General features: G+C 34.1%; 4 protein-coding genes across 4 annotated transcripts in view; 2 read left to right on the top strand and 2 right to left on the bottom strand.

The window, feature by feature from the left end:
* Window positions 1–1,514, bottom strand: part of LOC112712875 (uncharacterized) — a 2,458-nt gene extending 944 nt beyond the window's left edge. Inside the window, exons 1-2 of the mRNA XM_025765754.3 lie at window positions 786–1,514; window positions 1–80 (exon numbers count right to left, since the gene is read on the bottom strand). The exon at window positions 1–80 is cut by the window's left edge and continues 164 nt beyond it. The gene's annotated coding sequence lies outside the window, so the exon portion shown is untranslated. The remainder of the gene's footprint in view (window positions 81–785) is intronic.
* Window positions 1,515–6,082: 4,568 nt separating this feature from the next.
* Window positions 6,083–7,160, top strand: LOC112708802 (oxygen-dependent coproporphyrinogen-III oxidase, chloroplastic-like; the record flags this gene model as incomplete). The annotated part of the gene is made up of 4 exons (XM_025760733.1): window positions 6,083–6,427; window positions 6,495–6,560; window positions 6,654–6,832; window positions 7,112–7,160. Coding segments are annotated over 4 exons (639 nt in total), but the record flags the coding sequence as incomplete, so codon positions are not given.
* A 28,181-nt stretch (window positions 7,161–35,341) lies between these two features.
* On the bottom strand, window positions 35,342–37,169 carry LOC112708800 (putative ETHYLENE INSENSITIVE 3-like 4 protein). The gene is made up of 2 exons (XM_025760731.2): window positions 36,845–37,169; window positions 35,342–36,642 (listed from the first exon to the last, which is right to left on the bottom strand). Exons 1-2 carry the CDS (start codon window positions 37,167–37,169, stop codon window positions 35,342–35,344), a joined length of 1,626 nt encoding a protein of 541 aa, XP_025616516.1.
* Window positions 37,170–54,693: 17,524 nt separating this feature from the next.
* Window positions 54,694–56,209, top strand: LOC140174936 (uncharacterized). The gene is made up of 3 exons (XM_072201858.1): window positions 54,694–55,282; window positions 55,363–55,798; window positions 56,057–56,209. The coding sequence occupies exons 1-2, from the start codon at window positions 54,718–54,720 to the stop codon at window positions 55,503–55,505; spliced, it is 708 nt and encodes a 235-aa protein (XP_072057959.1). The 5' UTR covers window positions 54,694–54,717; the 3' UTR covers window positions 55,506–55,798; window positions 56,057–56,209.
* The last annotated feature ends 15,880 nt before the right edge of the window (window positions 56,210–72,089 follow it).

Genomic DNA, 72,089 nt, shown 5'->3' with positions numbered 1-72,089 from the left:
GAAACTTTTCATTGCATTCTCATAATCCAGTAATATCCAACACATAGCTTAATTTGTTCAGAACGATCCATCATCACTTCCTAAGAAACAATAACAAGTAAATACATAAAAGAAAAATCCTAATAATTTCTACAACCACATAACACAAATCATGATAGGAAACAACTTGGTAAGCAGTTTGATAAGCAATTTTATAAACACAACACAAGTAAATTATCCTCTAGCATTCTTCAATAGATAATAATTAAAAAGCTCACCTATTAATAATTTCATAAGCAATTTAATTAACATATTAATCAGCAATTAGAGCAACATTTTTATCACTAGTTTTATCAACAATCAGCACTAATAAGCTCAACAGATCAGTAACAAAATTTTATTTATCACAGCAGCAACAACTCCTTCTACAACTCTTTTCTTTTTGAGGATTTTGCTGCATAGTTGAGCAGAAAATGTTTGATGGTGACAACAATTTATAAAGTCTAACTTATGATAAGTTTCTTTCAATTAGGCAGATGGCTTTTTTCACTCTTTTTCCTCTTCAATTAGAAAAAATAACTTATCAAGCTTCAATATGCATTTAAAACAACCACCACCGAGATTATCCATTGCCTATTGAAGATTTCAGAAGAAAACAAAATAAATAATGAATAATACCCAAAAACCCAGGTTTACATACAATTCAATTGTCCACATACCCAAATTCTGGATTAGCAATTAATCAACATAACCCATCTGATCAATAATCAAAATTAAAAGAAGAAACTTCACATAAGAAAACATACCAGAGACAACGAGGCAAAGCACACCGAGAGGGCAGATGTTGCAGCAGCGGAGGATGAAAGACTCAACGCGCAGCAGGGGTTTGAGGTTAACGTGGCTACCAGATAGAGACGCAAAGATGGCAGAGTAGCAACACAAGATCACCGCAACCAGAGCATAGCATGCAGTATTCGGAGAAGAGAGTCAGCGGGAAACGTAGACATTGTGCGGCAGTCATACACCTTCGATGATGCAGAACAACTACACAAGGAATTTTCACTGCTTAGGGTTTGATATAAACAGGGGACCCTTTTGGAATTTCAAAAAATTAACAAGGACAAAATCGTCTGAAATTTTTTATACTGATCCGTGTCCATCGCCCTTCATCCGTGTCTCAGCATTTTACCCAGACATGAAATACATGTAACTTGTGTGTTCTTGTGTGTAACCGTGTCCTTCTTATTTCTGTGTCTCAGAATCCAAATAATAGACACGTCTCACTGTATCTATGTCTTGGCAAGACACGGACATCAAACAAACGCAACGTAAGTTACGGTGGGATGCTTGTGTACCGGGCTGCCTTTTTTTCTAAATAAAGTGGGAACCGACTACCAGCACAAGAAGATAAAAGTACAATTTAAGTAGCAAAACTTGATAACAATCACTTTAAGAGACTTCTTTAGGCTCTTTGACTAATTCTGGATAGATTGTAAGATCCCAATACCATACTGGATGCTGGTAAAATAACATAATAATTAATAAGTGCAAGTTAACAACTATGACAATTAGAATCATAAAATTGAGTATACATCATATAACATGTAGCAAGCACTAATAATGATTGTTACTTTTCAAGTTAATATTCTCATTTTTCTTCTAGAATCCACTTTTCAGTTTGCTATGTATGGTGTCTATGCGTTTTAATTTTGAGAGGTAAAAGGAAAGAAAATGGATTGATGTGTTTGTTTTCTTTAATGGCAGAACATAATAAGAAGACACAGGCAATGCTCAAATTAATTGAACAAGATGCAGACTCATTCGCGCAACGCGCAGAGATGTATTACAAGAAGAGGCGAAAGCTTTTAAGCCTATATGGAGGCAAGAGGAATATATTTTTATAAAACGTGTTCAAGAAAAGACTTCCCAAATAATCAAAATCTGCATTTTAATTAGCTACGGATTACGTATACTATGACAAATGCTACTGGCATGCTTGTTATGAGCTGTATGTGAGTGAAAAGATCAGTTGATACAATGAAAGTGTGAATCGAAGCAAATTTCTACTTTGTAACAAAATTAGGTACTATCCAACCTAAAAGTCAAATCACTGACAATTGTTGCACTAATCACAAACTAGGAAGACCTAAATATAACAGGACAATTCAAAAAAGGAATGAACAACTTATCTATTATAAAAAAAATTATCAATTAAGTTACCTAGCTTGTTCAGGGGAATGAACTGTCGTCTCTATCCCCACTTTACCCAAATCTAGAAGTATTCAATTTATTTTACATAAACAAAGTGTTGGATTAACAATAAACAATGATATTGATGGAATCATCAAAGAAACAACACCTTTAAGAAAATAGATAATGAGATATATGGAAAGATACATATATGAATGGTTCATGCAACAAATGATTTTGAGCAACATAAAACAAAACATACTAAGATATCTAGGACCTAAGAGGTAAACTATAAATTTAACCATGACAATCAATCCTTTAATTTCATTGTTATAAATTATCTTTGCAATTAAAGCGGCAAATTCAGCCTGTGCATCTGCTTTCCACCATCTTTAAAAAGGGACATATCCATACAAGTTCTCAGTGAGAATAAAACAATAATCACATGTATCCTAGGAATTACATCAATTTGTAACGGGAAGGAATCCAGTATGCGATAAAAGCAATATATGCCTTCAAGTGAAAAAAAAAACATGATCTTCACAAATCGGACGCTTTTACAGGTACAGTTTTAGAGACCTATGAATTAGAAATAATCAATTGGGAGACATGTTAATAATTAGATATCAAATAAATAAGTTTTGACTTCAATGGAGTTACTTTGTTACCTTGATTTCTAACTGAATAAATTAAATTTTTGGCAAAAAAAAAAGAAGAAAGAATGCACTATAAAAGAAATCTTAATTTAAAACAAAGTATATTTCATCTCCAAAGAATAAAACCTCCCTCTCAGAAAGAATAAAAAGATGACTGCATATATGAAAGTTTAGTAGGATAAAAAAGGAGCAAACTGTTGTGTTGATGATAGCATGAAGTTATTTCAAATCACCAAAATTTACACCGTCTATTTGCATTTCATATGTGAGAACAGAATCTCAATCATATCACTATTATACTGGTTTAATTTCAAGATATCATAGATTCTTCAGTTCCTTTATTTCTTGTCAAGTAACAGAGCTTATTGAAGTGATTCAAGGCATCAGAGTTATGTGACAAACAAAATCCTGAATTTAAGCAACTTAATCACAAAGCACATACAGTGAAATCACGCCTCTAAGAACTTGAAAAGTAGGGGTTTGAACTGATCATTGATCCTTCAATAATAATAACTTGAACACTCATCATTGTCCCAATTTCAGCAACTAGTTTCTTGCACTACCAAAAAATTCACGTGACTGGAAAGTTAGATTCAAAATTTAAGATGAGAAGCATTCAAGAATCAAGAAGCAAATACCTCCACTAAGGCAGGCTCAAATCGATCATTTTCAGCCACAGACCAACTTGCTTGTTCAGGAGCATCAACAGAAATTGATTTGTAGTTATGCAATGCAGTTTCCAAATCTTTTACACCTGTTTTTTCCAAAGAAAATTGGACATTTATGTAAATAGAGTTTTCAATCCTTAGTTAAGTAAGGTTTCGAAGACGAGAAGAGGGACGACGACCTTGGTTACGTGACCGGAGACGAGAGAGAGAGTTTGAGTGTGACGCCAGAGAAAGATGAGAGAGATCGAGTGGGTTTTTAAATTCAGTTGAACGAAAAATTTTGATTTTTTTTGTTTTTTAGATATATTTTTGTTTTGTTGTTTAAATTATTTGAAAATATAAAATTAGGATTAGTTGAATTCTAAAATTTGATTGATTTAGAAGGATATTTTTGTCTAATTGAATAAAATAAGGATGTTTAATACTTTTTATAAATTAAATAAAAATTATTTTTTATTTTTATTTAATTAAAAAAATATTATAGTAAAAATGGTGATATAATATATATTTTTTAAAAAAAATTAAATACTAATATAAAAAATAAATTTTACATAGTTAATTATTACTTGTTTATATTTTAAACATATTGGCATATATGAATTTATCAACTTACCGAAACAAACACCTTAATTATATATCAACACAGATAGATTACGTATACGTACTCAAGCAAAGTAAATAATAATAATAATAATAATAATAATAATAATAATAATAATAATAATAATAATAATAATAATAATAATAATAATGTCATGTTGACTCTTAACGGTTCATATCAATACTGCAATAACAGAATTTTGGATTAGAGAAAAAAATAAAAAATTTATGATATTTAATTTGAGTGATTTATTTGATTATTTATAAAGATTAAAAACTATTTTAATTCGCGCTTAGAAATTCGAAACTTATTTTAGGCAATATCATAATTTAATTTACAGTGATACTATATGTACAAACGTATACGGATGTTTTACCAACTTAATTAATTGAATTTAGTTAAAAAACGTTTGTACATGTAATAATAATAATAATAATAATAATAATAATAATAATAATAATAATAATAATAATAATAATAATAATAATATTTTAATTATTTTTTATAATAAAAATAATATTGTAGTTATTTATTTATAAAAAAATATTAATTTAAATTAATTTAAAATATAATTTATTAAATTTTTGGTTAAATTAATTTATTTGATTTAATTTTGATAAAATTGATACAATTTAATTAATTATATGTATTAAATTTTAATTATTAAAAAATATATTTAAAAAATATTTTAAACATTTTTTTAAATAACCCCATAACAAGAATATTAAAAAAAATGTTATTACTATAGATAGACTACATCAAATAATTAATTAATTTAATTAAAATCATATTCATATGTAAGCAAATTGTTTGTGATAACGTGATCCCGACAGACTAATAATTTATTAATAAAGCATGGAAACTACTACAACATTTTTAAAAACATGTAAAATTAACTATTAAATTTGGTTGCTCTGAAATGAAGTAGTAGTTAGTCCCAATGTAGTTACATACTTACATCTTATATGCATGCCGTGATGTAAAGATCATAGTTGAATATGGGGCAACTATCGTCTTGCATGTAATTTTAATGCTCGAAAACTATTAAAATTTATTACTTAATTATTAATATAAAAAATATAGATAAAATATATTATTAAATTATTAAATTAAAAAAATTAAATTAATATAATTAAATAATTACTAAAAATAATAAATTCTCATTGCTTCTAACATTTTTCAATTTTACATGAAGGTATTATTATCTAAGTAGCCACCATTAACAAAAAGAAAAACCTACTACTCGACACGTACGTGCTTGAATCAACACACGCAGCCGAAGTTTTAGGTCAATGGCAGCATCACTTGTCTCGTTGGGACCTGCAGTTAAATAGTTAGTTTCTAATTTTAATTATAAATTAATTTTATATATTTTATTTAATTATAAAAATTATTTTTTATTTTATAAATTATTGTTTTATTATTTATTTATTATGTTTATTAATAATAAAAAACAAAAATAATAACGAATTAGATCTTTTAATCGTAATAATTTTTTGGTAATTTCAATCGATTAAAAATTTATCTTTGATCCATTATATCTGTCGAAGATTTTGAAATCGTATTTCTTAAAATATCAATCGATTGAATTTCAAGTTTCCTATAACTCACTCGATTTATAAACCATTAGTCACGGCGCGATTCAAAATTTATAAAAACGAAATGAAAATTGAGAATGGGGCGATTCAAAATTCAATCGATTGGATTATCTTGCTATCAGAAAAAACTTAGAGAAAATGACAAATAAGTCCCTGACCTTTTAACCCGCAGACATTTTCATCCCTGACCATTTGAAATATTTTTAAGTCCCTGACCTTCATAAAAATTAGACGGATGAGTCCATCCGTGCAAATGCCTCCGTCAGACTCAACGAAAAAGTCTGACGTGGCTCCCGTTCTGATGACTTGGCGTCATAGATACACACGTGGACTGATGAGTCAACAGGATAGTTTCAAAAATTGGACAAATAAGTCCATCAACCCTAAAACTACGTCGTTTCTCGTTTGGCCCTAAATGGCCCTTCTTCTTTCTCCTCCTCTTCTGTAAGGGCCCACTTCGAGAAAATGATTAGAGAAGCTCAGGACCCCGTCTCCACCGCCCTTGAGGCCGCCGACGACGGGACCAACTTGAAGGAGGACGTTTGGTCCAGGCCCGGCTGCGGTGGCGGCATCAGCAGGATTCTCCAAGACGGGGCCATTTGGGAGAAGGCTGGAGTTAATGTCTCCGTTGTTTATAGCATCATGCCGCCAGAAGCTTACGGCGCTACAAAAGCTGCCGCTTCTTCTGACCAGAAGCCTGGTCCTTTTCCGTTCTTCACTGCTGGAATCAGCTCCGTAAGTGTTTCCCCCATTCAATTCTTTTCGATTTCAGATGGAATGAAATGACATCAACCTTTTTCAGGTTTTGCATTCGAAGAACCCATTTGCCCCAACCTTGCAGATTATGATTTTCCATCCTTATTTCGGAGTTGTTTCTCATACCATTATTACTACTGTTGTTTGTCATATAGCTCAAAATCTTACTTATGCCAATTTCTAAGGTTATTATCTTGCAAATAAGTATCTGCATAAATTTGCTGCTACTGACTGTGTAACCTTGTTGCATTCTATAGATGCTCCCGGAGCACCTAGGCAGTGGTGGTTTGGCGGGGGGACTGACTTGACTCCTGCTTACATTTTCGAGGAGGATGTTAAACACTTCCATAGTTCTGCTATTTTAAAATGGCACTTCACATTCATGTATTGCTTCTTATGTTTTTTTTTATAGATAGATTTGAAGTGTGGGATGGGATTACTTGAATCTGATTCCTATAGCTAGTTTCTTTTCGTAAATAAGGCATCCAAAACAACCTTCTTTAGTAGGTTAAAAGAAAAAAGAGTGAGCTTATTGTTGTTGAAACAAGAGCAACTTGGAGGGCTGCCAATGACTTATACTCAGGTAAATGGGAATCTCTTCAAGTGAATCAATTACTAGATTTAGGCTTTGTAGGATATGCTTACACTTGGTCTAACAATCAGGTTGGGGAAGCAAATATTCAAGAAAGGCTACATAGAGCAGTGGCAATAATAAATTGGAAGGAAGCATTCCTAGAAGGAGTGGTAAAACATTTTCAAAGATATAGATCAGAACATTGTCCAATCCTAAACGATGTTCATGGGGAGAGCTTAAAAAGGAAGAGGCCATATATTTTCAGATTCGAAGAATGTAGCTTAGAGACTTTGAATGCAAAGAGATTATCAAAAGAAGCTGGGCTGTGAACTATGATCAGATTGAAGAGAAACTAGGAAAGTGCAGCAAAGCATTGCAAGAATGGAGAAAAGAGAAATTTGGGGAGCTTCCGAAACAAATAAAGGTAAATAAGAACTCATATGACAACTTACATCTCACTCACAAATTGAAGAAACAATTTTGAATTTGAAAAGGGCACAGGCAGACTTAGACAAACTCTTATATCAAGAAGAGATTAAATGGGCCCAAAGATCTCGTGCGAACTTGTTGAAAGCGGGGAACAAGAACACTCGATTTTTTCATCAGCATGCATCTCAACAAAGAAGGAATAAAACTGAAAGCATCACTCATGACGAAGGGAATCTCTATAAAGAAGACGAGAAACAGAGTATATGGTTCTCCCTCTTCGACAACGAATGCACACCGAAACCTTCTCAGTCTGGATGGTGTTTTTTTTGGAGGGAGAAACAGAGTATTCCTGCGTTTGATCTTTAGTCTTCCTTATGGTTTAATGTAATTCTGTAAAAGCTCTGTGGGTGTAATAGACATTGTACACAAGAAAAGGAATGAGAGTGTATATAAGGGATAGTACACAAAACGACGTCGTTTTGAGTGACAGGGACTTATGTGTCCCTTTTTCAAAAGCTCCATCCCACTAACGTGCCACGTGGGAATGCCGTTAAGCCAGGTAAGCAGAAGGGGAGCCAGGTCAGCCTTTTCCATCGGGTCTGATGGTGGCTTATGGACGGAGGGACTGATCCGTCTAATTTTTAGGGACATCAGGGACTTAAAAGTATTTTCCAATGGTCAGAGATGAAAATGTCTGCAGATTAAAAGGCCCAAGGACTAATTTGTCCTTTTCTCAGAAACTTATTTACGTCACATTTCAATCGATTGAATGATCATACCAATCGATTGAATTGGAATATATGGTGCACGAAATTGCAATCACACTTTTGCAATCCCGCACAACTAACCAGCAAGTGCACTGGGTCGTCCAAGTAATACCTTACGTGAGTAAGGGTCGATCCCACGGAGATTGTCGGCTTGAAGCAAGCTATGGTTATCTTGTAAATCTTAGTCAGGATATCAGAAATTATCAGGATTGATTGTGAAAAGTAAAAGAACATGAAATAAGTACTTGTTTTGCAGTAATGGAGAATAGGTTGAGGTTTTGGAGATGCTCCATCCTCTGAATCTCTGCTTTCCTACTGTCTTCTTCTTCAAGCACGCAAGGCTCCTTCCATGGCAAGCTGTATGCAAGGGTTTCACCGTTGTCAGTGGCTACCTCCCATCCTCTCAGTGGAAATGTTCAACGCACCCTGTCACGGCACGGCTATCCATCTGTCGGTTCTCAATCAGGCCGGAATAGAATCCAGTGATTCTTTTGCGTCTGTCACTAACGCCCCGCCATCAGGAGTTTGAAGCTCGTCACAGTCATTCAATCATTGAATCCTACTCAGAATACCACAGACAAGGTTTAGACCTTCCGGATTCTCTTGAATGCCGCCATCAGTTCTAGCTTATACCACGAAGATTCTGATTAAAGAATCCAAGAGATATCTACTTAATCTAAGGGAGAACGGAGGTGGTTGTCAGGCACACGTTCATAGTTGAGAATGATGATGATTGTCACGGATCATCACATTCATCCAGTTTAAGAACAAGTAATATCTTGGAATGGAATCAAGCATGATTGAATGAAAAATAGTAGTAATTGCATTAATCCATCAAGACACAGCAGAGCTCCTCACCCCCAACCATGGGGTTTAGAGACTCATACTGTAAAAGGTACACAAAGAAACGTGTAAAGTGTCATGAGGTACAGATACAATGTCAAAAGATCCTATTAATAGTAAACTAGTAACCTAGGGTATACAGAAATGAGTAAATGACGTAAAAATCCACTTCTGGGTCCACTTAGTGTGTGCTTGGGCTGAGCAATGAAGCATTTTCGTGTAGAGACCTTTTCTGGAGTTAAACGCCAGCTTTTATGCCAGTTTGGGCGTTTAACTCCAAGTTTTATGCCAGTTCCAGCGTTAAACGCTAGAAATTCTGAGGCTGATTTTCCACGCCGGTTTGGGCCATCAAATCTTGGACAAAGTATGGACTATCATATATTGCTGGAAAGCCCAGGATGTCTACTTTCCAACGCCGTTGAGAGCGCGCCAATTGGGCTTCTGTAGCTCCAGAAAATCCACTTCGAGTGCAGGGAGGTCAGAATCCAACAGCATCTGCAGTCCTTTTCAGTCTCTGAATCAAATTTTTGCTCAGGACCCTCAATTTCAGCCAGAAAATACCTGAAATCACAGAAAAACACACAAACTCATAGTAAAGTCCAGAAAAGTGAATTTTAGCTAAAAAATAATAAAAATATACTAAAAACTAACTAAATCATACTAAAAACATACTAAAAACAATGCCAAAAAGCGTATAAATTATCCGCTCATCAATATACCATTAGTCACGTACAAAATTTAATCGATTGGGTAATATAAACAATTGATTGAATTATAAAAAACCCACATTGTACAAAAGAATCAAATTATATAGTTAGCTTAGTTCGAATAGTAACTTTCACGGTTTCAAATCACTCAAGTATTAAGGATTATGTGTTACGCTAGAACAGATTTAGGATCGAATAAAAGGATACAGAATTTATGAAGAAATGCATAAATAATAACAATGATGGATAATCCAATCTGGTTCCAAAAAGAATTGAAACAAGGAGTGAAAAAGATGATAAATCGAAGACTAAGCAACACGCGCATCATGTGGCATAATTAAAGTACCTACCTTCGGTGTAAACTAATCAAGGAATAACATATGACGTTTTTCAAAGAATTAAGGACTATTGTCATGTGAAACAAGTTCAAAACCAACGCAAAAGAAAAACTCATGATTCGTGAAGAGAAATATGAGCAACATCAAGGGTAAAGGTTCCAAATGATTTTTCAAATGATTTAGGAATCAAGGGTTATACATTGCACCAAAACTAATTCAAGATCAAATAAGCAAATACTAAATTTATGAACAGTGTCAAGGTTGAATGTTCCTTAAAATTCAAGCAACAATTAGGAACATAATCAAGCAAGGATATATATATATATATATATATATATATATATATATATATATATATATATATATATATATATATATATATAAATTAGATGATATGGTAGAAAAATATCCAAAACACATTCCAAGAAAGAAAGTAAGAACTAGAGATTCCAATACGATTGATAAAGAAAGAGATAACGTCAACCACGAATAAAGATTATACGTCGAAACGGAAATAATTTCTAGAACTGAGTTTCTAACGTTCCCAAAACCCGCGACTCGCGTTATATATGACTCGCATATCATCTATGATAACCCGTTAGTTCTTACATATACATAATTCACTAGTGTTAAGCCGGCCAAACTTAATACCAGGAATTATGCAATGCAAGACTAATGGCATTAATCAATAGACCGTCATGTACTTAAAGCTCTATTCTCGTTATCCAAACAAGACCTACTACATGATAGACTCTCAGAATATGCAATTGAAGCATAACCGGTCCATTCCTCAGGCTCTACAAGAAAGACCGCTTTGATACCATAATGTAACACCCTCACTATCAGAAGTCACGCCTCCAACTGCGCTACTCTGATAGAAAGGAGTATTACGACTACTTTACGTACTAAATACTAAAATAGGAGCTTGTGACTCGAAAATGTATCACTGATTTCCTTGAAAACCGGAAATAAAGACTTTATCTTAAGAAAAATACAAACAGGCATAGATTCATATACAAGACTCCTTACATAATAACTCATAATATAATATACATATAAAACATACAATTCCTATCCCCACTTACAAACTTGTAATAACAAAGGCGAGGGAAGAAAATAATCTAATTGATACAACAACATATCAACCAAACGCAGTATAACTCTGATTAATGCTTCTTCATCTGGTTCCTAAAAAGGTAAAGCTATAGGGGGGTGAGAACCTAACCACACGGTCTCACCACGGAGTTTCAAAGTTGTCATAAGAAGATATTTCAATAAGAAAACTGCTTTCAAATTCAGTGATTATCATTGCCTTATGAATCCTTTTAAAATCCAATAGCTAATCGTTCAAAACCTTCTCAAAGAAATAATGTTCAATATTTTCAGAAATCCAAGGTCTTTCTTTTCTCATAAGCAAATCTCAGTCAGAAACTGTTCATACCCGGGGTCGAGCTGTCCGACTCGGGATGTTCTACAGACAAAGCGACCGACCTGTTCAGGTCAGGACAAACCGACCTCTTCTCAAAGAGCTCGGCCAAATCACGGGAAAGCCCAAAAAAGGGCCCAAATAGAGGAACACGCCCCAAATCCTAAGGCAGCCCAAGCCTACAGAGAGAAAGGCGGTTCCCCAGAAGATAAGATAACCTCACTCAAAGATAAGATAAAGATAAGATAACTAACTTATCTTATCTAAGAAGGTCACCCCACGCTGTTATAAATACACTGGAGCACCCAGGTATAACTCATACTCTGATTCTACTCAATACCTGCTTAATACCCTTGCTAACTTAAGCATCGGAGTCCCTTGCAGGTACCCCCCACCCTCCGGGGACAAATGAATCAGCACCTCCATTAAGTCCTACAAATCAGATACCTCCGTTCTGACCAGTACAGAAGATCTCGTCCGAGATCGATGTACAGTTTCAGGTAACTCTCGAAACATTGGCGCCATTGCCGGGGACCCTAGAAGTCATCCCATTACCATGGCAAACGATCGTGACAACGATCACACCTCAGATCTAGAAGAAAGAACGCCGCATAAAAACGCGGACTCTACACCAAAAGATACTCCCCAAATCAACAATAAGAACTCCCCAAACAAGGGAGCCTTGGATGCATTTCAAGATCGGTTAAAAAAACTTGAGGAAGATGCTCTACGTCAACGAGAGGCCGAGAAGGATCTACAAAGAGAAATAAGGCGACGCCGGAAACTGGAAACCAAACTCCTAAAACTTGAAGCCGATGTCAAGACCAAAGCCAGCCGATCCACTCCTGAAGATAGCGCACGAAAGGAGCAAGACCCATTCACCAAAGAGATCATGAAGACGAAAATTCCAAAGGACTTTAAACTCCCAGCCATCATCTTAGCAACTTCAGAAGCAGAATGTATCTCACAGACGCCTCAGATCCAGTTCGTTGCAAAGCCTTTCCAACTACTTTAACAAAAACAGCAATCAGATGGTTCGACAATCTCCCTCTTAGGTCCATCTCAAGTTTCGACGACATGGCTAAAAAATTCCTAGCCAAATTCTCTATCCAAAAGGACAAAGCTAAACATGCTCTGAGCTTATTGGAAATCCGGCAAGGAGAACGAAAAACCCTGCGTAACTACATGGAAAGATTCAACAAGACATGTATGGATATACAAAACTTGCCAACAGAAGCCGCTATTTTGGGCCTTATTAACGGCTTGCGAGAAGGGCCCTTTAGTCAATCTATATCAAAAAAGTACCCCACATATCTGAACGAGGTGCAGGAACGAGCAGAAAAATACATCAACATGGAGGAAAACTCCCGATTAGGAGAAACCTTGAAGGCTGGGTTCACCCCCGGGGATAAAGACAAATATTCCAGAAAGAAGGAAGATCGACATGGAGAGAAAATAAAAAATACCACAATTATACCCCTCTTCGGGTGTCTCTTGTGGATGTATACAGAGAGGTTTGCAACACGGAAAAAATACCACCAGCTCGATCACTCAAAGGCAAAAAAGGAGGAGGAAATCGGGCTAAATATTGTGAATACCATCGAATCCGCGGGCACTCCACCAATGAGTGTTTTGACCTAAAAAATGTCATAGAAAAGCTCGTACGAGAAGGAAAGCTAGATCAATACCTGGCCACCCATGATGATGAACAAAGGAAGAGAAGAAGAGCAGAAGATGTCGGACCAACCGCGCGATCATCTCGAACGCCAGAAAGACATATCCATATGATACACGGCGGATTCGTCGGGGGAGGAATCTCCAAATCATCTCGTAAAAGACATCTCAAAGACGTATATCACGTTGCAGAAAAGGAGGAAGCACCCGACATCCCGGCGATCAATTTTACCAAGGAAGACGCATCCGGCGTCATATCAGGGCATGATGATCCCATGGTCATCACTATTATACTGGCAAACACAAATCTTCACCGCACGTTGATAGACCAGGGGAGCTCTGCCGATATCTTATTCAAAACCGCTTTCAGAGATATCTGGACAGCCTATTCGGGCTAGGAGATACCCCAGTTCAACCGATGGGATACATCTCGCTCCACACAACTTTTGGAAAAGGAAGTCAGTCAAGAACACTCAAAATAGATTACATCGTCGTCGACATAAGCTCAGCCTACAATGCCCTAATAGGTCGGGCAACGTTAAATCAGTTCAGCACAATAGTCTCGACTCCGCATCTATGCACGAAGTTCCCAACTGCAGGAGGAATAGCCATGATAAAGGCAGATCAGAAGATGGTGCGCTGCTGTTACAACGAAAGTCTAAACCTCAGAGGCAGAGGAGAAGAATTCCACACAATTGAGCTTGGTGGAGTTCAGAGGCGGGAGGAGCTCCGCCCACAACCTGAAGGAGAAATAGAGAAAATCCAGATCGGGGACACCCCGGACCAAACAACCAACATCGGCACACTCCTAACAGGAGACATAAAAGAATCACTCATATAGTTTCTATGAGACAACGTCGACCTCTTTGCGTGGAAGGCCGCAGACATGCCAGGCATAGATCCCAAACTAATGTGCCACAAGGTAGCAGTCTACCCAAGGTCTCGGTCGGTACAACAAAGACGCAGAAAGCTAGGACCAGAACGCTCTCAAGTGGTGGAAGAACAGGTACGAGCTTTACTGGAGGCAGGCTTCATAAGAGAAGTCAAATACCCGCTATTGCTTGCTAATGTCGTTTTGGTAAAAAAGTCAAATAGGAAGTAGAGAATGTGCACCGGCTATACCGATCTCAACAAAGCTTGCCCAAAAGATCCTTATCCGCTCCCAAACATTGACGCACTGGTAGATGCCTCCTCTGGACAAGTGCAGGGCCGTACTCGACATGAAAAGTCTGACTTGTATCAAAGAGGTACAACAACTCAACAGGCAGTTGGCAGCCTTGTCCAGATTCCTGGCTGGATCAGCAATAAGATCTCTCCCCTTCTACGCCACTCTAAAGAAGGGAAAGGAGTTTGAATAGACAGCTGAATGCGAGCAAGCCTTCCAAGACTTCAAAAAATTCCTGGGATGGCCACCCATATTAAGTCGGCCACGGGAAGGAGAACCACTCATCTTGTACCTCGCGGTGGGAAGTCGGGCAATAGCCTCAGCACTGGTCCGAGAAGACAACAGTGGGCGACAACCCATATACTTTATTAGCAAATTGTTACAAGGATCCGAGCTGAACTAACAGAAAATAGAAAAGTTCACTTACACTCTCATAATAACATCTCGACGACTTCGCCCATATTTCCAGTCTCACACCATTAAAGTTCAGACCAACCAGCCCATAAAAGGAATCTTACAGAAAATAGACTTGGCAGGCAGAATCTTGCAATGGGCAGTCGAGTTGTCCAAATTCGACCTTCAATACGAAGCTCGAACGGCCATCAAATCTCAATATCTGGCCGACTTCATTGCGGAAATTATGGACACACCAGAAATCCCCGCAAAATGGAATCTATATGTGGATGGCTCCTCAAATAAAACGGGAAGTGGCGCAGGCGTAATAATTGAAAGCGACCAGGGAACTCAAATCGAACTCTCCCTCAAATTCGAGTTTCCTACCTCAAACAATCAAGCAGAATATGAAGCACTACTAGCTGGTTTAAAGCTGGCTAGGGAGGTTGGAGCTCAAAAACTTATCATCTTCAGTGATTCACAGGTAGTTACTTCACAAATAATAGGAAGCTACCAAGCCAAAGATCCCACTATGAAAAAGTACTTGGACAAAACCAGGGAACAGCTCGGATAACTCGGAAAGTATGAGGTTCGTCACATACCCGGAGAACAAAACGCCTGGGCCGATGCACTCTCAAAACTAGCCAGCACCAAACCAGAAGGCAACAATAGAAGCCTCATACAAGAAATTCTACAGAATCCGTCAATCTCAGAAAAAGAAAAAGTCTTCGCCATAACAGGTCACGATCAGGGATGGATGACTCCTATAATTAGCTACCTCAGAACAGAAGTTCTCCCCCATAGATGAGAAAGAGGCAAAGAGGTTAAAACGAGAAGCACAGTACTACACCCTCATAAATAATACTCTATACAAAAGAGGGATTTCGATACCACTGCTAAAATGCGTGCCGACTTCCAACACAAAAGACGTCCTAGAAGAAGTACACAGTGGCATCTGTGGCAATCACCTCGAAGCGTAGGCACTCGCCAAAAAAGTACTTCGGGCAGGATTTTATTGGCCAACTCTACAAAAACAAGCCACAGAATTTGTAAGGACATGCTCACCATGTCAGAATCATGCCAACTTTCACACCGCTCCGCCAGGAGAACTCATCAGCATAACCTCACCTTGACCATTCGCAAAATGGGGACTCGATCTCCTCGGACCTTTTCCTCAAGGATCAGGACAAGTCAAATTTCTCATAGTAGGAATAGACTACTTCATGAAATGGATCGAGGCAGAACTCCTAGCCAATGCCACAGCTCAAAGAAGTCGAAAATTCCTATATAGAAATATCGTCACAAGGTTCGGAGTTCCATACTCCATCACTACAGACAATGGTACCCAGTCCACAGACGCAGGCTTCAGAAAACTAGCGGCTGACCTGAATATAAAACAACAATTCACATCCGTTGAGCACACCAAGCCAATGGGCAAGCTGAAGCTGCTAACAAAGTTATATTAGCAAGGTTAAAACGGAGATTATAGGATGCAAAAGGAGCCTGGGCTGAAGAACTCCCACAGGTTCTATGGGCATATCGAACGACGCCACATTCCACTCCAAAGGAATCACCCTTCCGATTAGCATATGGAGTGGAGGCGATGATCCCAGTGGAGGTCGAAGAAGGGTCACCCAGAGTGATCCACTTTAATGAAAAAGCCAATCACCAACTTCAAAGGGAAGAGCTCGACTTACTTCCAGAAATTCGAGAAAGAGCTCGGATAAGGGAAGAGGTGCTAAAATGACGAATGGCCTCCAGGTATAACCAAAAGGTAATACGACAGACCTTCACCGAGGATGACCTCATCCTAATATGAAACGACATCGGAACAACTCAACCGGGAGAAGGAAAACTGGCAGCAAACTGGAAAAGACCCTACCGAGTCATAGAAGTGCTGGGAAAGGGCTATTACAGGCTTTCCAAACTCGACGGGCGAGAGCTTTCCAGGTCATGGCACGCCTGCAACCTAAGAAGGTACTATAGCTAGGGGTGATAAAAGACCTTGGACAAGGCACACTCTTTTTGCTGAAAAAAGGTTTTTTAACGAGGCGCCCCGCCAAGACTTACAAATCACCCGACTTAGAAAATTGACTCCTCATGTATATTTGCATTCTTTTTTAATAAGATTTGTTCAGATTCTCTACAAACGCTCAAGTCGTATTATTCTGAAAACATTCATCGCCCGATTATAAAGGTACAGATCGACAAAAAGTGAAAACTGAATTCACTGCGCGATCACGATAAAAACGATGGTTAAAACCTAAAATCTACAAAATCGGCAAAGATCTAAATAGAATAATGCAAGAAGTTATAGAAAGTGATCCATAGAAAGGACCTGACGAGGTCCTAATAAAATGGATTGCTATAAAATAACTTAAAGACTGACCGTCACAAAAAGTCGGACCAGCCACAACAACTCAAGTTATAAGTAAAGCCCTGGAAAGAGGTCTGACCAACACTATAAAAGAGGATTACTATAACTTCGAAGAGCCCGGCATGAGGAAGTCGGACTCCTACAAACAAGTTACAAAGATAATCCCTGAAAAAGATCTGAAACAAGGTCCAAGAAAGAGGATTATCAAATAACTCGACAGGGCCCGACATGACAAAGTCGGCCCGGAAAGATAAAGTTACAAAAGATAAATCCCTAAAAGAGACCTGAACAAGGTCCAAGAAAGAGGATTATCAAGTAACTCGACAGGGCCCGACATGACGAAGTCGGCCCGGAAAGATAAAGCTACAAAAGATAAATCCCTGAAAGAGACCTGAACAAGGTCCAAGAAAGAGGATTATCAAGTAACTCGACAAAGCCCGACATGACAAAGTCGGCCCGAAAAAGATAAAGTTACAAAAGGTAAAACCCCAAAAGAGATCTGAACAAGATCCAAGAAAAAAGATTACCTAGTAACAGAACAGGGACCAGCATGAAGAAGTCAGACTAAAGCTACAAAAAGTTATAAAAAGTAATCCCAAGGGGTTACTAGAAATAACTCAAGAAAAGATCAACTGAGAGAATCAACCAACAGAAGGGAGATAACTCGACCCAAAAGACCTCGACCTCGCCAAAGTCAATCTATAAAGTATTCTATCAAAGAATACTCAAACAAACAACTAGCCTTAAAAGGGACGTTTCAACTAAGGCAAAAACTAAATGAGGAGCACAAAGGCAATCAAAAGAGGTCGGATAAAAAACACTCTGAAGATTCCAGGTAAGTGCTAAAGAAAGCTGCAAGCAAGCATATCACAAAGAAACAAGGCAGTTACCATAAAACAAAGACTCAAGAGGCCGCTTAAAGCCAACCCCAAGAGCAAGAGAAACTATTTTGTTTTTCAAAATAAAGTTTCTAAAGTAGCAACTGGAGCATCCAAAGTCAGAGATCACAAACTTACAAAAATAAAGAGTTCAAGAGCCCACAAAAACCGGGCTATACACAAACATATCAGAAAAATTATAGAGGGTCCAAAGGCTTCCCAGTAGCAGCATCTTGGGGAGAAGGAGGGCGAGTCTGAAGGGGAATTGCGTCCACTGTCCCGTCATCCCGGTTCAAAATCTGGACATTTGGATAAGATTCTGGCTGAGTAGCTTCAACTGCCGAGGTTGAGGAAGGCAGGACAACAGAGGCTTTGGCAGAAGTAACTGGAGGAGGGACGACATTATCATCATCGGGATCGTCAGGGACAATCTTACCATCCCTAACAATATTGTCCAGACTAATAAGGGAAAGGTCAAGATCTGGCGCAAGAACTCGGAATTGCTCTTTCAGATTCTCATAAGCCGCAGTAACACTACCTACGAGATGACTTTGAAGTTCAGAGTAATCGGCCTGAACAGATTCCAACCTACTCCTGAGTTCCATCATCTCTTTATAGGTAGTAACATAGCTATCCTTGTGTTTTTGAGCCGTATCCTCGGCCAGTTGCGCGGCAACCGCCAAGCCAACAGCCCGAGCCTTCTCCCCCTTCAGCTCTTTTTTCAGCTCGGCCACTTCTACCTCGAGCTCATCCTTCAAACCCTTAATTCGGTCAAATTCTGATTTCGCCTCCTCCATAAAAGCCTTGGTAGCATGAATAGGAAGATATTGAGTTGTTCGGTATAAAGCCGCTCACATGTGTGCCAGAGTAATACCACTCCGAGTAATAAATTCTAAGTGACGAAGAATGGATACATCATCGGTAGGCATGACACCATAAGGAGCAATCTGTTGGTCTACAATCCCAGCTGCATCAAAATCCAGAGCACCAAGATTAAATGGCTCGACAGTCTGAGGTCTTTTTGGAGGAGGAGTAACTGGAGGAGCAGAGGTACCCACTGAAGTCGAAGACGGGTCAACCAAACGAACCCGGGGAGTCGAGATCATCCTCCTCGGCCCAGGAGAGCTCGGGACAGACAGCTTCGACAAAACTTGGGAGGACCCTTCCCCGACCACTTTGGCCGGGACATTCTGAGCCGCAGTAGTCTTCCTCGCCTTCTTAAAGGCCTTTAGTGAGTCATTATTCTTCGACATCTCTGAAAAACAAGAAAGATACAAACGACTTATGAATATCCAGAAAGGAAAGCAGAAAACAAATGACATGGGAGTACAGTTTATAAAATACCCAGCGCATCACGAATCAAGGATGGATCCCCCAGAAACTTCTTGGTCTCAAGATGAGGAGGTTCCCCCCAAATATCCTCTAAAGCAACGACAAAAGCCTGCTCGACCTCGTCTAACATCTCCCAGGTATACCTAGACACAACTACATTCCTCTGCCACTCTAAAGGAAAATGAGGCTTGTCATTCTCATCCAGGAAGAAAGGACGAGCTCCTTCAACAGCTCGGATCTTGAAAAAATAATTCTTAAAATCGCGGAAAGACTCATCATACATGGAAAAGACTTTATGTCCCTGGGCCGACCTAAAAGAAATCCAAGAAACTTTCTTTTTGGTAGTCCCAGGCTTGGTCAACACAAAGAGATACAGAAAAAGGATTAAAGAGGGTTTAACGCCAAACTCATGACAAACCATCTGAAAAATCTTGATAAAGTCCCAAGAATTCAGATGAAGCTGAGATGGGGCCACGTTGCAAGACCACAATAGGTCGGTCTCAAAGGAAGTAAAAGGAAGGGTAATATCCATCTGGCTAAAGAAGAAATCGTATGCATAAAAGAAAGGACGCTCTCCCTGGGTTGAAGTAGAAAAACAGACCCTATCATCAGAATCAGGTTCCACCAACTCATAGTTGCGTTCTTGATTCTCACTACTACAGATCCGATGGTGTTTCCTAAGCTCTGTGCAGAATTCTGCATTAGCTAGGGATACACACAGCAACACCAGGGAGTCCAACCACTCGGACATCCCCTCAGGTACCTTAGAGGACGCCTCGACAATATTTTTGCGAGACGACATGGCCAACTAATCCTACAAAGAAAAGGAAACGGGTTACTAACCCCAAAAAGCAAGTTCAGACAAAAAGGAAGCAACTCGAACAAATGCGACCTTAAGCACACAAAAACAGTAAAAGGAAAACCCCAAGATGCACACCAAGGTCCAGGGGCATCCTTTGGAGGCAATGACAGAGTGAAAGAGATACAAAGATAAAACCATCTTTCAAACAAAACGAGCGTCACGAGAAGAAAAAGGCAAAAAGTCAAAAGAAAGTCATCAAAAACCATCATCTCTATTGAAGAGCAGTCATCAACCAGTATAGCAAAATCATCAATGAAGCAAACAAGTTATCAAATGAGCAACCTTTTTCGAAATAGAAGTACGTAAATCAACCCTAAAAAGAAGCCAGAACCAGGAAAATCACCCAAAGCATACATAAGGACAAAATAAGACCAGGAAATAGGCATCACAGTAATAAACCAAGTACAGAAACTAAAGAAAAGGTTCAAACCTTTTCAAACATACAAAATCAGAGCGTCATCAAAGAATCAAAAACAGAACCACCCTGGAAGAAGGAGGAAAGCTTTGAAGGGAAAAGCTGAAGAGCAGAGCAGTAAGGATCGATCGTGAAGCAGAAGCACCAGCGAATGCCAAAACGTCACAGGAAGAAAATAAGAAATGCAGGACAGGAAACGGCGAAAAAGAAGGAAAGTTATGGGAAAAGGAAAACCGTCTCTTGGATACAAAATTTGAAATAAAGGAAACCAAGAGAAAATAGGGGCATTAAAAACCAATTAATGAGGGCATTAAAACCCTCACACATTCCCAAGACTAGGACGCTAATACAAAAGCACGCGCTCTCAGAGGAAGCAAAACGTTCCGCATTTAAAGGAACTCTGCAAAAGATGAAGTCGACAAAATGCTCGAGTTCAGCTCCATCCGAGAAGGTTTGAAGTCCTAAAAACTAAGACTCTACCTCCAAAGGAAGACCGAGCTCGAGCAGGGGCACTGCTCATACCCGGGGTCGAGCTGTTCGACTCGGGATGTTCTACAGACAAAGCGACTGACCTGTTCAGGTCAGGACAAACCGACCTCTTCTCAAAGAGCTCGACCAAATCACGGAAAAGCCCAAAAAAGGGCCCAAATAGAGGAACACACCCCAAATCCTAAGGCAGCCCAAGCCTACAGAGAGAAAGGCGGTTCCCCAGAAGATAAGATGACCTCCCTCAAAGATAAGATAACGATAAGATAACTAACTTATCTTATCTAAGAAGGTCACTCCACACCATTATAAATACATTGGAGCACCCAGGTATAACTCATACTCTGATTCTACTCAATATCTGCTTAATACCCTTGCTAACTTAAGCATCGGAGTCCCTTGCAGGTACCCCCACCCTCCGGGGACGAAGGAATCAGCACCTCCATCAAGTCCTACAAATCGGATACCTCCGTTCCGACCAGTACAGAAGATCTCGTCCAAGATCGACCTACAGTTTCAGGTAACCCTCGGAACAGAAACCAACCATGCAATCAAACCACACAATCATTAATTCAGCACCAAAGTCCATTCTCAAATGTAACATGCCAGGACAAACACAGGCAAGACAGACAAGTAAAACACAAGTAGGAAGCAGTTACGGCAAATAGTTCAAGTAGCAGTTAGGAACAGTTTAGCAATTAGGCAAACCAAAACAAGTTCAAACTCAAGCAAAGCATACAAATGCATATGATGCATGCTTGTCCTATGGCTGATGAGGCTCATCTGTCGGTTATCCAGCCAACCCGACAAGTCTGAATTGTCCTTAGACTGTCCCCCGACGTGCATCCCCAAGAGTATATGCATTGCTTTTTCTCAAATAATCAATATTTCTCAATGGGGGTAACATTCCCGGGAATTTATATAGTGCCCGGTCACACTTACGCCGTAGGGTCAACAGAGTATCGAGTTTTCAACCTGGTACACATGGTGGCAAGTCACGGTACTTAATCCAGGGAACCTCGTATCTCAGATATTTCAAATTCATAAGCCACATATCTCAACATTCTCAACATCATAATCATTCATCAATCCAAACCTCATTTCCAAATTTATTCAAAAACCATATTTCAAAGAAAATCCTCATCAATCCTCTTTCCATTCCGTTCATTAACAATCTCAATTCCAAAACATAATTCTTTCTTTGATAAATAGATTATTCTTAAAACATATAATGTTTAAAAACAAATATTTTTAGTTAATTACTTCAAATAAAACTTCCAATTTTATAAAATTTTGGTAGCATCTCCTCTAAAACTCGGACTTTGCATCCTTGTTCGGGTCCCATCCAAACATTTCTCAAACCTTTTCCAAACCTCAATCATTTTCCAAGATTCAGCTAGTTCCAATATCAATTATTTTCAAAGCGAATCAGTACCCATAATAAATCTCTTTTTAAAATCAAACAAGCTCAAATACTAAATCATTTATAAAGTCACTAACTCAAAATTAAACCATTTCCAAAGTTAATCCAGTTTCATATTCCAAATCATTTCCAAAGCTAATTCCTTTACATTATCGAAAATAGCTTCAAAACCAAGAAAAGCTATTTTTCATAATAATCAACTAAATAACCTTTCAAACTAATTTCTTTTCAGCAATCACAAACTACTCAAGCAATCAAGCAATCAGTCATTCAGTCCAGCAAACAACCACATTTAGAAGACAATCATAATCACAGACATATGTTCTCTCACATTAATATCTAGTTATCACAACTCTGTAATATAAATTAGATTATAAGAAAAATCCCTACCTCAATTAACCGAGTTCGCACAAATTTAATCGTGATAATTCCCTTTCCTACTAATTCATGGCAGCAGATGCAACTCTCACGCAATTAAAACGGCAATGGCAGTAACTGAAACAGCGGTAGCGGTAATGTTAACCTTCACCGCAGTGGCCACGGTTGCAGCAAAATAAAAGATTCAGATTGGATAGGAATTAATAGCAATTACAACCCTGGGGATTCAAGACAAAGTAAGGACTAGAATTAAAATCAGAACATGGAGACCATAGCGGTGATAAAACAGAACATACAAATTGATCAAACCTAAGGGGACGATTAGACCAGTACCAAGATAGTAAAGTCAGAACTAGTAGCAGCTTTAGCAGTTTCCTGATGGCATCAACATTATCCCCTATGATGGTTCTAGCAGCGAATAGGAAAAATAAAGCAACAGTACTAATCAGAGACATTGATTTCCTTAGTTAGAACACGAGAAAGACAAAAGAACAATATGGAAGCAGAGTAAAGACTAAACCTTACCGTTTCAAGAACGGAGATATTGGAACCGAAACAATAACTCCAACATCGGCTCAATCAACAGAACAGGGTGCAACAACAACGGTTTCAATCTAATTGATGGCAGCAGCGGTGGCGGAGCAGGACGGCATGAGAGCGGACCTCGTCCTTCTCCCCTTTGTTGCATTTTTGCTCCTCTGTCTTCCGTGCATCTCTCATGCTTTTCACTCTCCTCTGCCCTAATCAGTGTTGACTGTGTCTATGGTGATGAAGGCTTCAGCGGTAACGATGAAGTGCAGCGGCGCGTCGGTGGCCATGGAAGCACCGCGACAACAAGGTATCACCTCCCTCTTGCGCGACGCTCCTCCTGGTTCTCCCTTTCTCAGGCGCGACTCTTCCTCTCCAAACAACGCGATGGCAGTGGCGGCACCAAGTCCCGCGGCAAGATGACGATGCCGTGGAACACGAGCGGCGGGCTCCAGGCCGGCGGTGGCGGCTCGTGAGGACGACAACATCGAGGCGGCAGTGGCAGGACCCAGTGGCACCAGTGCAACCTTCCTCTTCTCTTCTTCCCCTTCGGTTCTCTCTTTCTCTCCACTATCCCTTTTCCCTCTCTCTTTTTTTCCTTTTACTGCTGCTGTGTCTTGGGTTGACTTAAGAAGAAAGGAAAGCTGCTGCTGTGTATTGGGTTAAGTCAGTAAGGAAGAAAGGGCAAATGGCGGCTAATTTAGGGCGATTAGGGTTTATTTGGGGTAAATTTAATAATTTTAATAAAATTAAGGGTAATAGAATAATTAAAAACCTATTTTAACCCAATACTAATATTTATTAAAGATACTATTTTAATTATCAATTTACAATTTATTTTTTAATAAATATTCTAATTCGATAATTAGAGATAATAGAATGAATTTTCTTTCTTTATACAATTAAAGTATTAAATTCTAAAATCTATATTATTTAACTAAATTGTATACAATTCTTATTCTTTTGCAACTGTTAAGCTGTATAATTTAAATATAAAAAATTATTCAATAACTATAAAATTAAGTAAAATTTTTAATTTAATTGTCAAAACTTGACTTAATTACTTCTAATAAAATAATTTCTAAAATAAAATCTTTAATTAATAAATAAATTAAAATTAACTCATAATAATATTTTTTTGAAAATTATGGGTCTTACACACATTCTAGTCATCGTTCAATCGATTGGGTAACATGACCAATCGAGTGATTTTTGCGAAAACCATTCGGCCTTGCAACTTTCAATTGATTGTTTTGTGGTAACCTGAAGTTTAATCAATTGAGTTATGGGAACCTGAAATTCAATCGATTGTTTTGTCAATCCAATCAATTGATTTTTTAAGAAACACTATTTCAAAATTTTCGACGGATGTAATGGATCAAAGATAAACCTTTAATTGATTGGGATTGCCAAAAAGTTATTACGATCAATGGAAGATCTAATTCGTTATTTTTTTTATTATTAATAAATATAATAAATGAATGATAAAATAATAATTTATAAAATAAAAAATAATTTTTATAATTAAATAAAATATATGAGATTAATTTATAATTAAAATTAGAAATAAATTATTTAAAAATTATTGAAAAATTTTAAAAATATATTTTGTTATGAGATTATTTAATAGTCCAAAAATTCTGAGATAAATTCTTTGCCATGTTAATAGTAATAGTGTGTGTGAATGAGTGTGTTGTGTAATGTATAAGCCACTTCAAGCATTATAAACACTTTCGAGGAGCTATGAAATAAATTCAAAAACTGACTGTAACTTGGTTTAAATCTGGGATGTGAGGCTCAAGAGACTTAGCTCAGGTAACTTTGCCATTAGGCAAGGCTACATGTTACAAAGTTATATGTTAATTATTGTATATATTATATATCGAACCTTTTTAATTAAATTATTTTATATTCGTTAAACTTAATTTTAATTTTAGTTTTTTTATTCTTTTTTTTTCAAGGATAGAATTTTTTAATTATACACTATTATTTAAATAAATATTAAATTTTATTAAATATTTTTAAATTTAAAAAGGTCAAATATCTTTTATTAATTATAACATTTCTTTTTATGATTATATAATTTTTTTTAATAAATACTTAAAACATGTAATAAATATAAACTAATTAATAAATTATTGAAATCTAAGAATAATTAATTTAATACAAAAAACAAAATTTAAAAAATACTTATTATGAAAATAATAAAATATAATTCTATATAATTACTTAATTATAATTGGGTCACCAATTTAATAGTAACTAAACGATTGAATTGGTAATTCAATAATTTAATATTTTAATTAAGTTAATTATCAATTCAATTCTAATAACTATGTTTAATAGACTAGTCAAAGAGATGCTTTGGAGGTTATTTTTTTTTCAAATGCTCTCCTATATTCTTACTGCATAATTTTGTTTTACCTCTTATATCCACATTATTTCTAAAGTATTTTATATGAAAAAATAAACACATCCACGTTGTTACTTTATATTTTATATGAAAAAGTAAACATCTATGCTAAAATAAATAAACATGTGTAATATATGAAAATAAACAGAACTTAAGTGATATTAAGAAAAACAAAATGTAAACATTTAATAGATAGAGGAATAAAAAAATACAAACATAATAAGAATAACATAACTAAAATATTTTTGAAGTTGCTACTTAAATTATTTTTTTAATGAGTAAAAATTTATAAAACTAAGCACTTAAATTAATTTCTAAAGAACTTTAAATTAGACAATTTAATTTTTAACAATTTTTTATTATTAGAAAAATCTTCAAGAATTATTTTGATTAGACACATTATTATTATTTTTAATAAAATTTTAACAAATTTTATTGTAGGTCTAAATAAATTAAACTAGTAGTTCCTTTTACAGAAAAATATATTCGCCTAAAAACTTTAAAATAATAAAAAATTGTTAATTACCAAAATATTTAATTTATAATATTTAAAAATTAATTTAAATATTTACTCAAATTATATAAAATACTTTATTCAAATGAGAATATTCATGAAGATGTAAACCAAGCACACACAACAAACAAAATCCTACGTTCCAATTCTGTCGCACAAACTAATGTAATCTGTATGACTAACTAACATCCACCCTTATCATCCAACTGTTATGACTATATGCTAGATATTCACAACTAAATCACAAGACCAAAGCCAGAGATAGTTGTCTCATCTATTTGATCAATCACCGTTCTTACCATTATACACAGAAAATCTAATACCATGTGCAATCTGTTGTTTGCTTCCTCTAATACCATGTGTAATGTGTCAAATTATTGAATTAATGAGTCATTGGTTAGTGATTGGTTGAACCGATTGATCCAATCTTATGTAAATAAAAAATAAAATATAGTAAAAAATTTAGATTTAAAAATTTAAAATACATATATTTACTAATATTTTAAAAATATCTAGTTATTCTAAACAATATGAAACAGAAATAATAAGTATTTTATTAATTTTATTCTATCATAAATATTTTTATTTTTTATATTAAAATAACTATTATTTTTGAATTTTAATAATTTATTAATTAGTTTATATCTATTATACTATTATATACTACAACTACAAGTATTTATTAAAAAATAATATTAATAGATATTATATAATTATGAAAAGAAAATAATAAATGAGTTTATAATTACTATTAAATAAAAATATAATTAATTTAAAAATGAATGAGCTTATAATTAAAATTAAAATAAATTAAATAAAACTAAATTATTTGCTAAAAGATACCAATATATATTTTAATTTGCATATATAATAAGGTGCCTTCTGTGGTGGCCAAGTTTTGTGGTGGCTAAGGTGACCACAACCAATTATTTGTAGCCATTTGGCATTTGAAAAAGTGTTGCTTAAAGGGAAAATGTTACCCTTGATCGTTATCTTGGCTCTGATACCAATTTTTTCATTACCATTTAAAAATTCTGTTTTAATTTTTGCAAATAAAAATTCTATTTTGCTCATATTAGAAAATTTAATTTTTAAAATATCTTTCTTGGGTTGGATTTGCATTATTAAATTCTTCTATTTCTTTTAACAACTTTTTTATTTCTTTTGTTATACATTCTATACAATTTTTACAGAATTGTTCTACTTCTTCTCTATTTCTTGTGTAAATTTTACTATTCTGTGATCTTACTTCATAATATCTTTTTTGACTTTTCTGAAGATCTAAATCATTTTTTAAATCTTGTAATGTTTGATTTGCTAAACCGGGCATTTTATATGTTTTTTTTTAGATTATGGGATTTTGTAAAGGTGATAAAGGTACTTGTAATTCTTGTTCAGATTCAATTTGTATTTGTTCTTGGGGTTCAACCTGTAGAGGTTGTATAACTTGAATATTTTGAACATGTATTCTTGATTCAAAAGCTTGTAATGCAATCATATTTTGTATGTGAAGATAATGCAATCTACGAGCACGATAAATCTGTTTATTTTTGATATTTTCTTTTAGATTTTGATTGATTTTTTAGTTTTAAAACGTTGTATTAATTTTCTTATTTTAATTATCTTTTTATTTACCCTTTTGATTTCTGCTTCTAAATCTGAAGATTCAGTTGTCAAATTTTTTATTTTCATGGCTATAGCCATTATTCTTGTTTTCATATTTCTTTTAATTGTTTTTAAAGAGATAAGACTTTTTTGAAAATCTTTCATATTAAAATTTCTGCATCTTCTGCCATAGTTTCATTGTTATTTTCTAAAGATTCTATTATTCTTTCCAGATTTTCGACTTCTTTTTTCAGATTATTATAAAGTAATACTAGAACTTCGAAAGCTCTTTGATTTATTTCAGAAAACCTTAAATATGTTAAATGATTTTCTCTTTCAAAGAGTTCTTGTTTCTTATTTTGATAAGACACATATATTTCTTCTTTATTTATTGTCATAGCTTGTTTTTTAAAGTTTCATTTAAAGTTTCAATCTTTTTTGTTAATTCTCTTACTTCAGAATCTTTGTCATCATTTTTTAAATGGGATAGACTTAAAGGACTATTGATTTTAGATTCTCTTATTCTAAAACTAGAGGAATACGATTTTCTTGATGGTTCTCTTAATAATAAAACTGGTTTTTCAATAGGCTTGCGTTTTGGTGTTTCAGTTTTAACAACCTTTTGGAATAAATCATCAATATAAATTCCTTCTTTGTTTTTAAATTCTATACTATGATGACTATTGGTTAATGCATAGTTTATTGCATATGTAATTGAAAAAGGTTCGTCGTTTTGTTCCATTAAACTTTGTCTATGAAACTTATAGGCTAAGCTTATGGATCTATCAAAATTCTTTGTTGATAAGGGGATAGCATATCCAATATGGGTATTAAATTTAACATTTACATTTGCCAAATTTCCATGAATAATTTCAATTATTTGATCTGTGGGATCAATAATTCTTTTATCACAAATTGCTAAACTTATTGGTGAATTAATTCCTTTCATATATGTTGATTTTACTAAAACTTGGATAGTACTAATATGAATCCATCCAATCTTAGATCTTTTTTGTTGATCTTTAATTTTCTTTATTTGTTCGTTTATTTGTTCTTCATCTATTAGAGCTATTTCAAGTTCTCCATTAGCAGATTCTATTTTTACAGGTGCTTCAAACTGCATTTTTCCATAATATATTATGTTTTTTCTATTAAAAATTTCTTTTAAAAAGCTCTGTTTAAAATTCTCATTTGCTTTGAGATCTAGTTCTGATTTTAAAATAGCTTGTTTTTCATTATCAAGTAAAGCAGTTATTTTGTAATAATCAGATTCTTCAGTTATTTCCAAATCTTCTAAATAATTCATAAAAAAAAAGAAAATTAAGATAAGAATGTACCTTTCTGGAGATGAACTTTTATTTAATGCTATTTTACAATAGGTATTTCTCCAGAGGGGAGTTTTTACAAATTAACTCCAGAGGGGAGTTTTTTAAAATGATTTTTCTAGTTGATCAGACTCCAGAATCGCCTCAGCTACTTCCTCTTTGCCCTCCTGGCCTGTGAGTACTCTAAGCTTCCTGCTTTCTGATTTCTGATGCCTCTTTCAAATGACTTAGCAATCTATTTATAATGGTTGGGTTTGATGGACAAATCCCATCCTTACCCTTCTTGTGACGTCATTGCATGCATCACTGAGCACTTAGTTTGCACCAACTACATTATTGGTGCTTCTGTGACGTAAGCTCTTACGTCATTCAACAATAATGTTGATGGATGACTCAGATGTCTCATCCTCTTCTTTTCCCACGTGGGTGGGGTCTTCAGCATTGTTGCTTTCTTCAGACATTTCTGAGGTGCATAGCTGGCACCTATGGTCCTCTTTGTCTTTCAGTAAATGGCATAGATTCCTTCTTATCCCGTCAGGAAGTTTTTCCAGTAATCCAGAGAAGTTGTAAAATGCTGATTCAAAATCCACTAGGAGTCTCATTTCTCTTGATTCAATTTGGTTTCTTTTACTAGAAACAATTAAAGTGTTTCTGCTTTTGTAGTTTATTCTTGTTCTGGATTCTTTGTTTATTTTTTGGGCTCTTTCGAAGACTCTTGCCAATGTGCTAGCCAATCTACCTTCGTCACTGTAAATTGATAGATCTTGAACTTGTTCAATTGGTTGAAAGTCTCCTGGGAAGACTGACATGAAAACTACTTGAAATGCTGGGATCAAACATTCTCCTTCTTCATTGAAGATTGGCTGACTACTTGTGAATTTTAGGGATATATCCCTTGGTTCTCTTGTATCAATCATATTTTTAAACTTTTTCACTGCATCTATAAAACCTGCAGGAAATTCTTTAATGATATTTAAATTGTCAAAAATTAGGATCGTATCAATTAATCCGTATTGGAAAAACTGATATGTATCAGAGGGTGAAGCCTCTGGGAAGATTACCAGCTTTGTTAGCTGTTCTTTGTTAATGGGATAATATCCCAATGTTGCTCTTTTGTCTAGAGTCCAGTTTAGGACCAGATTTAAGGTTTCTCTACAGTTTGATCTGCAGACCCTTTTCTTGTCATTTATTTCAGCTCTTGTAGGAATATTTTTCATTAGTCCAGTCCTTTGGGCTTGGGCTGTTCTTTGGATTTGGACTGGAGCTTTTTCTGCTCTTTTTAAAATCTGCTCTGGATGGAGCACTTCATATTCTCTGAGGGATTCTTTTGCTTCTTCTATTGTTAAGAATCCTCCCTTGTGAATAGTTCTGGGTTGATGAGTAAATGGGGCTGCTTTGGCCCAATCGTCATAGACTCCTTTCATTGGGCCATTGTAGATGACATAATATTTTTTGTCCTGAGTTGATTTTTTAACTATTTCTGCCAGAGTTTTATTTTCAGGGATTTTTTCAGAAAAAATTAGTTTTGATTGTGGCTGGTCCACCACGCTTAGCTGGCTGAACTCTGATGGTGTTGTCAGCATTGGTATTGAAGTGGGTAATGTTGCTTGTTGGGTTACTTTCATTGCTTCCATGGCCTTCTTGATGGATTGAATTTGAGCTCTTAGCTGCTGACAGTGATTGCACTTTTCAAGCTCTTGTTCAAGCTTCTGGATTTCTTGATTCATTGTGTTAACAATGAACTCCATTCTCTTGACAATGTATCTGCAATAATATTTTTATTTCCTTTAATGTACTCGATTTTTATCGGATATTGTAATAAAAACATTTGCCATCTTACCAGACGACCCTGATTATAATCAGATTGTAAATTATATCTAATAAAACCTGTTAAATAACTTGAGTCTGTACGTAAAGTAAATTCCTTTGGAAGTAAATCAATCCTCCATTTCTTAATAGTTTTTATTGCTGCTAGAGTTTCTTTTTCATGGGTAGTATACCTCTGTTCTGTTGGTGTAAATGTTCCAGAAATATATCTGCATAGTAGTTCCTTTGAGGAATGTTTAGAATCTAGTGATTCTTTTTCTTTGTTCAAGCTTTTTTCAGCTTTTTTAGCTTTTAGACAGCCTGACCAGGTCTTGTCTGAAGCATCTGTTTCTACTATTAAATAGTCATCTTCTTCTGGAATATAAAGTTCTGGAAGATTTTTACAAAGTTCTTTAATTTTTTGAATCTGCAGGCTATCCTTTTCTTCCCATTTCCAAATCTTTTTTATACTTATTTTTGAAAATAAGTTTTTAGTATAATCTGTTATATTCTTTAAAAATCCTTGATCAGATATATAATTTATGCATCCTAAAAATCTTTGTAATTGCTTTCTGTCTTCCATTTTATCAGGAAATAAATCTACTTTTTCTAATACATTTGGTTGAAGTTTTAACTTCCCTTCAGTAGATAGAATTAATCCAAGAAATTCTATTTCTTGTTTTGCTAGCTTAGCTTTCTTTTTACTAAGGACTAAACCTTTTTCCTTACATCTTTCTAAGATAATTAGTAATTTTTGAAGATGATCCTCTTTATCTTGTTTTGTAAAAATTAGTATATCATCAATGTAAACTAGAACAAATTCATTTAAATCTTTTAGATTTTCTTCCATAAATCTTTGATAAATACCTGGAGCTTGTTTTAGTCCAAATGGTAAGACATTCCATTCGTAGAGTAATACTCCTGTTGAATCCTTTGTTGGACAAGTAAAGGCAGTTAATTTCTTTGTTTCTTCGTCTAAACGAAGTTGCCAATATCCTGATTTTGCATCGAGTGATGAAAACCAAGTTGCTCCTTTGACTTTTTCTAGAATGGAATCCTTTCTTGGGAGCTTATGAGCATCACCTATAGTTGCTTCATTCATTTTTTTGTAATTAATAACCATTCTTCGTTTTCCTCTTTTAATTTCGTTATTGTTTTCAACATAGAAGGCTGGGGCCGCATGAGGGCTTTTACTTAGTCTTATAATTCCTTTATCCAAAAGATCCTTACATTCAGATGAAAATTCTTCTTTATCTCTAGCTGAATAGGGAATTCTATTTGGAACATTTATTTCCCTTGTAGGAACTTTTAGTTTAATACTTATTAATTCTTTGTTTGTATTTTTAATATCTAAAGGATTTTCAGCACAAACTTCATTTAAAAGTTCTTCTATTTTAATCTCAAGATCATTTTTTGGAGTTTTTATCTGGAAATATAAGTTCAAATAACATTCTTCTAGAATTGAAAATATTTTGAATTTTAAAATTTCGTTTATAGTAGTAGTTGGGATTCTTATTAATTTTGCCTTTTGATTTAAGGAGGAATCATATGGGGCTTTTAGAACTATATATGTTAATTCTTGGATAAAAGGGTGATATAGTTTTAGGAAATTATTTCCTATAATTAAATCTATTCCAGATTCTAATTTATATATAGATGGAACGATGAATCTGTAATTTTGAATGAAGACTTCAATCATTTCTGCTTTAAAATTAATTTTGTGTATAGATTTATCGGCTATTCTAATTCTTAGCGGATTTTCTAACTTTTTCCAGTTAAGTCTTATATTTGAACTTGCAAAACATTTTGTTGCCCCTGTGTCTATGAAGGCATTAATAAATTTTTCTGTAATTTTTACAGTAATAAACGTAGCGCTATTACTCAGTTCCTGAGTTTGTCTCTGAGTCTGTTTCTGAGACATATTCGAAAATATATTTTAGTTCATTATCAGATTCTTCTAGAGGTTCCATAAAACAAGTTTTTGCGACTTCCAGTTATTTAGTTAGGTCTTTTTTGTCCTTCTTTTTTGGACATTCATTTGCATAATGTCCTTCTTCTTGACAATACCAACATTTACAGTTTTTTTTTATTTGGGCAATAGTTCTTTTGTTTTTTATTGATACTTCTTTCCCTAAAATATCTCTTTTTTCTCCAATTTGGATAATATTTTCTTTTTCTAAAGTGATATTTTCTTTTTTTTTGGATATTTTTATAAGGATGGTATTTCCGAATATTTTTATTAGAACCATAATTTTGAGGAATTTCTTCGTTATCTTGACAACAAATTCTAATTATATTATTAAATCTTTTTTGAGTAGCTTCTTGCATACAGCGTTCTTTTATTTCCTCTCTTATAGCAAATGTTGCTCCACCAAAATTATTTTCAATTGTTTTATTATTTATTTCTCTAATAAACCTTCCCATAATAATTTCATTAGCAGGGTATGGAAGTTTTGTGATATACATGCTAAGATAATGATTTTTATCTTCTTCTTTTAATTTATAATAATATATTCTATATTCACAGATATAGGATTCTATATAGCAAAGATCGAATATCTGAATATTGGCCAAATGATTTTTTGCCTCTAAATACTCTTTTTCAGAAATTTCTTTTCTATGATTTATGACATTTTTTCCAAAAAATTCTTTGTATAGAACTCTCATTATGTGTGCTATTCTATCATAAGCTGTTGTTTTTTCTGCTAATTCTTCTATTATTTTATTATCTATTGATAACATATAATTTCTTATGGTTCCTTTAGTGTGGAAACCTATGAAGTTCCACATATCCATTTCAGATAATTCATTTAATTTTGGGTTTGTATAAGCTTCTAATAAAAAAGAGTTCATCCAATCTTCGAAAATTTCTTTTTCGTTCTTTTTGCAATCTAGATCAAGCATTTTTTCTCCTTCTAGTTCTTGAATTTTAGGAACGTATTTAGATGGTATTTTAGTATATTTCGAATTTTTGCTTATAAAACCTTTTTTGAAGGCATAATTTTCAAAACCTGTTTTCCATTTAAATTGGGTTTGATTATTATTACTAGATGTTCCAGCTTCATCTTTAACTTGTACTGGATGTACTGGTTCTTCATCACTTGAATAGTCTAAGACATATTCTTCTCTTTCAGAAATTTCTGGTTCTTCTTTAATTTGAAAACCTTGCTCCATAGAATTATCTTCTTGAGCCATTTTTAATTGTTTAAAAAGCATTGTAACTTCTTCTAATTTTTCGTCAATATTCATAATTTTAGAGGTGGTCTAACCTTTAGATTTGTTGTATCAATTTTATTTTGGACTTCTTCTTTCTTAGGAATTTCTTTTTGGAAGTGTTTATCAAGTATCTGTTCAAATTTATTTATTATATTAGGCTCTTCTTTTTCTTTATTTTTCTGAAATTTTATAGAAACTAATATTTCTTCAAGCATATCTAATATAGAATTTAATTGTGGGTTAAAAGTATGATGAAGATGGGGATAATTATCTCCATGATAACATTTTTTAGATACTCCGTGTGAAATATAAGTTTTTTCAGGTTTTTGAATTCCTTCAATAAAACTTAAAGTAAAATTAAGATTTTGAGAAAAATCGTTTTGTATTGATTTTAAAAATTCAGTGTCATTACAATTGATATTGGTTAAAATCATTAATTTTTGATCTATTAATTTTGATAGATTAATTATTTCTTCTTTTAAATCTTTTAATTTACTTTTTTCCATTATGTAACGCTTTTCTTTTGCGAAAGGATACGCTTTTAAGTGTAACCTTAGCCACCTTTAGCCATTATAGCCATAGCCACCATAGAATAGGCCATATAATAATAACAAATAAGTTAGTCTAGTGATTGTGACTATTGTGCATTTTCCTTGAGGAAGGGGGTTCGAACTCCAGACTGATCTTTACCAAGTTTGACTGGTTTTATCGGTTATTGAGATAGATTTAAAAAATTATTTAATTTAATCATCTACTAACCTTAAAGTACTTCAAAGCACATATAATAATTAATGATCAACACATGCATACAAATCATATCCATAATAAAATAATATTTTATTTAAAAATATCAATATTACATATAACATGAATATTTTTTGGATACTATAACTATTATGATAATGTGATATTAGAGAAGACTAATAATTAATTAATAATACATAAAAACTACAATATTCTTAAACATATAAAATTAATTATTAAATATTGTTGCTCTTAAACGAAGTAGTAGTATAGTCTCAAAGTGATGAAGTTGTTGCTTCTTGGCCAAGGCCGTCATGTGGAGAAATATAATCATGTTTTATTAATGGTGGATTATTATTCTGATGAGTGGAATCCATCACGCTATTTGCTTTACCCATCTCCAATGCCACAAGCAACTCACAATCTTCAATGTCATTCAGCCACAACCCTAAATTATCCTCACCAAAAGCTTCACCCGCAATCTCTTTCATTCCATTCATAATATCAATATCACCAAAATCAGTGTCACCAAAATTATTATTATTGTTATTGTGGTTGTTGGCTTTAGCTACCTCCATGTTCATCCAATCTCCAACGCTTGTCATCCTCTCCTCACTCGACAGGTAATCATGGAAAGCCTTCGAATTCTCATTGTTGCTGTTACTTCTCTCATGATCGAGAGTGGTACCGCCAAAAGCACACATCGACTCGTGGTCCAACCTTAAATTCTTGTCTCTAAATCCCATAGACAAATCGCTTTGTGGACAATCTACGTTCTGACATGTATATAGTAATTTGTCCACAAAGTTATTATCGTTATTGTTGTTGTTACTATTATTATTATTATTATTATCAAAATCACACTTTCTTTTTTCACCGCCTCCGGTGCTGCTATTGCCGCTACTGCCGCCACCGCCAAACAAAACATGATCAACAGAATTATTAATAGAGTTTATTGGGGATGACTCAAAGACTTCAATTTCTCCCTTACCGTCTTCCTTATTATTCTCCTCGTCGCTGGACGAAGAAGGAGAAATCTTAAGACACTTGTTGATAAGTCTCAATAAAGCTTCTTCTTTGTTCACAACTTTGGACCAAGTAGCACTATCTTTGGCAGTCATATTATCTTGCAAGGTCTTTGATTGAGTCACAAGCCTTCTCAATTTCTCCAGGTCAGGAGACATGTGCTTTATAATTGAAGCCAAAACCGAAACTTTCCATGTCTTCTTCAAATCATGGGGTTTCTTGTACGGTGGTGGCCCGTGTCCTTGAGCCAAAAGGCCCTGTTCACCCCACCATGCCTCTGACCCATTAGGCCACCACGGTGGGGCCACACCTTTATCCAAAGGATACCTTCTTTGTGGCGGCACACAGTGTTGCATCAGTGATGAAAGAAGAGATCCTAGTGTTTTGTCTTGAAGATCTTGGAGAAGGTGTATGCTTGACGACTCATCTAATTCTCCCTTTTCAAGTAAGGGTAAATACTTTGCAATTGCTGCAGGGGCATTTTGGTCAAATCTAATATCTTCTTTCCACCATTCTCGTAGACTATCCGAGCTTCCAGTAACTGGCTTACCTATAAATTATAATTAAAATATTTTAATATCAAAGTGAAGACTGAAGTATGACATAAATAAAATAGTTTTTAATAAAAACATAGAAAAATATTAAAATTATTTTTGTATTAATTGTTAAATAAAAATTAAAATATAATTAACTTCATAATTAAAAATTTTAGATAATTTAATAGTTAATTATGCTTATTTTAATTTCTATACCTTTTTCAGGGACGATGCCATAGACGAATCCACGAGCTTTGCAAACCTCCATGATCTTGATCATGTATTTGAGGACAGAGTCTTGTGCCCTAGACATCTTCTTTTTCCTGGACGCTTCTTGCTTGGCTTCTCTGTTCTCAGATTCGTCCATGTTAAGTTTCTCCTTCATCTTTTGGAGAAGGACACGGTCTTTACATATGCGCTTCTTCAGATCTTCATAGTCTATCATTTCATCTTCTGCTGTCAAGGTTACATCAATTTCCTCGTCTTCTGTATCGGACAATTGAACATAGGGAGGATCCATTTCTTCTTGGATCAGCACCATGATGATTTTTTTTATAAAAGAAGTCAAGTAAATTGTGAAAAATATCTGTATAGAAGAATAAATAAGAGTAATGATATTATGTTGCTAGAACTCGTGAAAGTTATGTACGTATATATAGATATCCACGAAGGTTGTAGAATGGCGGTGTTAGAAGGAGCTAACATCAGCAAAATAATCTTAGCTTAGTGGAATTGTATTTAAGTAAATAATTCATAAGAGTGATGGGACAAAGTAGGTATTACTGAGTTGAAATTTGTATAATGTTTATACTTTTTGAAAAGGCTGGTAAATGTGCAATTAACATGAGAAAATTAAAGGTTGTTTGAGCGAGATAATGAAGAAGATGAGACGGTTCTATTTGCATGCACAGTTGGTAAAAATATTGGGTGATTAGAATTATAATTCCTATCGTCACTAATTTTTGAAAAAAAAAATTACACCATTTGTAGGTTGTTGTGTTTTTTTTTTATCATCATCTTTGTCATTCTCATTGTTATTACCTTCCCTTTTTTTTGTTTGATTTATTTTTTCTTGGTTTTTCTCTTCTTCTTAGTTAAATATCACGAAATTAATTTAACAACAACAAAATACATTATTTAATTGTGACTGACACAAAAAATTTTTAAAAGACCACAAATTTATAACCTTAATTTATTTAATCAACAAAATATATTTAAATATATTTTAAATTTAAAAAATATATTAAATTATTGTAAATGACATAAGAATGACCAAATTTCATATATATTAGTTTAATACCATACAATCAATTCAATAAAAGACGCAATAAATATTTAAATAAAGAACTATAAATCCAAAATTTTAACTCATTCAACCAACAAAATACATTTAAATGTGTTTTAAAACTAAAAAAATATCAATACCACTTCATTTAGTTGGGAAAGATATCACGGATTCAAAAAATTCTATGTCAAAATTAAGAAATTTTTGTGTCAATTAAAAAATTTTCTGTGTTACATAAATTGTACACAATTTAAAACTCTTCCTCCTCCTCCTTTTCTTCTTCATCGTCATCATCATCTTCTTCTTTTCCTTCTTTATTTTCTTCTTCTCATTTTACATTCTCATAGTTCATCTTTTTCTATCCTCTTAATAAGAATATGTGCCGATTAAAAAGTTTCGATACTGTTTTTCTAATAAATTATACACAAATTAAAATTCTCCCTTTAGTGCTTCTTCTTGTTCTTATCCTCTTGACATGAATAAAAATAAGAATAAAGAGAAGGAAAAAAATAAAAATTATTGCATTATTTACCTAGATTTTTTTTATTTTATTGGTTTAATATTGATAGTAATTAATTATAACAAAAGTACATGTTTTGTAGTTAACCATATGTATTTTTATTATAATTAATTATCATCAACATTGTATTAATAAAATAAAAAAAAATTGATAACAATTACCACTAGAAGGAGCAGGGGGAGAAATAAAAAAAAACACAACAATAACAATAGAAGAATAACATGAAGAAAAAAATGCCCGAAAAAAAAAACAAGTGGATAATTCACGTAAAGTTTAAATTTAGTTGACAAAAACGCTTAAATATTTAATGAGACTCTTAAAAATAAGATCAATTTAGTCTTTATAAATATTGTATAAACCTTATTTTATCCTCTAATATAATTCAAAAATATTACATATATAGTAAAAATCAGTTATGTACTAAATTATTATAGTATATTTATATATATTAATGCATATTATTTTATATATTTTTTAATTAAATAATTAGTCATTAAAATAATCAAATTTATCATAATAGAATAATTAAATAATAAAACTGTTTTATAATAGCATAATAAAAAAATTATGAATCGTTAAATATGTATTTTTTATACTATGACTAATTTTTTGTATACATATAACATAGTTAAATTTTGTAAATTAGCTAAATTGACTCAATTATTTAATCCATAAAATCAAAATTATGACTATCCAAAGACTGTTATAAAATCTATGTCAAAATTAATAAAATCAGGGATTAACTAATATGTATTTAAGAGCACAAATTAAGATTATCAATTTAATTTTTTTATAAAAAAATTATAAAATTAATTTTTTAATATATTTGTTATGTAATTTTTTAAAATAAGATGTTTAAATTTTTTAATAAGAATGAAAAACTTAGTATATATCTTAAAGATACATATTAGATAAATTTATTAATAACTATTCTTAAATAAAGTAACACGCATAATTAATACTTATTCAGTCATGACTATTAAATTAAAGCATTATTAAAAAATTAATAATAATAATAATAATAATAATAATAATAATAATAATAATAATAGTCATATATATTTTTGTCCAATTCTTAAAGTAAGATAGTAAATTAGAGTTGTATATACAGCGTAAATCAAATTTCACCATTAATAATATATATTATTTTTAAATTTATTTTAAGAATATAATATAAATTAATAATAAAATCAAACACGTCAAAATAATGTAGTGGTATTTAAATAAATCTAAATATAAAAAAATTTTGTATTTTTTTATTAATACACAATTTACGAAAATATAAACCAAATAAATATTATTAAATTTCATCTCTAGCTAGTATTTAAATATCAATTAAATAGCGCTTTTTATAATTTTGTAAGTAAAAAAGACCGACTTCATATAAAAAATGAAAATGATGTGAACAGATTTGTCATTTGTGACTCATATGCGCACTCTTATACTAATGAGTTTTGCATAATATAACTTAAAACGTGATCAGATTAATTTTGGCGAGTTCCTACAAATTGATAGATAGATAGATCCCGTACCATATATAATATAATTCAATAAATATAATATATATATATGACCAATAATTCAATGAAAGGACAAGTTGAATTAGAGAGTGTATGGAAGAGAAAGTTATGCCCATTCTATGGAGAGATGGTTACTTTCATTGTATCAAAAACGGAAACATAACTTTAGAATGGTGGCTTATGTAACTCAAAATAAATACTCTAGTTGGATTATAATAATTTTGCTTACCAAAGTCATATGCCGACGTAAGAGAGAGATTTAATAATAAAATTCAGTCCATATTAATTAAAATAAATAATTATTTTTAATTATAAAAAATTTGAATGCTGATAAAATTGATTATAAAAAAATTAATATTATATTTATCAAAATAATTTTTATTTGACAAAAATATTTTATTATTAAAATTTTGTTAATTCCGTTAAAAAATACTTACAAATCTTAGATTACTTATATTATCATGTTCTTCAATATCTTCTATCAATCAACTCCATTTTAATTTTTGTGTGTTATCCAATTACATCAACCATAAAAAATATGATTAACTAATATTTGTCTTTAGAGTGCATGATAAAGATATAAATTAAGAAATTTTTAATAAAAAATATATAATTTAAATTCTCAATGCATTTATTATGTATTTATTAAAGTAAATTATTTAAAATTTTTTATTACTAATAATCTTAATTTGTACTCTTAGGACACATGTAAGTTAAATTTTAAAAAATAAATATTTATTTAGAGATAAAAACAAGTACATCAGAATCAAAATAATAAATGTTGAAAAATCAAAACAGAATAAAAAAATTAAAAAAAAATAAACCATCGTTGATGAACAGTTGAACACAAAATATAATTATCTAATTCCTTTCAAAAAAAAAAAAAAATAAATAAATAAAAATAAAATAAAATCTACAATAAAAAAAGCTAAATAGCAACTCAATTATACTTTAAGATAACAGGAACTAAAACATAAACATAGGTTTGTTAATTTTAACTTTGACAAATCTAAATATTAGCTCCTATATTATCTTCGAGTACTATATCTTAGATTAACTTAAAACAATAATATTTCAATAATAATATTTTAGATATCAATGAATTAAATGATAATTTTTTAATTTTAAAAATTCATTAATCATTTTATTTTAGATTTACAAATTTGTAATAACATAAATTTTGTTAGACTTTTTTTTTTTGGTGACTTTTGTTAGACTTTGATCTAAAACAAAATATTTAAATTTTTGTTTTTATTAGCTTTGATATTTTAAATATTTTATTTAATTTCAAATGAAATTTTTTTATTATTTATATTTTGAAGTAAAAAATATCAATAATTTATTGAAAAAGTAAAAAATGAGTTGATTTGTACTTTATTTATATTTTACTTACAATGCTCGCTAAATATAATAGAAAACTTCTTTGATTTCAACCTATCTCTACAAAATTAGCTAATAATACCTAATAAGTAATAACGTACACTTTTTAATTTTTACACTTGGAAAATGACTGAATCTTTTATTGAAAGATTAAAAAGCCATAGAATTGAGCTTAATTGAAATTATTTTCATACGAGTATCACTTTAAGATTTCAGTCAAATTTTTCTTAATAGAATTTTTTTATTTCTTCATTGAATTTGAATTTAAACCCACTGTGAAAAGCTCGGTTTGTGGGTTCAAGTCTGGTATAGAACATTATTATTAATGTTTAGGTATTTTTTTATATGGTTATTGTTGTTATTGTTACATATTATTATTGTTGTTGTTATTGATATTCTTTTTACAATTTTGATTCTCATGATTTAGGCCAAAAATTTGATTCGTGTTCAATCTTTTTTTCATTTAAATTCGTTCTTATGATTCAACTTGATTTAAAAATTTTCATTGATGCTGTGAAAATTTTTGTTGCTGATTATGCTTTATTTTCTTAATAATAATTTTATTTAAATTTATTTTAGTGTTTGTAGAAGCAAAAGTATAAATTTTGGATGATGAACAAAAAAAATCGAGTATTTTAAATTTTTAATGAAGTTGTTGGAAAAAGGTTGTTAGAGAAAAGTATTTTGATCCAAATAACGATTTTAAAACTAAGTTGAACTTTAGAGATGAATTTAAATATAAAAAAAATGTAAACGAATAAAATTTTTTGCTTAAATTTTCAGAACCAAAATCGTACTTAATCATTACTCTTATTATTATTGTACATCTAAATTTTTTTAATTTTATCTATAATTTTTTAGAAATATATTATATATTTACTAATTTTTGTAGATCATGATTTTTATAATTATTGTAACAATTCTTCAATTTAGGTAAAGTGTTTTGAATTTTGTGAACCGTGCATTTCATGAACATTCATGCTAGGATTAAAAATAACATATGAGGAATGTACCCCATCAAAAGATGAAGAATGTATCCAATTTCTGCCTTTACGTCCATACCTTTTACGTCCATACCTTTTTGTTTCAAATCCTAGAGTCTAATTACTGAAATGAAGTAACTAAACTATGAGACGTACGCATAACGAAGCTTTCTTTCTGCCACTACCTATTATGCTATAAAAATAATAATTAAATTACTCGTCACTGTATAAACATACTCATTTTTTTTCCATTACAACGGAAACATGTTCACATTTCTTCTCTAATTGTTTTCTTATCTGTTTCTAGCTACTAGTGAGTACTTTGTTATCCTCTCTTATTCTGCCCATACTATAATATGCAAAATCTGTTTTTTTTTTTAATACAAATAAAGATATAAACATATTATTTCTTTGAATACACAGGAATAAAAAAATGGTCATCTAGATATGCAGAGTCATTTTATTATTGGCGTTTCCAAAATAGAAATGAAAATACACTCTAATCCATCAAGATATGCAAGTTAATATATTATTTTCTTTTTTCACTGTCTTTTATAACATCTTAGAAATAAAAAATATTAAAAATAAAATATAAATCAAATAATAAAAAAATAAAATATTATTTTGTATTTTAATTTTTTATCTTTTTATTAAATTCTAAAAATAAAAAACTAAAAATAAAAATAAAATAATAAAAATCCGCTATTTTTAAAAAAATTTAAAATCAAAATAATTTAATAAGGGAGAACGGTATTAAAAAAATGAGTGGAACAAATGCCGAAAAAAATTTTATTGAGTAGGTAGATAAGCAACATATTTTTGCACATTTTAATAAAAAAATCAATATATTTATAGTGATATTTTATTTTGTTATAATTTAAATATTATTATTATTTATTATTATTATTATATTATTATTATTATTATCTATTTTACGTGCCATCGATTTTATTATGCATGCATCCCATTTTGTGTATACGATTAAAATGTGAGCTGTTTATTATCCATTTTGCAGATGTCATTATTATTATTTTTATTATTATTATTATTATTATTATTGTCTATTTTAAGTGCCATCGATTTTATTATGCATGCATTCCATTTTGTGTACGGTCAAAATGTGAGCTGTTTATTATCCATTTTGCAGACGTCATAGAAGAATTGGTGTGGTTTTTTATTTTGCAGGCGTCACTACTAATAAAAAATAGTTCCGTATATTTTGGTAATCATTTTTCTAGGTCCGTATTAAAAAAAAATAATTATTTTTATACATTTATTTGTATAAAGAACCTGCAAAATCTAGGTAACCGACTATAAGTCACATTGATCGCATTTCCATCTTCAATTTGGACTTTGTTTTTTTTTTTCTTTTTAATTAAATTACAAACATCTTATGTCTGTTGTCTGAATTTGGCTAATTTAGATTGAATACACTGAAGATTTTAGAACCAACTTTGTTAGGTAAATAATAAGGGTCGCAGCTAACTACTCCAGCTAATTAGTAACCTTTTTTAAATTAATTTTTACAAAAAATGTTAATTCAAATTACATCCAAAATTAAATAAAAAAATATTTAAAATTTGAAAAAAAAAGTTTAAAATTAAATAAAAATAAATATTCAAAATTATTGTAAAAAAATATTTAAAACCTAAAAAAAACATTTGAAACGTAATAAAAAGTATCCAAAATTTAACAAAAAAGAGATATTTACAATTATTTTAAAATTCAAAACCAAACAAAACGAAAAATCTATAAATATTAGAAAAAAATCAAAAACTAAAAAAACACTACAATAAATTCGGGTTAAGACAACTCTTTAAAAATATTGTCTATAATAAAAAAAGTATTGTCTTTTATCAAAAGCAATACTTTTCGACAAAACGCAACGCTTTTTGGGGGTTGACTATACGGCCATTACTTTTGGTTTAATGCAACACTTTTATGTATCAAAGAGAATCTTTTTTGTGACAACCTTCAAAAAACGTTGCCTTAGAAGACCCGAACACAACGCTTTAGATAAGACTTTATGGCAACATTTTTTACGAGTTATATTTTCTAATACATAAAGTAATATTTGTCCAAATTTTTTTAAGTTGCCTTTTGACATACCTAAAGTAACACTTGTTCAAATTTTTTTTAAGTTGCCTTTTTCATAAACCTAAAGTAACACTTATCTAAGAGTTTTTTGTATTACCTTTTAAAATATCTAAAGCAACATTTATCTAAATTTATTTGGAATTATCTTTTTAAAAAGATATATAGCATAATTTAATAAAATTTAATTATTTAAACTAAATTTAATAAATAAAAAGAAAAGATAAGCTAATATATTGTATATATATTAAATTAAAAGGTTGTTTCAAATCCAACTAAATAAATTTTAAATTCATATACTTGTAAAATTCAAATCAAAATATACATAACTAAACCAAAAAAAATAGATGTTTTCTCATGAACTTCAACAAATAAATAAACAAATAAATAAATGCCTAATTTCATCAGCTTTCGTTCTCTTCGTCAATTCTTCCATAACGCCGATCTATGTCAAGGTTGATCTCCATAGTCTTCTTACTATATATGTAGCTAATCATGCCGTTATCTCTCAAGGCATGAGCCTTCGTAATCTTCTTCATGTTTGCAGTCCAACCATACTTACCTGTGACCTAACAAGTAATCTATTAAGCTAAACATCTTCGTATCATATAAAATATCAATCAAAAGAATAAAATCATATTCAATACTAAAGAAAACAACGATATAGTGTAAATGTAACACAATATAAGGACCAAATGAACATCACGACTTTCATCATACCAATTAATCACCATGCCATAGGTAATAAACTCCTCTACAAAATTCGCTTACAATTCTAAACACAGATACACAAGTTCTATGTAAAATTTGCACATACCTCCAATTCTAAAAGAATAACATCCGTGACAATAACATCATGAGTTGGAAGAGGGAATTGAGACAACTTCAGTACCATATATAAAGAACAATAATAAATTTAACTCAAATTTGAACTTCAACACTAAAACAAAAGAATGAAAATAATATTTCTTTTTTATGTAAATAACCATGATAACTGTATTTTGAAAGATATTACAACAAAAACATTAGAATACCTCAGACGGTCTAGCACTCCATAAAAACACTCACAGTCGAAATTGAGGCAAGCCATAAGTTCTAGCGGCCAGAATTTCCAAGCTCCACCACATATTACATTAGCATCTCCCGACAAGACAACAATAATGATATATATGACATCAAATAGCACTAAAAAAAACTAAAGAAAAAAAAAAAACAAACACCTTGAAAACTAAAATTTTAATAGTGTCACAAACTGCTCTTTTTGTTCCTTCTTTTTTATTCTTTTTCCTTTAACTTGAATCCTATTGAAAGAGCTTAAAGATATCACATAGATTAAATGAAAGAAGAAAAAAGAAAAGAAAAGAAAAGAAAAGCCTCTACCGAAAAAACATGAAAATGCTTATTAGCATATATTAATAAATGATAATTCAATCATATGAATATATGATCTATGAGATGCCTAATACTATTCTCACATACATCATCATATAATTACTAGTCACATTATTTACCTTAGGTACATAAATTCTAGCATCAATTTCTCTGAATGTTCTGACTTTACCTATAGTAATCCATATCAGACCAGCTTTTGAACTGGATCACCATGTTGGTGGCATGAACTAGTGTTTTAAGTAGCTTGTTAATCATTTTTACATCATTAGCTAAAAAATTAATGAACTACTCTTCATCAAAGATATCAGAGAAATTGTTACAAAGCGAACAAGAGAATATAAAATCTAACTATAACCAGTTAATCAATTACCTATTGTCCTGAAAAAAATGGAGACATAAAGCTTAACATACATAAACCTAGGGTTCAAGCCTTCTTCTCAAAGGATTGGGGCTTGGATTTGAGTTGGATTTCGAATTGGGCCATGGACAACAACTTCTTGCCACCCTGTTATCTTGGATATCGGTCACCACCGTAGACGCGATTCTGACGATTTGGCGTGCTTACTCATCAATTCTACGTGAATACTATTTCTCTGAGACGCAAAGCAAGAACCTTATGAAATGGAGGAATAGAATCGCAAAAACGTATGATTTTTCAAGTTAACTCGCGATTCTTGTCAGCAGCACTAATAGTTAACCATTAACAAATTAAAATCAATAATAATTAACAAAGTGGCAAGCTTTCTCTATAAAGGAGTAAAGAATAAAATTTACATTATTCTCTATGAACTATTTAACTCAATCAAAGTGGCCAACAGAACAAACAAACAAAAAATAATAATTGATTCTATATGAAATAGTTAACTCAGTGAATTATGAAAATTAATTATTCTATAATTTACATTAAAAATGAAGAAATCAAAGGTAAAAAGTACCAGAATCAATGTGAAAAACCAGAAATTGCTGAATCAGCAATAACCAGCATAGAGTATTGCACTTCAGTGGAAAAGTAGTGAAAAATCTGAAATTCAACAAAATATCAATCAAGCCAGTCTAAACAAATTGAAATTTCAGACTCAAGAATCAAAGTAGCATGCTTAATTAACTATGAACTAAGACAAAAGCTGACAAGAAAATTCTAATTTTAATCTAAATTAACCTAATCAGCAAAAATAAGTTTGACTAAATAAAATTACTAAGTAAAAATTAAAATCTAACTAAAATGTAATGAATTAAATCAGAGAACAGCAAAATGAATTTTTCCAAAAACCTAAAAAATAAAGAATAGAGTAACAAAAAGGCAGGGGTGAGGAGGTTGCAGCTGAGGGTAGTCACCGTGTTACCAAATCAATAGACCAGCGATTCAATGTGCTCTTTAGAGTTCAACCACAAACAAAATTCTCAGAGAAAAAAATTCCTCATTAAAACACCATTGCTAGGAAGAAAGGCTTTTCTTTTTATCCCAATGGAAGTGTATATAGTGGCAACAGGCAGATCATTTTTAATAAACTTTAAAATTGTTGCAAATATAAGAGTGCAGTTATACTTAGCACAGTTGGAATTATTGCCCAAACATCCATTAAAGGTGTATTTTTGGTTGAATTTATAATTACAGTTCAATTCCTTTATGCAAGTCCTAATTACTAACAATATTATGTAAATTGCCACTGAAATTCATCACATGAATAAAAAAGTCAACAGAACCACAATATTTTTGGTTGAATTTATAATTACAGTTCAATTCCTTTATGCAATTTAAATTACTAACGATATTATGAAAATTGCCACTGAAATTTATCACATGAATTAAAAAATAAAAAAAAACCACAAATTGTCACCGAAATTTAAAAGCAACAACAAAAAGGAGTGAAAAGCTCATTTAAAACGTAAAATTTCAATTATAAAGCTAAAAATTAAAGAAAAAAGAACACAAAAGAAGGTTTTTCTTCTCCTTCTCCATTAGACTAATCTCAAAACAGGAAGTAAAAATGCTAGAAATGATGGTTTTATATTCCGAGACATTAAGCAATGAAAGAAATCTTGTCGAATATATGTTTATAATAAATGACGCAAAATCAATATCAAAATGCAAAATAAAAATGAAAACCTTAAGAAGCAACAATCAGAACCATAAAAAATTTAGAAAAATTGAAATAAAACTCCCAAAATCAGAACTATCAAAAAGCCCAAAAAATTCAGAATCAATGCATTCAGAAATTTCATTCCCATAGTAAAATTCAGAATCAATGCATTCAAAAATTTCATTCCCATACTAAAATTCAGAACATTTCTATACTGAAATTCAGAATCAAAGCATTCAGAAATTCCATTTCCATACTAAAAATTAGAACATTCCCATACTAAAATTTAGAATTAACGGATTCAGAAATCCTATTCCTATAGTAAAGTTTAGACATTTCTTACCAATACGTAGAGGAGGAGGAGGGAGGTTACAGCTGGGTATAGTGTTGTCAGAGCTCGCAAACAGGAGAAGGAGAGACAGGGGTCGCGAATAGGAGGAGGTGAGACAGGGTAAGAAGAGGAAGAAGGAGAATAGAAGGGAGATGGGTTTCTCGACAGTGGTGATTCAGCACAAAACGAGGAGCGCACCGCGCCATCGCTCTGAAGCAGCATCCATGGAGAAGATGACCACTTCGATGCCCGTGGAGGAGAGCACCGCGCCGACGCCCATTGTAAACCTTGTTAAATTAGTAAATAATTAGTCAATAAATTAATTTTTAATAAAGAAAATTATAAATGTGAATATTATATTACATTAGGATAGAGCTCATCAAAACGAGAATTTTGACACTAATTTCGAAGAAATCGGCCCAAGATTGGACCGAACGGGACAACCGGTTGAACGGGATCCAAACCGAGCTTTATTTTGAAAGTTTGCAAAATGTTGGTTTTGGACCGAACTTCGGTGAGCTATAACTTGACTTTCAAAACTCCAAATTGATTTTAACTTGCTTTAAATGTAAACAGGTTTTGTGAAGTTTTTGCCATTCGAAGAACGGATGAAAAATGATTTAATATGATTAAGTTATGCTCGACGGAAGTTTTGGGTTTGAAACAGGTAATTTTGCAGCTTTTTAACTTAATCGGATTTTTTTTGAAAAAACGTACGCCCACGCACGTGTGGCGTGGAATTTTTTACTGTGTGTACACGAGTAGCCCTATGCGTACGCGTAATGAGCCAGGATGCATGTCCACGCGTACGCATGGCCTATGCGTACACGTGACATGAATTATTCACCTACACGTGCACATGATAAGGGGATGTGTGCGCGAGCTGCCTTTCTACACTCCTACGCGTACGCGTGAGCCACGCGTACGTGTGGCCCCTATTCCAGCAAACGTGGTTTTTTGAGTTTTATATCCTATTTCAAACTTCTAAACCTCTATTTTCATTCCTGTAGTCTTAAATAATAGTATTAAACCTGATAAACGGATGAAGTTAGGAAGTGGGGATAACTTGGAGGTGAAGTAAAGCTAAAAAAGAGATGAATTGAATATGCAATGTTATGAATGATTATGTATAATACTTGGCTTGATTAATTAAATGATTTGAGATACGAGATTTCCTGGGTAAAGTACCGTGGCTTGCCACCACGTGTACCAGGTCGAAAACTCGATACTCTGTTGATCCTATGACGTAAGGGTGACCGGACACTTATAAATTCCCGGGAATGTTAACTCCCATTGAGCAATATTGATTATTTGAGAAAAAGCTATGCATAGACTCTTGGGAATGCACGTCGGGGGACAGTCCAAACGTTTTGCAAACCGGACTTGTCGAGTTAGCTTGATAACCGATAGATGAGACTCATCAGCCATTGGACATGCATGCATCATGTGCATATTACTTGAATTACTTGTTTGTGCACTAACTGGATGTACCTAATTGTATTTTCTATGTTAAATGTATATTTGCTACCTGCAGTACTTGTAACCTTCTTGTGTTTGCCTTTATCTATTTTTTTGTCTGTGATATATTGTCGGAGATGGAGGTACGGAGGAAGGGCGGTAAGACTAGATTCAAGATTAAGTTAGATTAGGCTTAAATACTCTTAGAAAACCACCTTTTGTGGTTTCTGTTTAATACTTTAAGCTTAATAATCTGAGTGTCGGCGTTCTAAGATTGCCTTTGGCATTCCCAAGACCTTATATCTTATATGTGTGGCACCTTTACCATACTGAGAACCTCTGGTTCTTACTCTATACTATGTTGTTATTTTCAAATGTAGGTCGAGAGGTACCTCATTAGGCGTCTGGACTTCTGAGGCGAAGTGGTTATCAAGTTATTTTGTTGTATAGTTATGTATATTTATTCGACATACTCTACATTTCGTAACTTCTGAAACACACTTTTAAAAAAAATTCATGTCTTACAACCTAAGTTAGTTTAAATGAAAGGAGATGGACGTTTCAAGTGATGAAGTCAGCTTCAAGAATATCTGAGTATGCAGAAGGACTACCCACGCCTCATTTCAGATACTGAATCTGAATTTTGAGGGCAAAATTCTTTGTTAGGTGGGTAGGATGTAAACCCCGTTAAATTAGTAAATATTTAGTCAATAAATTAATTTTTAATAAAAAATTAGAAATTTAAATATTATATTAAATTAGGATAGAGCTCATCAAAACGAGAATTTTGACACTAATTTCGAAAAAATCGGCCCAAAATTGTACCGAACGGGCCAAACCGGTTGAACCGAAATTGTGGGCCCAACCGGCCCAGCATTTAAATGAGCTAAAGCTCATTTTCTTCTCTAAGAATACAACAGAAGTAGCGCTAAATGCAGTGAGAAGAAGAGAAGGATACGAAACCCTTGTTTCAATTTCCAAATGCCGTAACTTTCCGATCCGAGCTCTGATCGCCGCACCGTTTGCGACCACGCGACCACCGCGTCAAGCTCTACGATTCTATCGTAACAATTTCATAGGTAACTCGCTTATTCACTCTCATCCTCTTCTTCCCCAATTTTTGAAAAAATCATGTGGAGGTGTTGAATTTCCTTTTTTTTATGTTTTAGGATCCAATAGCTTGAGGAAAATGTTTACTCTTTTTTACATGAAGCTTGGGTATGGTGAGGATACCATAAATCCTATTTAATTTACTGAATTTATGCCTTGGGTATTAAATTGGGTATATATGTGTTATGAATGTGTATTAGGTTGTGAATAAATAATTGGAGCTTGAAATTGTGGATATTAGAAGTTGGAGGAAGCTAAACACTAGTGTTTTGTTGAGGTTTTTGGGGCTGTGTTTGTGTTAATAAGCTGCCTTGATCACTACGAAAAAACCGGGCAAGGTATGGTTTAGGTTTCTTGCATTTAATATATAATGTTCTGTGAAAACTTAGGCTAGATGACTATAGGATAGGTTGGAATGTATGTGTATATTGTTGTTTAGTAACTTGTTGTTAAGTATGGATTGGCATGGTGCTGTTGATTAGTTGATGGTTTGGCAAATTGTTAATTATTGATTTGAGAATATAAGTATATAAACTTGGGATTTATGAGCTATGGTTTTGGTTGTAGGATTTTGGCATGTGTATGTGTAATTATTGTTGGTATGAGGTATGACTTTTATGGTGGTTGTTGTGTTGAGGAAGAAGGACATATTGTGTTAGCAAGTGTAGGTTGTTAGTTGTGTTGGTATCATGGGATTTGTTTTGAATGAGGAAGAGGTTTTGAAAGTTTGCAAAATTTTGGTTTTGGGCCAAACTTCGGTGAGGTATAACTTGACTTTCGGAACCCCAAATTGATTTCAACTTATTTTAAATGAAAATTGGTTTCGTAAAGTTTATGCCGTTCAAAGAGCGGATGAAAAACGATTTAATATGATTAAGTTATGCTCGACGGAAGTTTTGGGTTTGAAACAGGTAATTCTGCAGCTTTTTAACTTAATCAGATTTTTTTTGGAAAAACGTACGCCTACGCGTACGCGTGGCCCACACGCCTTATCAAAACGACGTCATTTTTAATTGGACAGATTAGTCCCCAAGCTTAATGAAATGAATGTGTTAAAACACAGCGTTTGAATAGGGACTTAGGATAAAAACGCAAGTCCTTCTCCCTTGGCTCTGTTAAATGACCTGAAACCCCAAACCCTTACCCAAATTTTACAAGGCAACCTTTCATCTTTCTCAACTCCGTTAACATTGACTGTAGTCTGTAACAGTCGTTTGACGAGGTTGACGGCGACTGTGTGGTGGCGGTGGACTGTCGTGCATATCGCCATTGTTAGAGGTAAGTCTTCTAATTTCTTTTCTGAATTAATTCAGAGGCGAAGATTCATGTATGATGAACATGCATGTCATGTGTAGGGTAGATTAAAGATATTTTTTTGCTAGTGTTGGTTAAGTCAGAGTTCTAAATTGATTTAGTCTGTGACGTTTCATCGTAACATTACCGATGTGGTTGTTAAAAAATTGAATTCTGTTTTAATGTTCTTGTAATGGCTTCGTTGCTTGTTTAAGTTGTGATAGATTTTTATTTTGTTAGTTTAGATGAGTGAAGATGTGATATCCGTATTTCACCATGGTGGAAGCTTTGTGAGAGACAACAAGGGAGTACTTGTGTACGTCAATGGAGAAGTCAAGAAGTTTCCCCTAATAGACATTGATCTGATATGTTTCTTTGACCTGAAGAAACTTTTTTTGGACTTGGGTTACCATGACTATAAGGCAATGTTTTGGTATGATCCAACTGCTACTGACCTGGAGTCTAGTCTTCACCCAGTTCATGGAGACAAAGAGATCAGAGATCTTCAAAAGAATAAAATGCTAAATGAGGACACTGATGAATTCTACATCTACTTTGACCATCCAATCATGGAAGATACAGAGTTCATTGATGATGATGGTGTTAGTGTTGAGGAAGTGGAAGTGCAAGAGGCTAGTGCTGAGGATGATGGTGTTGACAATGATGCAGATGTTGAGAGTTCAGATAGTGATGATGGGTATGAGTCAACAGAAGATGCATTATACAAGCCCCTACCTTCAGGATATGATTTTTCGGATTCAAGTTTAGAGGAAGAGTTAGTTGGAGCTGGTAAGAAAGGAAAGTATAATGGGAAGAAGAAATCCAAAGTTAGTAAGCCTGTTAATGGGCCAGTTGGCAAGGGCAATGGCAAGCCAAAAAGGGCAGCCATTGGAAGAAAAGAGGTAGCTATAGCATCTGTTCAGAGAAAGAGTCATGGTGGGCCTGGCAGGCCCAATAAAAGTGATTATGGGCCTGCTGAAAAAGACAAAGTAGTTAATAGGCCTTCTAGTGGCAACAAAAACAAAACTACACCTGCTAGTGCCAATGAAGGACCATCGAAGTCCAAAAAACATGCTACATTTGATGAAGAACTTGGTGTGAAGTTGTTACCTGAGTCAGACATTGAATTTGAGCATGAGTCTGAACAATTTTTGACCCTGAATGACTCAAGTGATGATGGAGGAGATGGGTTTGATTGGCCTTAATTTAATCCGAGTGCAGAATTTGGGGAGGTCCAATTTCAGCTGAACATGGAGTTTGAGTCACTTGAATAATTTAAGCAGGCTCTGAAGGACTTTACCATATCAGAAGGTAGAAGGATATTTTACATGAAGAATGATAAGAGAAGGGTTAGAGCTGCTTGTATACATGGAGGCTTCATGCCTGGAAAAGAAGTGCAAAAAGTCAAGGCAAAGGCAAGAAAAGCAGCTAAGGAAAATGCAAAGTTACAGGCTGCTAATGAAGCTAATGAAAGCGAGAAAGCTAAAGGGGTGGTGGAAACGAATGAGGCTCATCCTAAAGGTGAGAAAAATAATGAGGGACCTACTACCAATGAGGTAGAAGCACAAGCTAATGCAGAAGAAAATACAAAATGTGAAAATGAAGGTGAGAAAAATGGTGAAACAGAGAAGCATGACTGTCCCTGGCTTATATACTGTGCAAAGAACTCATGATTAGGTGGATACCAAATAAAGACCTACAATCCAACTCACACCTATGGAAGAGAGTTTGGCAGCAATATGGCAGATCAACATTGGGTAGCAAGGAAGCTAGAAAAGAGATTGTTGAGTCAGCCACGGTTGACACATGCAGAGGCATGGGATCACATGAAGGTTGATTACAATGTGATACTCAATGATAAAATGCTATACAGAGGACTTCGGATGGCCAGGGAAAAGTATGTTGGTAACGAGAAGGCGCAATATGGCAAGCTGCATGACTATCTGAACGAGATACACCGGTATGAGGTTATTTTATTTCAAAGATAAACATTAGAATATTGTTAGTGAATTGATAAAGAATAGTATTTTTTTATATTTTATGTTAATTCTTGTTTGATAAAAATAACTTGCTGTGATATGAAAATACATTAGAATATTGTTAGTGATCTTAGTGAATTCTGGTGTAATTCTGGTTTACACAGGAGCAATGAAGGTTCATCTGCACTGTTGGCAGTGGAGCCTATACCTCAATCTCCTCCATTATTTGATAAATTGTATATTTGCTTGTTCAAGGCTGGATGTCGCCCCTTGATAGGTTTAGATGGATGCTTCCTGAAGGGTTTTTATGGGGGACAATTATTGTCAGCTGTAGGACAAGACGCAAACAATCATTTTTATGTGATTGCGTATGCAGTAGTTGACAGTGAGATGAAGGCAAGTTGGAAATGGTTTCTGTAGTTGTTACAAGATGATCTTGGGCAATGCACTGCCGATGGTTGGAACTTCATCAGCGATCAACAGAAGGTATCCCTAAATATGTCTTAGTGTTTGTTATGTTAACTAACTAAATGCATTGTATTCTTCATGGTTTAATGACTGTTAACTATATTTTTTGTTATCATAACAAACATTTTAATGCCTATTATTTTCTGGTCTATTGGAACTGTAATGCAGGGTCTTCTGCCAGCACTGAAGGAGGTTATGCCTAACGCCCATCACAGAAACTGCGTTAGGCACATCTGGAAGAATTTCACAAACAAATACAAGGATACACAGCTTAAGAATGTGGTTTGGGCTTGTGCCAAGAGTTCAACCGTTGCAGAGTTTAATGATAATATGCAAAGGCTGAAGAGAATGAATGAGGACGCGTGGGCTTACCTTGCAAAATTGGATCCAGGATGCTGGACTAAGTCAAAATTCAGCTACTACCCTAAACTGGACAATATTACCAATAACATGACAGAGGTGTGGAATGCCAAAATAGTACACTATAGGGAAAAACCTATACTCACAATGCTAGAGGAGCTCAGATGTTACATTATGCGTAGGATGGCACAACACAAAAAGGCCCTAAGCATGTACACTGGTGTAGTTGCTCCTGTACAACAAAAAAGGATGGAAGCCATTAAGAAGGAGACCAAGCACTGGACTGCTCAATGGACTGGCGACGATGCTAGACAGGTATTTGAGGTGCAAATGCACATGAAGAAGCTGGGGGTGCACTTAGGTAATAACACATGTACATGTAACATGTGGCAACTTACAGGTATAACACTCCAACTTATGCATTTTTAGTTATTATGCTAACAAACTGTATATCTGATTGTTGTTTACAATCACTTATAGGAATTCCATGTGTGCATGCCATGGCTGCTATTGCTAAGAGGGGAGACAAACCAGACACATATGTGCACAAGTGGCTGAAGATGGATGCCTTCAGAGCAACATATGGTCATTCCATTAGCCCCGTCAACAGTGAAGAGTATTGAGAGAAGTTTGGAGAAATAAGCTCAATCCCTCCCAAGATTAAGAGGCCAATAGGGCGTCCAGTAAAGAGAAGGAGACAAGATCCAATAGAAGACGGAGCAGAGAGTAATAAGGCAAAAAGACCTTCCGAGTCACATGCGGAAAATGTGGAGAGACTGGCCACAATGCTAAGACCTGCAAGGGAGCTCCTAAGGCTGGAACTAATCCTAAAGGAAAGGTCAAAGGAAAATCCAAGGAAAAGTCAACTGCAACACAAGAAGAGGTTCAGGTTTCTCAATCGGCACTAGTAACTGAGGTATACATGAATGATACTTACATTCTTCTGCTAAATGAATTACATTGTGCAGCTTGATATGTGTGATAACATGCTTAGGATTCAGGTTTTTGACATGAATTAGTTGTTGTGTTATAGAGACCAACTTGACATATAAATTAGTAATTAGGGACCTGTTTGACTTATAGTAGCATTTCTAAAGGACCTATTTGACTTATAAAATACATCGTCAAGGGTTTAATTGTCCTAATAAATTTTCTTACTTATGAGGTTACCCAGCCTGAGGCACCAACAAATCATACTGTACCAGACATAGGAATGAATGTGAATGCTGCAACTGTAAGTATGCTTCATAATATGTTTCACTATTAATTCCTAAACATTACTGACTAATATCTTATTTTAGAATACTCATAATTATTTACAATTCAATCAGGGAAGACAAACTCAGCCTCAGCAGCCTAGTAGACGTCCAAAGCAGACAATAATTAGGCCCAAGAGACAGAAAAGTGTGAGTGTTGAGACAATGGCAGCTGCAAGTAGTGGCACAACCTCCAGAATGTTCAAATTCATTCCAACGCCTGGACTGAACCACTCTAAGAAGAAATGATGCTTTGGAAGAAACTTATTGTGAAATGGACCTGCTAGTGTTTACTCTTGTTATTTTGAAGAAAATAGACCTGCACTTATAATACTTTTGAGCACCACTTTACATTAGTGTGTGTAGAAGGAAATAAACCTTCTTTATTTTGCTAACATTTTGAAACAACTTATGTACATCCTCTATGTTGATGCTACTTTATGTTAACATTCTGATGCATGTTATTTGAATATTCCTCCCTGGATTATATACTATTTTTGGTTTAATCCACTTTGCCAAATTACTTTGCATACTTTGAATTCGATATAGACTAGCTTCAAGTTAGCATCATTATCAACTTCTAATATTTATTTAACTAAAATGAGCCATTCAAATACAATATTTTTCCAACAAAGATACAATGCCAATTGCTTAAATAACCACCACATAAATACAAAACATAATCACAACTACAAGTGCACCTATTATTACACTACTAAACAAGCTTAGAACACTGTCCTTCTTGACTTTCGAACTATCTTCATTCCTCTTTATTAACATCTCCTCCAATTGTTTCACTCTCTCCTCCAAGCAATAATCCAAACCTGTACCAAATTCTTCACCCACGCATGTCTCCACAGAGGCCAATCTACGCCTATCAACTACATCATCCACCAAATACCCAAAGATCTCATCAAATCATACAAAAAAATCACAATATCCTTGCTTTTCCTGCAATCAGAATAACAGAACATAAATCATCACATTAGTCTTAGTCTCCAATTATCAAAACTACAGCACCACAAAAATCCACCACTCTAAAGTACCTTGAAGTGAGGACAGCCAAAGAATAGCCTATTCGGGATTTCTGCTGTGCGAGACCTGGATATTATGGCATATGTCTTGCACTTACACTTAGGATGTTCTCCTCTTCTAAGTCACCCCCTTCGGACGCCAGTTGAACCGCTGTCAACACTGAAGACATCATCCATAGTTCTCCGATCGCGTCTCTGACTTGCAACTAACGTGCTGCCTTCACTCGACATCATCTTCTTCGAAGTCAAAAACTCTCTCTCACATACTAACATACATGGGTTGGAGGCACAGTGGGTAAAAAGTGAAGACCTAATTTCATGATCATCCCCTTTAAAACAGCGATGTCTTGTCCTTATTCAAACGCTGCGTTTTAACACATTCATTTCATTAAGCTTGGGGACTAATCTGTCCAATTAAAAATGACGTCGTTTTGATAAGGCCTTAAACGACGTCGTTTTGGCCACGTGTACAGGGACCAACGTGTCCTGGAAGCCTTTAACCTGACACGTCACACTAAACACCTCCACATAGGAGAGAGAGTGTTCAGTTAACCGGCTAAACCTGGAGCAGGGACGTATATGGCACATATTTAATAATTTTGGGGACTGGGGACTTAGTTAATTTTTCTGGGGGACAAATCTGTCGTACGGCTAATTTTTTGGGGACCTATTTGGAGTATTACTCTAAAAATTTAATGAGTCTAACCTGTTTCAAAAGCTAATTTAAAGAATAAATATTGTCTCATATTTATAAAGATTATTAGGCTTTTAAATTTATATCAAATGAGAATCGATGACTAAAAAATAATTTTACAATATAATTATAATAAAACAAGAGAGAACTCATTTATACTAGATATAAATTTTGTAGACTTATATTATATCTCTAAAGATGAGGATTTTTTATTTAAATAAATAAATAAATTATAATAATTATTAAAATAAATAATTTAAAAAATATTTACCGAAATAAATATCACTCTCTTATCTAGTTTACACTGTAAACGTTAAACGAGATAATTTTGCATGTATCTCGTTTACAGTGTAAACGAGATAAAACGGGTAGACGTAAAATGTGTATATTTCGTTTACACTATAAACGAGATATATGTATTTTTTAAAAAAAATTGAAAATAATAAAAAATATTAATATTATCAATAATCCAAACTTTTAGCATGAAATTAGTACATAAAAAGTTTAGTAGAAGAGATTAAAATAGATATATTTGATCAATTGGTACTCAAAAAAGGTTGATGAGATATTGAGAAGAGAATAGAAACGATTATCTCTCAGGTTATCTCTCATTATCCACGTGAGAGATAAGCGTTTAATTTTCTCCCAACTATTCCATCAATGTCTCTTATCAATTCACATTCTCTCCCATTATATCCATTTTAAAGGGTTATAAAAATTTAAATTAAATTATGAAAACGGTTATCAATCTCTTCCATCATATTCATTTAAAAAAAATAAATTAAATTATTATTCAATTGGATTGATTTAAATTTAAAAATTAAAAATAATGTTTGCCAATTAGTAGGAGACATTGATGAAGTGAGGAGAGAATTGAAACAGTTATCTCTCACGTAGATAGTGGGAAATAATAACCGTTTCCATTCTCTTCTCAATATCTCATCAACCTTTTTGGGTACCAATTGATCAAATATATCTATTTTAATCTCTTCTACCAACTTTTTTATATACTAATTACATGCTAAAAGTTTGGATTATTGATAATATTAATATTTTTTATTATTTTTAATATTTAAAAAAAATACATGTATCTCGTTTACAGTGTTATTTCGTTTATAGTGTAAATATCTCGTTTACAGTGTCTATCCGTCACGTCTACCCATTTTATCACGTTTACACAGTAAACGAGATACATATAAAATTATCTCGTTTACAGTGTAAACGAGATAAGAGAGAAATATTTATTTCGATAAATATTTGTTAAATTATTTATTTCGGTAATTATTATAATTAATTAATTTATTTAAATAAAAAATCCCTAAAGATGATGAATTTCTCATTGATATAATTGATGAATTCTAACATTCCACTGATGTATAATTTAATCTAACAAACTTTTTGTAATATTATTTAAAATTTATTTGATTTATATAATCATAACCCTTTATTTATAATTTTTATAATTTTAAAAATAAAATATTAGTGTTAGAAAGAATAGGGAGAGTAATAGAAAGAATTTGTGTGTATTCAAGTTGTGTGGAATGACATAATATAAAAAGATATTTATAAGTGATAAGAGAATTGAAATAACAAAGAGGTAATATCCTATAATAAATATTCAGATATGGTAAATAATTCTAATAAAAACTAATTGATCCTAATATATTCTAACATCCCTCCTTAAACTCAATAGACAAATTGAGTTTGAAACTTATTTAAAATAACAAAATAAAGAAAAGAACTGCATAAATTGATAGAACGGATGCAGATGGAACTGTCGAAAGAAAGCATAAACGGAACTACTACAAAAAAATACAGACGAAACTGCCACAAAAGAGTGCAGATTGAACTACTGCAAGGAAGCACGAAACTGTTGCAAGAAAAGCGCAGACAGAACTCCCGCAAGAAAAGCACAAACGAAGCTGCGAAAAAAAGCGCAGACAAAACTGCCGCAAGAAAAGTATTAAACCATGCATCCTTCCCATGTTATCCTTTTTCTTCTAGAAACAAAATTTGTTATGCTTATTTTTTTTTTTAAGTTTGTTATGTTTATATTTCTCTAACAGAATTATCTAAAGAATTGAGTTGTTTTAGCTATTTTAAAATTCATAATCAGTTTAGTATAAACAGTTAGCATTGTTCTCTATATCATATACAATAAAAAGTCTTCATCTTTTTTTTTTCTTATTCTTTCATAGTTTTATTATGGTATCAGAGTCATGGTATTCTCCTTGAGGAGAACATATATGCTATCATCTTTCCGGTGAGAAATCACCATACTTTTTTGTGTGAAAAATAATTTTATCCTTGTTGCTGATTTGATACTTTTTCATTTCACCAAATAATTCACTCTTTTCGTCTTATCCTTTCGAGTCTAATGAACCCAAAATTATCGATGTTGGAGCTGCAACACGCCGCCACACACCGCTTTTTTTTGGCAGTTCTGTCTGTGCTTTCTTCCATCCGTTTACATTTTTATTGCGCTCTATGCGCCCTCTAAAGATCCCTCTTACCGCGCTCAACACACTTTCTGAAGATCGCTCTTACCACACTCTATGCGTTCTCTGAATATCGCTGCTTGCTTTCTCTTCCTCAAGCACAGTATATGCTTCTTTGTTTTGGCCGCCGGAAGCCCTAACTCCGCGGCACGCATCTTCCTCTGTATCACCATGCCGCACACGCCTTCCTCAATCATTTCATCATAACTTATCCACGCCTTCCTCAATCATTTCATCATAACTTATCCAAGCTGTGAATTATTAACATCTTCCATCCACCAGCTTGCAGGAGCATATCAAATCATCCTTCCCATTTCATTTTTTTTTCTTTTAGAAACAAAATTTGTTATGCTTATCTTTTTCTAAGTTTGTTATGCTTATCTTTCTCTTACAGAATTATCTAGAAAATTTGGTTGTTTAAGCTATTTTAAAATTATAATCAGTTTAGTATAAATAGGTAGCATTGTGCTCTATATCGCACAATAAAAATTCTTTATCTTTTATTTTCTTATTCTTTCATAGTTTTATTAGAAAGCGTAGACGAAGCTGTTGCAAGGAAGTGCAGACAAAGTTGCTACAAGGACGCACAGACCAAAATGCCACAAAAAAATCGCAGAAAAAACTGCTGAAAAGATGGCGAACTGCTCGAAAGTTGCCGAAAAGCGGTAAACTACGAAGAGATGGTAAAATGTTAGAGGATGATGAACTGTCGGAAAGTGACAAAAAATATATGATTTCTCCGTGAGAAAGTAAGTAATGGATGACAATGGTGTTTGATTTATTAGACTTGGAAAGACTTAAGACGGAGAGGATAGACTAATCGATAAGGTGAAAAAATATCAAAGGCATGACAAAAGACAAGGAAAAATGACAAAAAGAAAAAGCGTAAAAAATATGGTGAATTCATGAGAAAAAAACAACCTATCCTCCTTAGAAAATACCATAGCTCTTGTACCATATTAGAAAGGGAAGAAATAACAATAGAAAAAGAATTTGTATATATTCAAGTCGTGTCGAATACTGAAATGATATAATATAATAAAAAAAGTATTTATATATACTAAAAATAGTTAAAATAATAAAAACGTGATATCTTATAATAAATATTTAAATATGTTAAATAATTTTAATAAAAATTAATTGATTATAATATATTTTAACAATTAGAAAGATGCAAATAACATGAAATAGAAAGAAAAAAACTACTAGAATAAGTCATGAATTTACATGATATAAACTAAGAAGAATGATTAAATTACAAGGAGAACAGTAAAACACACACAGATTTCGGGAGTCCCATCCAGAAATTTGGGCAGCTTCAGTGAGAGCATCTCTCAATCTTTTGACTTTGATGTCATTGTCTCCCAGACCTCTTACATGTTTCGTAAATGATTGCTCGAAGCTCCCAGTCTAACCCCTTATCTGTGACGGATCTGTTCCATAAAAAACAGGTATAACAACCTGACCAACATCTTTTCTGCACTGCAGAATCTTCACCAGTTCTTGCAAGCACCACTTCGAAGAAGCATAGTCTTTAGAGAAAACCACGATTGACACGTGTGAGTCCTCGATTGCTCTCTTAAGTGATGGCCAAACATCTTCTCCTCTATCAATAAGACAGTCCATGTACGTCTTGATTGATTTGTTTTTCAGAGCGTTGAAGAGATGGATGGTGAAGTTGCTACGTGTGTCCGCACCTCTGAAACTAAGAGAAAAACATCGTACTCTTTTGCCGATGAACACATCTCTTTCTTCTCAACTAGCTAGTTATTATTGCTGTTGCAGAAGTAAAGGGCCAAACACCTCAACCTGATGCTATTTATAGAAGGTTACCCTTAAAAAGAAAGTGTTACCCTTAATCGTTAACTTGGCTCTGATACCAAATTTTATCATTTTCAACATTTCTTCAAATTTTATCATTTTCAACATTTCTTCTAACTCAAATTTTTTCAATTTTGAAATTTCTTCTAAATTTCTTAAATCCTCAGAAACTTCTTTTATTTCTACACTTTCTCTTATTTCTAACAGTTTTAATTCTTTTAAATTGTAATATGGTTTTTCAGGCATTTATAACTTTCCTAGATTTAATTCTAATTTGTTTATATTTATTCTTATTTCTATCTTTTTTATTATAAGGTCATCAATTTCGATCTGAAGATTGTTTAATTCTCTTTTATACTCCTCTATTTTTTTAATTTTTTCGCTCTTTTTCTTTTTATTTTATTTTCTAGTTTTTTAATCTTTTTATACCTCATAAATTAGGTAATCTTATTATAATTCCTAAAATAGTTTTGTTTATCATTATTTATTTTAGAATTTCTGCAAACTCTATCATTGATTCATCACTATTTTCCGGAGATTCTATTAGTTTTTCTAGCTCTTCAACTTCTTTTTTCAGTTTATTATAGATTATTTTTAGAGCTTCAAATGCTCTTTGATTTATTTCAGAAAACTGCAAATAATTCAAACGATTTTCTCTTTCAAAGAGCTCTTGTTTCTTATCTTGATAAGTTACATATATTTCTTCCTTGTTTATTGTCATAATTTAGTATTTAGGGTTTCATTTAATTTTTTGACCTTTTTTGTTAATTCTTTTTGTTCATACCCTGGGTCGAGTTGTCCGACCCGGGATGTTCGACAGACAAAGCGACCGACCTCTTCAGGTCAGGACAACCCGACCTCTTTCCAAAGAGCTCGACCAAGTCACCAGGAAAGCCCAAAGAAGGGCCCAAATAGAGGAACACGCCCTAAATCCTGAGGCGGCCCAAGTCTACAAAGAGAAGGGCGGTTCCCTTGAAGATAAGATAACCTCATTTGAAGATAAGATAAGATAAGATAACTAACTTATCTTATCCACAGAAGGTCACGTCTCATCACTATAAATACACTGGAGCACCCAGGTATAACTCATACTCTGATTCTACTCAATACCTGCTTAATACCCTTGCTAACTTAAGCATCAGAGTCCCTTGCAGGTACCCCCCACCCTCCGGGGACGAAGGATCAGCACCATCACCAAGTCCATCAAGTCGGACACAACAACTCCGACCAGCACAGAAGATCTCGTCCGAGATCGACCTACAGTTTCAGGTAACCCTCGGAACATTGGCGCCGTTGCCGGGGAACCTGGAAGTCATCCCATCACCATGGCGGACGACCATGACAACGACCACGATTCAGGTTTGGAAGATAGAACACCACACAAAAACGCGGATGTCACGCTACAAGATACCTCGAAAACCAACAAAGACAAAGACTCACCAAATTCCGGGGCAATAGAAGCGCTCCTAGATCGCCTAAAACAACTTGAAAAAGAAACCCAACAACAACGAGAAATCGGAAAAGATCTACAAAGAGAGGTACAGCGACGTCAAGAATTGGAAGAAAAACTACAGTAATTGGAAGCCAACCTTAAATTAAAAGCCCCCCAGGCCAATCCTGAAGAAAATTCACGCAAAGAGCAAGACCCGTTCACCAGGGTTATGAAAACCAAAATTCCAAAAGACTTCAAACTCCCAGACATGATCCTATACGATGGCACCACGGACCCCAACCACCACCTCAGCAACTTCAGAAGCAGAATGTACCTTACCGACGCCCCATATGTTGTTCGCTGTAAAGCCTTTCCAACAACTCTCACAAAGACAGTAATCCGATGGTTCGACAACCTACCCCCAAAGTCCATCTCAAACTTTGATGACCTAGCTAAAAAATTCCTAGCCAGATTCTCCATTTAGAAAGATAAGGCCAAGCACGCCCCCAGCTTACTAGGGATCAAACAAGGAGATCGGGAGAGCCTCCGAAACTACATGGAAAGATTCAACAAAACGTGCATGGACATACAAAGTTTACCAACAGAAGCCGCCATCATGGGACTCATCAACGGCCTACAAGAAGGACCTCTTAGCCAATCTATATCAAAAAAGTACCCGACCTCCTTGGACGAAGTACAAGAACGAGCAGAAAAATATATCAACATGGAAGAAAATGCTCGGTTAGGAGAGACCTCAAAATCAGGGACCTCCTATCGAGACAAAGACAAGGAATCCAAGAGGAAAGAAGATCGACAAAGGGAGAAAATCAAAAAATACCACAATTACACTCCTCTTAGAGCATCCCTGGTCGAGATATACAAAGAAGTCTGCCATACAGAAAAAATCCCCCCAGCACGACCACTCAAAGGCAAAAAGGGAGGAGGAAACCGGAAGGAATATTGTGAATATCATCGAGTCCGTGGACACTCCACAAACAAATGCTTCGACTTAAAAAATATCATAGAAAAGTTGGTGAGAGAAGGAAAATTAGATCGATTTTTGGCCACCCGAGATGATGATCAAAGAAAGAGACGAAGGGATGAAGATACCGAGCGAACTGAACGATCACCTCGGACACCAGAAAGACATATCCACATGATACATGGTGGATTCGCAAGAGGTGGGATCTCCAAATCATCTCGCAAAAGATATCTCAAAGAAGTATATCATGTCGAGGGAAAGGAGGAAGCACTCAACATCCCAGCAATAACGTTCATGATGACAGGTCATCTTAGCCTAGTTTCACTAGTCTTTTTTCTTTGTTTTCAATAGATTTTATGCACTTTCTTAAGCCATAAGTAAGCCAATTGGGTAGAATTTCATGTTTCCTTTGATTCAATCAACCATGGATAAATTGATGCATTTTTATGAGATTTTGTGCTATAATTGTCATATATTATGAAAGAGAAACAAGCTCATGATTTGGAGCATAGCTTTGATGCTTTTGATTGATTGATGATAGGTGAAAAAGCTTTGAAGAAGGTTGAAGAAAGGGAGGATAGCAAAAAGCAAAAAGAGGAATTCAAGTTTGAGCTCAAGTTTGCCTCAAACTTGAACTCAAACTTGAGGAAGAGCAAAATTTCATCCAGGGAGGCCAAAAGCTTGCGCCAACGTTTGCCTCAAACTTGAGGTCAAACGTTGGCCACATCCCAGCTCAAAAAATCCTCACCCAGGGGCCACCAAGTTTGTGCCAACGTTTGCCTCAAACTTGAGGTCAAACGTTGGCCATGTTTCACCAAAGAAGAACGAGAAACATCAACCCTGGAGCTCACCAAGTTTGCACCAGCGTTTGCCTCAAACTTGAGGTTAAACGATGGGCCAAAGAAGAACTAGGAAGAGCCAAGTTTGAGTCCAATTTGGACCTCAAACTTGGACTCAAACGCCAATGGCAGAAGAAAGGCCTTGCTGCATAATAAAACGCGCGACCAAGTTTGAGCCAAAGTTGGCCTCAAACTTTGACTCAAACTTAAATGGTTCATGGCCCAGTTCACAAGTGGGTTTATTCCCAACACCAAGAGCAATCAACGGAGGCTATTGTCAACCCAATCCCATTAAGAGTAAAGGCCCAATTCAAGGCTTGAAGACCATGAGAAGAAAGTGTATAAATAGTTTAGATTTTAAGTTTTGGGGAGCTTTTCCTTTTAGTTGTGCTGGGTAGTTTTGGAGAGCCTTTGGTTTTGAGTTATTTGGAGATTCTGAGTCTTGGGGAAGAAGAATTGAATTCTCTTCCTCTTAGTTTTCTTTTTTTCAATTTCATTTACATTTGTCTTGAATCTTGGGTTGAAGAATTGAGGAAATTCTGTCTCAATCTCACCTTGAGATCTCTCTGTTTGAGTTACTGCACATTTGAGAAATTGATATTTGAATTCCTTTATTCTTCGGTTTGATCTTTAATTTCTCTTCAATTGTTTTCTGAATTTGGATCTAGGAAGGCATTGAGATCTAGACTTAGTTATCTAGTCTCTTGGGTCCTGAGATCTGCCGGTTTCCATTTTAATTTCTTTGATTGAATGCTTCTCCAAGTTTATTTTCATTGCCGTTTGAGATCCGGTTCATTTGAATCCATCTTCTCCTCTTCCGTTTGTTTAATTTTACTTTTCTTTGTTTAATTTCTGTAATCCCACATCCCTGACCCATTTACAATTCAATTCATTTACATTTCTTGCATTCTAAGATTCTGCAATTTACATTTCTAGCGTTCTAAGTTTCTGCCATTTAATTTCTTGTTCTTTAAGATTCAGCACTTTTATTTTCTGTTTTCTTTAATTTACTGCAATTTACCCTTTCCCCTTACAATTCCTGCAATTTAGTTTCAGTCAATTACAAATCACTCAAATCAACTCTTGTTTGCTTGACTAAATCAACCACTAAGCTAAAGTTGATCAATCCTTCAATCCCTGTGGGATCGACCTCACTCCCGTGAGTTTTATTAGTTGATGCGACCCGGTACACTTGCCAGTGAGTTTTGTGTCAGACCGTTTTCCGCACATTAAGTTTTTGGCGCCGTTGCCGGGGATTGAAATAGATTGACAATGATTAAGTGAGGTGGTAGTTTAGATCAAGCACTTTTTCTTTAATTTTGATTAACCCACTAACTGTTTGAGATTTTGTCTCAACTAACTGCACTCAATTCTCAAGAGTGCTGCTGTTTGTTCTTTGTGGATCGTGTGTATGACACAGGTAAGAGGAGAGATTCCTCACTTCTCTGAGCAAGACCAACGAACTCTCAAGAGGTTGAGAAGAGAAGCTAGAGGAAAAGGTGTTGTTGGAGAAGAAAAAGTCTCTGAGGAAGAAGAGTACCACAAAATGGAAGGGAATCACTCAAACTTGAATGCAATAGGGGGAGTAGCTAACAATAACCCCCCTCAAAGAAGAGTCCTAGCCTCTTACACATTTACAAACCCAAGACACTGTGGGAGCAGCATTCTTACTCCCAATGTCAATGCAAACAACTTTGAGCTGAAGCCACAACTCATTACACTTGTCCAGAACAATTGTTCCTATGAAGGAAGTCCATTGGAGGATCCAAATCAGCACCTATCTACCTTCTTGAGGATTTGCGACACTGTTAAATCCAATGATGTGAATCCTGAAACTTACAAGCTCCTGCTGTTCCCAATTTCATTAAGGGACAAGGCTGCACAATGGCTTGAAACTTTCCCCAAGGAAGTATCACTAGTTGGGATGATTTGGTGACTAAATTTCTAGCCAAATTTTATCCACCCCAAAGGATCATCAGGCTGAAAACTGAGGTGCAGACATTCACCCAATTAGATGCCGAATCCTTGTATGAAGCATGGGAGAGGTACAAAGCTTTGATCAGAAAATGTCCCCCAAAGATGTTCAATGAATGGGACGTGCTGCAGAATTTCTATGAAGGCTTAACATTGAAATCTCAAGAGGAATTAGATCACTCTGCTGGAGGCTCATTACAACTGATGAAAACTGCTGAAGAAGCCCAGAATCTTGTGGACATGGTGGCCAATAACCAATACTTCTTTGCTCATCAAAGAACTCGCCAACCATCACAGAGAAAGGGAGTACTAGAACTAGAAGGAGTGGACTCCATTTTGGCTCAAAACAAGATGATGCAACAACAAATTCAACAACAGTTTGAACAAATGGCCAAGAGGATTGACAGCCTTCAAGTAGTAGCTATGAACACAAGCCAACCATCAACTGTATGGGTGCAAAATGAAGAAAGCCAAGAAGAGCAACAACAGGAGCAAGTGCAATACATGCATAACCAAAACTCTGGACAGAATGAAGTTTATGGTGATACCTACAATCCTTCCTGGAATAACCACCCTAACCTTAGATGGGGAGATAACCATAACCAAGGCCAACAGCCATGGCAAAGAAACACAACCCAAAATAACCCAAGGAACAACCAGCAAAACAACAACCAAAATTCATTCAGAAAACCACAAAACACTTACCCCAACTCTAACCATTATCCAACCCATAACCAACCCATCAACCAAAATACCTATCATCCACCACCCACATCTCACAACTAACCACAAGCATCACCAAAATCTCAAAGAATCACCAACCTGGAAACCTTGATAGACAAAATGTGGAAACACCAAGAAATGACAGCCAAGAATCAAGAAGCCTCCATAAAGAACATGCCAACATGGAAAGACAAATTGGCCAACTCTCTAAACACTTTGCAACAGAGAGACCATCAAGTTCCCTGCCAAGTGACACAATTCCAAATCCTAAGGAAGAGTGTAAGGTGATACAGTTAAAAAGTGGGAGAACATTGATGAGCAATAATGACACTACAAGAAAACAAGTGGAGAGTAGCAAAAAGCCAATAGAGGAGGAAAAGCCAACAGATGTAGAGAAAGACAATGATCAAAGTGTGGTGCCAAACAAGAACACAGAGAAGCCCAAAAGAAAAGAAGACCAACCAACCAATATGCATGAAGGAGAGGAAGAAGCAATCCAAGGACAATAGAAAAAGGAGAAAGCCTTCATCCCTCCATTGCCATATCCACAGAGGTTCAACAAAGAAATCAAGGATCAACACTTTCACAAATTCCTTGAAACCTTCAAGAAGATGGAAATAAACATTCCTCTGGCTGAGGCACTAGAGCAGATGCCTTTGTATGCCAAATTTTTGAAAGATTTGATCAACAAAAAGAGGAGTTGGAGTGAGAGGGAGACTGTAATGCTCACAGAAAAATGCAGTGCACTAATCAGAAAAGGGCTCCCTTCTAAGCTTGAGGATCCTAGAAGTTTCTTCCTACCTTGAACCATTGGAAGTCTATTCATCAACAATGGGATGTGTGACCTAGGAGCGAGCATAAATTTAATTCCCTTCTCTTTGGTGAAAAAACTTGGCATAGGGGAGGTAAAGCGAATACAAATATCCTTGGAGTTGGTAGATCAATCAGTGGTACATCCCAGGGGAGTGATTGAAAACCTGTTAGTTAAGGTTGACAAGTTCATCTTCCCTGCAGACTTTGTGGTCCTGGACTCAACTGAGAATGAGGATGACTCCATAATACTTGGGCGACCATTTTTAGCCACTGCTAGAGCCATCATTGATGTAGAACAGGGAGAGCTAACCATCAGAATGCATGAGGAAAGCATCACCCTGAAAGTGTTTTCAGAAACACAAATATGTGATGAGGGAAACCATTGTCTAGAAATTGACAAGGGAAGCGTGCATAGCAAGGAAGAAACTAGCAAGGCAATTGGTAATTATCTTCCGAAGCAAGAAACCAACAACACAATAGAGCAAAAGACTGATAATATGCAAAGTAGAAAGGGAAATCAAGGAAAGCTTGAAGTGACAACCAAAGGGGAAGACTCTTCAACAAAGGCCACTGTCAAGAAAGAAAAACTAACAAGAAAGAGAAAGAAAAACAAGAAGGCTTACAAAGGGTGGAAGAATAAGAAGATCCCAACTGAAGGGTTCTCTAAGGATGACAAGGTACAATTGGTATACCAACAGCAAGGAGCACAAGATTACTACACAGTGAACAAAGTGCTTTCCTTTGAGCATATTGAAATTGAGCATAATGGCACACAGAGAAGATTTACAGTGAGGGGGGATAAGCTGCGCCATTTCAGTCATCAACCACCCTAAGGGGACCAATGTCAAGCTAGTGACAATAAACGAGCGCTCCATGGGAGGAAACCCATGATTTAATTTTCGTGCCTTTAATATTCTAATTTAAAAAAAATTTGTTACGCCAACATGACTTCAATTCTTTTTAGACAAAATTGAAAAGTATTCATGACGTTAGAAGGAATATGGTTGAATTTTAAGTTTGGTGTGCCCACGGGCACACTAATACATATTACAGTAACAAGTCATGAAAGTCAATGGTCTTTTGAGTTTTGAATCTCATGGAAGTATAACAATGGAAAAAAAAGAAAAGAAAATAAAGCATTCCTTGTGAAACCTTAATCAAAAATGAATTGGGAACTTTAAAGAGTAAAGATTGGAGGAAATGACATTTCGGTTCATATAACCAAACATTAAGTTTGGTGTCCTCCACGGCTACGTATAAAAGAAGTCATGGTTAAATGAACATGAGGAATGATAGTTTATATATTTAATATAAGGAACTCTCTTGTCACCGTTTGATAATATTTGTCTATGTTGTTTTGTGGTGATGGTTAGGTGGTCAAAAAATATTCAATGAAAGAGACAAGACAAGGAGGGGCATAGCACGAGGACAAAATTCCATCACATGCTTCAAGGAGTGATTCTGCACATCCTTGGAAAGAGCACGTTGAAGACCATTGAAGAAGCAAGCTTTGTCCTCATTCAACTTTGCATGCACACCTTTGATTTGCAAAATGTCCAATTGCATCCCAGCCCTCCATTGTTCAAATAAGTGATTATAAAACACCACCCTCAAGCCATGCACATGAACAAAGAAGTTGCACACTCCTTGCACTCCAACCATTCAAACTCTATTTCCTTCATCATTACTCATCATGTAATCTCATCCTCAAACATCTTTTCTCCCAAGAGCACATCAAAACCTCAAACCTTCCACACACAACCTTAACCTCAAAAAGATCAACCAATCAAGTGATCATGGCTTCTTCCTCAAGAACTAAACGAAGGAAAGGGAAGGAGCCCGCGGGGGAAGAAAGCACTCCTGAATATGACCGATGGAAATTCAAATCTTGGTACCATCAGTTACAAATTGAATGGATGAATCTGAAGAAGATATATCCAGAGGTTCCACTCCTGCTGCCAGATGAAGGATACCAAGAAATGAAGGACAAGATAAAAAAGAGGAAATGAGAAGAACTCGCCTCACCAATTACTCGGATTAATGCAAATATCATAAGAGAGTTCTATGCCAATATTCTAAGGCTTGATATGAGTGAAGCCCCAACTTACAAGAGCTATGTATGGGAAATGGAAGTAGATTTTAGTTCAAACACCATCAAGAAAGTCTTAGGACTAAGAACAGCCCATTTTGATGAACCAGGCTACCACCAAAGGATAAATGGAGATCCGGATTATGATGAAATTGCTAGTGATATTTGTGTGGTGAACACGAATTGGGAAAGAGATGCCAACAACAATCACAAATACTTGAGGAGAAGAGATCTCATCCCTGAAGCAAAGGGGTGGTATGAGCTTTTGAAGAGATCAATCTTGGACACAGTAAACACTTCGGAGGTCAATAAGAAAAGAGCTGTTATGTTGCATTGTATTATGGTAGGAGGAGAAGTGAAGGTTCATGAAATCCTTGCAAGGGATATCCAAAAGATTGGGGAGAAGAATTCGGCTGGGGCTTGGTTATACTATCCAAGCACCATTATGCGGTTATGCATGAAGGCTAAGGTGCCAATGGAGGACGAGCCCAACATGGTTGAATCCGGGCATGCCTATAACCTTTGAAAGAATGATGATTGTGACGGAAGTACAGCAAAGCCGAAGGCCACAAAGAAGAAGGCGAAGAGAAGAACCAAGGGAGGAAGAAGAGTCACAAGAGGAACAAGCAGCAACAATTCCAACCACATAACAACATGGACATGACTCAGATGCAAGAAGCAATTGAGGGTTTGTCACAAAAATACATGGGACTTCAAGAGAGGCAAGAAGAGTATCATTCACAGTACAAGAAACACCAACAAAGACAAGAGGAACGTCAACTGAGAATGATGAGTCAACAAAGGGATTTTGAATCAAAATTCCTAGTGATACAAGAGGAGCAAGCTTTTCAATCTCATGAATCATTCGATAAGTTAGCCCAAATGCAAGCCGAGAACATGAGAGCTCTCAAGGAATTCACGACCCTTCAAGATGCAAGGTATGAAGTTCAAGCTGACTATAACATAAATAGTCAAATAAAGTTAAGCTATATTGCGGAACACCTACACAATATGGAACCAGCATTTTCAACTTATGATGAATACTTCAAGGG

Source organism: Arachis hypogaea, chromosome 9, assembly GCF_003086295.3.
Source record: "Arachis hypogaea cultivar Tifrunner chromosome 9, arahy.Tifrunner.gnm2.J5K5, whole genome shotgun sequence".
In the NCBI taxonomy this organism is placed as follows: Eukaryota; Viridiplantae; Streptophyta; class Magnoliopsida; order Fabales; family Fabaceae; genus Arachis; species Arachis hypogaea.
This window is presented reverse-complemented; position numbering and strand designations above follow the sequence as displayed.

Bases quoted from the DNA above. Each gene is read 5' to 3' on its own strand.
- LOC112708800 (XM_025760731.2), bottom strand. From the start codon at position 37,169: ATGGTGCTGATCCAAGAAGAAATGGATCCTCCCTATGTTCAATTGTCC. The intron at 36,643-36,844 runs GTATAGAAATTA...TATAATTTATAG, and splicing joins TGGCATCGTCCCTGAAAAAG to GTAAGCCAGTTACTGGAAGC.
- LOC140174936 (XM_072201858.1), top strand. From the start codon at position 54,718: ATGCCTAACGCCCATCACAGAAACTGCGTTAGGCACATCTGGAAGAAT. The intron at 55,283-55,362 runs GTATAACACTCC...AATCACTTATAG, and splicing joins TAACATGTGGCAACTTACAG to GAATTCCATGTGTGCATGCC.